Source organism: Molothrus ater, chromosome 6, assembly GCF_012460135.2.
Source record: "Molothrus ater isolate BHLD 08-10-18 breed brown headed cowbird chromosome 6, BPBGC_Mater_1.1, whole genome shotgun sequence".
In the NCBI taxonomy this organism is placed as follows: Eukaryota; Metazoa; Chordata; class Aves; order Passeriformes; family Icteridae; genus Molothrus; species Molothrus ater.
In genome coordinates, this window is record NC_050483.2 from 23,216,744 (window position 1) to 23,277,691 (window position 60,948).

Below are 60,948 nucleotides of genomic sequence, written 5' to 3' on the forward strand. Positions count from 1 at the left end.
GGTCTGCCCATCTGAATGGACAAGGAACAGAAAACATGAAATGTATCTGACTAGCCAAGAAATCAAATGTGAACTTGAATATATGCCAAGGACAGAAATTACAAACCAAATAAATTAAAGTAGTATTACTTTCAACCTTCCCCAGTATAACTCAGTTTGGAGAGGCGTACCACTGATTGTTGATTCAGCCTCTTAAACATAATAGTAACTTTTGAGGTTATGATGCCTTCCATCCATAAGATCGGTTATCTTGCTGAGAAAGCAGGTGCCCTTCTCAAAATTTCCCAAGATATGGGAAAAGAGGGAGACTTCTTTTGATAGCATTATCTTTTAACCAAACTTACAAGCTATTAGAGAGCATCCAAGAGAGGGCCATGAGGATGGTGAAGGGCCAGGAGGGGAAGATGTATGAGGAGTTACTGAGGTCACTTGGTCTGTCAGCCTGGAGAAGAGGAGACTGAGGGGAAACCTCATTGCAGTCTGCAACTTCCCTGTGAGGGGAAGAAAAGGAGTAAACACCAATCTCTTCATCTCATGACCAGGGACAAAACTAGAAGAAACAGCATGAAGCTGAGTCAGTAGAAGTTTGGGTTGCATATCAGGAAAAAGTTTCTCACTAAGAGGTGGGCCACTCTCAGGCACATGGTGTGCCTCTTGGGGCTGTCCTGTGCAGGGCCAGGTGTTGGACTTGATGATCTTTGTGAGTCCCTTCCAGCCAAGGATATTCTATGATTCTATGACTCCTCTCTCATTAGTTGTTTTTGGGAATTCACACAAAATTAAATTCATAAAGAGCTGTCTTTACTACTTTTGGAGACTGGGATTGCAAGATACCTTTTTTCAAAACTCAGGATCCACCCATATCTCCAAAAATTCTCTTAGCACTCAGCCTCTATTTAGCAAACCACAGAAAGTGGCTACTATTACTAAAAATGGGGAGTTCTTTAATTCTGCATTCAAGAATTAAAGACAAACATTCCAACAAACTCCCATTTGTGCAGGTTTTCAAGGATCCATTCATTTGTGACCACAATTAAAACATATTTTCCATAATAAAAAAATACAAAAAAGATGCTCAGCTATTGTACGAAACACAGTTCTCTAAATAGAGTAAAGATTTAAAGATTTTTTTTTAATTTATCACTTTAATCTATTTGTTTTATTCAGTTGCCTATTGACTCCAAGTTCATTGGCATTGAGTTTTGGCCTAAGTAACACTTGCTTGTGACCACTGTTGAAGACAAGATATTGATCTATACTGTAAACTGGTCTGATCAGGTATGACTGGGTTTGTATTATTAGATTTACGCTATTAGACTCAACACTTTATTTTCAGACACAGCAGGCTCTATCCCAGTGGAGCAGGAGTAACACTAATGCTCAAATATTGTAATGTACTACATCAGCAAAAAGCCTCTGTGAGATGAAAGATGGTGGACTCACAAAAATCACGTTTAGTCATGTTGACAGAGTTACACTGATTGTCTGAGAAATTAACAGACTCGCGATTTAAATAAAGCCCTCCAACTTATGTTCTGTAGAAAGCCTGTTTTAATATTTGATGGTTTATTACCATTCTTTTGGTAAATTATTCAAAGGCATAGCTCGGCAAAGCACACGGGAAGTCCACAGTGTCAGGTCAATTAATTGTTTAAGCATTATGTAGAATTTAAAGTGTTTCTTTGCAATTACAGGAAAAAAAATGTTTTGATTTGGAAACAAGAAGAAATCAGGTATGTTAGATATGCTCCCTTTTTTTAAAATCCACTTAAATATTTGGGGATTAGTACCCCAAGTGTTACTTCTCTCCCTGTCACTACAGTTCTTGTAGCAATGGTAGTTCTGTGGCAAATACCTATGTTGCTTTGTGCTAGCTGACAAATATCAGACATGTAATGGAGGATTTAATTTTTGTATGCCTTTATCATGATTAAGTGAGCAAACTGACTAGCTACAGAGGCAACCACTCTATTAGGGATCGTTTAACAGTCCTATCTGAAATTTGTGGGCAGTTTGCAATTTCAGAAAGGGAGATAACAGTCATTAGCTGATGCATTCCACTGTCCTGCTTCTGTGAGATTGTTCTCTATTGTACATTTCCAATTGATCCCTCCAGGCCACTAAAGCTTTTTAAGTCCTAGATGTAAGAAGCCATGCCTGCCTTCGAAGGCTCCTTACAACACAGCACAGCTCATCAGGAAAGACAGCCAGCCAAAGTATTATTCTTCTTAATTGAGTCTCCTGTATGTCTCTCCCACTCTGGAAATAGTTCCAGTGTTTTGAGCTGTAGATACATACCACTCTGGTGTGTAAACACCCTCAACATGCTCTTAATTACTCCATCAGTTTAGATAAAACTCTGGGGTTTCCAGTTTAAAGGTATTAAATGTTTCAGCATTTCATGGGCAAGAAGATCTCTAATTATTCACAGTTTTCCTTTACGACTGTTGTGGTAGTCCCCTCATTTTTCTTCAGTCCTTGATTACAAGACACAAAGAAAAGGAATGCTCTTAGGGTAACCTGTATATTTTACCTTTGTTATTTTCAGAGGAGTTTGACAAGCCATGCATCCTTTGGCAGACTGTTTTGTGTTTAGCACCACAGTGAAAGAACTACATTAGTACCAGCTTCTGTAGTATCAGCTTTACAAATTCTTCGTGAGAGGACTGAAACTCAGATCTGCCAGACTGTTTCCACCTGCCAGTTGGTGATAAATTTATACAATAAGATTCAGCAGAAACCTCCAGGAAGAAGTCAAATTTCAATCTCTTCTGACTACCCTTGCAGAAAATGATAGCCCTGATGGTTCTGATGAGGTGGATTGTGGGTTTCCTTTTTTCTTTTGCCTGGCTCTGCAGGAAATTTAAACCCTTTCAGATAATTTAATAATAATGTATAGTACTTTGAAGGATTATCTATTAATCTTTTTGGCACATGTAAGGGAACCAACCTTCCCAACATGCCAGTTTAGCAGCTTGACTGCTGTCAGACACCTGTCTTTTACATTTCCTGTCTCACTGCCTCTAGTACGCATGACAGCTCCTTAAGTGAAACTCTTCCTAAGCCACAGCAGAACATAAAACATCCCACTTGATTGCAGGAGGCAGAGAACCAACAGATACACAACCAATCCTTTGTCTTTGAGACAACAGAGCTACTGCAATGTGGACCTCTGTGTGGACTGGGCCAGGCTACAGCACCCTGCATTGCTCCAGGAACCACCCTGTGCCAGAAATGCAGCATGCACTGCTGCTTAACATCCTCTGAAAACACTGCAGAGGATCATGTCACCTTCACCAGAATTTCCTCTAATTTCCCAAAGAGAATGACACACCTTCCATGATGTACTTTCTCACATTAACATTCTCAGGTCCTTCTGATTTCTCTACCCTATAAAAAAAAATAGGTGTCATGTTTTTAGGAGACCTCGTGCATTTTTCTTGACAGTGACTCACTACAGGAATACACATTTTTCCCCACAGAGTCAGAGCATATTTCACATATAATTTATAAGGAAGAGATCTTAAGAATAAATAGGGACAGCACTAGGAGACTCATATTCTGGAAAAATTATTTGTTTATTTAATCTTAGACTTTTTAATTCTGATTAGCTTTACAACTCTAAATTATTTTTCATTGAAAATTGACACCAAAACAATGACTGCATATGAACAGATCTCCTCATGATACCATAGCAAAGCATGATGGCAGGGGAAAAAATTGTAAATTAAAGGGACCAAAACCAAACTGTAATTTTAAAATAGTCTACAAAAATTTTTGAGGGCACTGATGCAAAAGAACCCAGCTTCAAATCTTCACATGGTTTTCATTTCACAAGAAAAATAAAACCAATTATAGTTCTGCAAAAGCCAAACCCACAATATCCTCTCTAACACAAAGCATTTCTAGCATTTCTCAATGCCATTAAAGGGAAACTATCATCCTAGACTCCAGTGAGCTTCATGTGGCAAGATGAGAACATTTCAGCTATTTCACTGGTTTCTCAGTCTCCTTCTCTAACTTCTGGCTTTACTGTCATTTGTTCACTACCTTTGAGAGGCTCACACAAATTAAATTAAAAAGCAATGGCTTTTTTGAATCATAAAGACAAATGACTGTAGAGGTCAAAGAGTAAGGATAATTATATTTTAAGTGTTACCAAACTAGAAGAGGAAAAGATTAGTGAGAGGAGGTACTTTTACTAGTAATCTCTCAGTCAGCTGGTTCATTATTTTAGTGTCAGGTGAATGCATTCGGGTAGAATTGTACAACCAGATGGTCTTGCAGGGGGAAACTTCAGATCACTTTGCTTCCATACAATAGGGAAAAAACCCTTATGAGCAGGCAGCAGCCCTGCCAGTTTCATACAGGATGTGTATGTGGGGAAATATACAGATAACACCTTGGTAGGCTCCCTGCCAGCACGTCCCATCAGGCTTGGCATCACCAGCATGTCCCTGGCAAAGCACTCCACAGATTCTTGACCTCAAGTTTCTTATTCTATAAATTCTTCCTGGAGCATTTGCCATCATATTCTTTATACGACCGAAATGCTATATACATACATACATCTGTTAAAGACTTTCTCTGATTGGTAGCCTAAGCAGTTTGGTGTTTAGCTCCAGGCTACTGCTAGTTGTTCTTCCAAGTTCAGGGGCTGTGGGCTACTTACTTGCATCTGTTATTATGCCTTATCCTGTACATGTCACTTTAAGCATACATGACAGTTTAGAAAAAATTAATGCAATCCTTTCTCCGGAGTTACAAAACACACGTGAATTTATCATTCAGGGATAAATTCATATATTACAAAGGAAGTGAAGGGAGTAGTGGAGCCTTCCCCTTTGGGGCAAGATGTCAATTTAAGGAACAATTGAAAGGGAGATCATATTTTATAGATGCATATGATAATACATAAATATATAAAATACAATAAAGTGTAATATATACACAGATATTTATCACAGATGTTGGAAGCCTGGAGGTGGAGAGGAATCCCAGCAAAAAGTTCTGTGTGGGAGAGACACAAAAGGAGCAGTTGAGAGACAATATTGCCAAAAACCGCATGCGAATTTGTGGGCAGAAAGTTGTGTGGGCAGAGTTGTTTACAGCCTTGAAAGCAAGGACGGGAAATATGAATTTAATGTGGATTATCTATAAAATACATTGAGGTTTTTTTACAATTACTTGGTTAGTGATTCTAGACTGCTCTACCTTCTAATATAGACTTCTTCTTCTAAGAAGCTCCTAAGACCTTTAGCTTGTAAAAGTCAGGGCAAGGAACTGATCCAGTATGTGACGGGAAGCTTAAATGCCCAAACTATGGAAATTTCCATCAGCAGAGATTTCCCAAGTTCTGTAAATAATGACACCATTTTTATCAAAATAGGTAAAAGGCATGCTGCTAACACATGGACATAAGAAAATGTCAGGGAAAGGAATTATCACACTCCTGTAGCTTGACTCACCTAATGGACAGTAAATATATTGCAAAATTATGCCACATATCTTCAGTGCATTAAATCTCTGCATCAGAAGGGTGCCATGGGCAATCTTTTCACTGTACATGCTGCCTTTGGGACATGCAGCCTTTGAGACATGGAGTAGGTTCAAAATCTCACAGATAGACTTTTGTCCTAATTGAGAACATGGGCAGTGAATTAATCTGTGTCTCTCAGATATCATGTTAAGTATCATGCTTCTCTAAACTTTTCTGTCCTGAAACTTGGAGTGGATGGAAAGTGTTACTCAAACATCTTTGGGCTCTGCTGACAGCTGCAGTTTATCTTGGGTGGGACCACAATGATGGGTTGAAAAGGAAACCACAAAAATGCTTTTTGTGTAAAAAGTCTCCACAATCAGTGTAAGCCTGGCTTCACAAGTCTTTTCCAAAACCCTTGACCTACTTTGGCAGGCAGAATGTGTCCAAGGTGAGAGAATATAGTATTATTATATTACAGTATTACATATTATTATATTACAGTAATTCCTGTTCCTACAGACCTGCAGGGAGCTTAGTGTGGGAGACAGCAGCCCCAAAACAGAGCTTATTTACATCTATGGAAGTGTGTGGTTTAACTTCAGCCAGGAACCATTCCCCACAAGCCACTTGTTCACACACACCCACCTCAGTGGGATGGGAGAGAGAATCACAGTAGAAGTGAGAAAACTGATAGGTTGAGATAAAGACAGTTCAATAGGTAAAGTAAGAGCCATGCACACAAGCAAAGTCAAACCAGGAATTCATTCACTGCTTCCCATCCCCAGTCAGGGGTTCAGCCATCTGCAGCAAAGCAGGGCTCCATCACACATAACAGTTATTCAGGAGACAAAATACCATTACTCCAAATGTCCCTATCTTTCTTCCTCTTCACGCATTTTTATGTGCTGATCATGCTGCCATATGGTGTGGGATATCCCTGTGGTCAGCTAGGCACAGCTGTCCCAGCTGTGTCCCCTCTCATCTAACTTGCACACCCCTGCCCTCCTCACTGGTGAGGTTGGGTGAGGAGCAGAAAAGGCCTTGGCTCTGTGGGAGCACTGCTCAGCAGTAAGGAAGCCATGCCTGTTATCAACTCTGTGTGCAGCACAAATCCAAATACAGCCCCATACCAGCTACTGGGAAGAAAATTAACTCTGTCCCAGCCTAAACTAGCACAGAAGATAAAGTCTTCCTGTGCCCACACAGAGCAAGCTCATTGCAATCAACAATACAGGAATAAAATAATTGAGATTGCAGGCTTCTAGCCACAGCAGGAGGTACAGGAGGCTAAATTTGCCCCCCTCAGAGAACCTCACCTGTCATTTGACATAAGTAGTTTCAGAGGCAAGAAAGCAATTCACTCTCCACAGTGCCTCACAGACTTTGCATTTTTCGAGATAATTCTAAAAATTGGACTAAATTGTCATATGTGTAAGACATGAATGTTCATCAGTGTAGGCTCAAATGAGGTCATAATCTACTTGTTTGTCATCTTTGGAGGGACATTTTGTGCCCAAGCAGTGCAATAGTGGAGGCACATAGTTTTTACAGCCAATAGCACAGAAGGGACAGTTTTAGCTACCATCTTATCCGATCAACTTTGATTTCCCCTTCTCCCCCACAAATAACTAAATATGTGCCTGCAGCTTGACTGAAAGGAAAGCTGAAACCCAAAAACAAACCTAGACTTATACTACACACACAGACAAAGATGCCTTAAGTGATTCATGTCTGTTTGCTGGAACAGATAGTGAAATTACTAGCCTTTACCAATGGGCATCAATATAAAGCTCCTCCATCTTTGGCTAAAAGACAGCATGGATGTCTACAGCACATTGAGCATAATCCAGACATAACCCATTCACATGACCAGCCCTCACATCCATGTCCTTAGGTGTTTGTGCCAAGTGGGTGCACATCTCCCTAAGGTGGGGAAAGGAGTCCTCAGGAAAGAAATATTAGGGATGAAGTTGCAAGCAAAGTAAATTGTGCTGACAGGCTGGATCTGTGTTGCAAATCATCAATCACCTGGTTTTTGCCACCACAGTGCTAAGCATGCTTTTACTTGTCTGCACCAATCAGCTGCACAGAGCTGGCAATCAAACCTTCAACTTGGTCAGGAAACATTTTTTTGCTTTGTACCATAACACTGCCACATTTCTCTCTCAGTAGGAAGGCAGCAGAAAACAAATTACAATTATTTTTTTACAAAAACTCATTTAGTAAGAAGTAACTACCTCTCCTAAACTCACATTATTTGGAACTACTCTCTCATTGGGCCTCATCTCATTTTATTCACAAATTTGCAATAACCCAATCAAGTCCAAAATCTCTACCCATTCTTGGCCGTTCAGAGAACTTCCTTCTTTGAACAACTTATTATAGCACACTTCTATTTTCTTCATAGCTGGGGACAAGTGCCTGCCACACTGACTTAACAGAGCTCATTTAACACTGACCCAGTGCACTCAGCAACAGCCAGGAGAGGGGGGACTCAGCTCACCTGCCACAAGAGCTGCAGGACCAAGGACACTATTTTGGTCACATTGTCTCAGGGCTAGCAATGAAAAGTAATGTCCTCAAAATTTCTGAAATGAAAATCCTCATTCCCAGAAGTAACCTGCAAGCCACTCATCAAAGGGAGTAGTGTGGCCAGGCATGTCTGGTTTCAGGTTTTCCTCAGAAACAGCTGCTCCAGGAAGAGGGGGAGAAACAGCAATGAAATTTTGTCTGCTTTAATTATGTCAATCTCTTTCTCTGTGATCTTTGGAGAGGAAAGGGTTTCAGATCTGCTGGGAAGGGAAGGGATCAGGAAGCTACATGAGGTAGGGAGCTGCATGGAGGGTCCAGGAGGTGACTTCTCCCCTCCTGCCACCCCAGCCTTTTGAGAGAAGGGGCACAGTGTGCACACACCAGCTTCACCAGATGTCTCCATGAACAAGACAGAGCTCTTACCATTTCTGCAGCGATCTCACCTTGCTCCAGCCCTGCCCAGCCTCCCTGCTCCCCACATGGCAGAGGAGTATTTCCTGACAAAGCAGTGAGAGAAGGGGAGCAGAAATTGCCATGTTGCTTGGAGGAGTGCTTCCCTCTCTCTCCTCTGGTAAAAAGGAGCTGGCTCTTCTCTCTGTCTCATTGCCTCTTCATCCATGCTTCTTCCTTCCCTCACAATGGCACACCACCAAAAGGGAGCATCTTCACTCTCCTCCCTCACTCCCACCCTAGCAAGCCCTACAGATGAGCCTGAGGAGGGTGAAGCCCCATCACAGCGGTGGCAAGTAAGTGGAACAGGGCACACAGGTACACCATGGACATTAAGCAGACAATGGGAAGGGGAGAGGTAAAAATGTTTTGAGTTGTCAGCACATTGTGAATCACTGTGCCAAGAGAGACAAGAGAATGTGGGATCAGCACAGCATAAGCTCAACGAATTTGGAGAGCTGGGAGGAACATAAAAGGTCCTCTATGAGGAAGTGCCATAAACAGATTGGCATGGCTTAGTCTCATATGAGTACATGGCAAGGGCTTATACTATGTTAGCTGCATGCTCATCTGTGAGTAGTACCCTATCACCCTCATCTCTCACCACCATGCTCTGGATTACACTGTTCCAGTGAAAATATACACAATACCAACTCTTTATCAGTATTTGACATTTATTGTTAGAGGGTTTTTTAACTATGTATTTTCCAAGCATGGGAAATCCCATTTTCAGGCTCTGGGCAACACAATGGCCTTCATTTGCAGGGGATTCTCTCTCACAGCCAGGCCTAGCTGTGTCACATCAGATGGGTGTCCTTTGCAGACTCAGGAAGCTCCAAATGACTTTTTAACTTTGTTTTATAGGGTACATAGGCACCCTGTTCTAATTGGTGATTTTATTTGGCTGACTACAAATTGGCTGGGAGTGTTGTTTTGCTGTAGGACAGCAAGGCTCTGAAGAGTGATCTGGAGAAGCTGGATCATGGGCCAAGGCCAATTGTAGGAGGTTCAACAAAGTTAATGCCCTACATTTGGGTCACAACCACCCCGTGCAGTGCTACATGCTGGGGGAAGAGTGGCTGGAAAGCCATCCAGCAGAAAAGGACCTGGGGGTACTGGTCAACAGCAGATTACATGATCCAGCAGTGAACAAGTGGCCAAGAAGACCATGAGCAATAGTGGCCAGCAGGATCAGGGCAGTGATTGTCCCCCTGTACTTGGCACTGGCAAGGTCACACACCGAATTCTATGTTCAGTTTTGGGGGCCTCACTGAAGACATTGAGGTGCTGGAGCAGGTCCAGAGAAGGGCAATGGAGGTGATGAAGGGTCTGGAACATAAGCCTTCCAAGGGCTGGCTGAGGCAGCTCAGGTTCTTTAGTCTGGAGAAAAGGAGGCTCAGGAGGGACCTCACTGCTCTCTCCAGCCTGAAAGGAGGTTTTAGCCAGGTTGGGATTGGTGTCTTGTCTCAGGCAACCAACAACAGGACAAGAGGAAAATGGCCTCAAGTTGTGCCAAGGGAAGTTCAGGTTGGGAATTAGGGAAAAGATTCTTCACTGAAAGAGCAGTTAAGCATTGGACTAGGCTCCCCAGGGAAGTAGTGGAGTCACCATCCCTAGAAGTGTTCATAAAATGAGTGAATGTGCCACCTTGGGATATGGATTAGTGGGCATGGTGGTGTTCATTCAACGATTGGACTTGATATTCTTGGAGGTCTTTTCTAAGCTCAGTGATTCTATGATTCTGAATTTTAACATCTCATGATATTTCATTTATAGATTAACCATTCTTTGTAAAACATGGGAATGAAAAGTACCTGCATCACTCAAGCAGTTTCCAAAGCAATTTGCATTCACTACATGTAACATAGAGCATAGAGTAGACTTTTCCTCATCCCATGGTGCCTGTCATCTCTATGTCTCTCTGAAGAAGACAGGCAATGATTTACTAACACCTGTGCAATTGCAACATCAAAATCCAGCTCCTGAAATACAAAGCTTTGCTATGTGATATATGGCAAGACATCCAAAGATACATACATCAGCACTACCAAATCTGCCTGGGACCGGTCCTTTATCAACTCAGATATCAGGGTCCTTCATTAATGCAAACTACTACTGGCCGAAGATTTTAATATCAATGCTTCTCCACTGTACAATGTTAACCAGTTGTGAACTTCTTTATGTTCACTGGTGACACACCTGGTAAATCCTGATTTTTTTTTCTCCTGATAGGGGAACTCAGGGGCAATAGAAAAGATTTCTCAGTTAAATAAAGCAAGAAACTGAATCAGCTGTAAAAGATTCACAAGTACTGTTCTGTGGGCAGAAGAACAGTAATTTATTAACATGATATTTGACATCCTGAAAATTCATTTAAGTTGAAACAGCCTACAACATAACTGAAAGTTAAGCAACATAAAATCTATTTACTGGAACAAGTTCTTGGTCAGGCTGGCAATGTTATGAAAGGGTGATAAGATGATGCATGCATCCCACTACAAAATTCCTTAAATTTCTGTAGGAGTAACAGCCAAGACATTAACTGATTCCGTTAAACTTCTTTCCTACTCTGTCTGCTCCTCTGAGCAATACCTGTAGGGACTTAAGATTCATAGTCAACATTTTTCAGTAATGTCCTTGAAGTGAAAAATGATCTTTGGCAAGCATGCAAAAAGACAAACACAAGCCATTGGCACTTCCAGATTTTCATATCGTTACGCAGTTACATAGTAAGCATTTTCACTGCTGTTACTACACTCTGTTCCAAGAATCTCAGAAATTTGCAAAGTGGGTTGTTGGGTTTTTCCTACAGTCAGGAATCTGAGGAATCAATTCTTATTCCCTGGGTACCTAATAATCCTTGACATTCTCAATTAACAACAGGAACAATAGCTGACATTACAATATTTATGATGATCCAAGATTTTTTTCAACTCCTTTCCTAAACTTTTTCTTTGCCTTTTAACCCATCTCCCACCAATTATTACAAAAGGTGGGACTAAGGTTTGGTACCATCTAAATTTTAAAATATTGTGGAGGTATTAAGGATAATTACCTTTCTGTGTGTTTTGTGTTAGGCAGGAAAACCCAAGGGAGAGGCAGGAGAACTGAACCATTGTACATTTGCTGTTTGTCAGCAAATGGCTCAAAGTCAGCCAGTCTCTGAACAGACACAGACCTTGGGAACATCTAGAGCTATTGCTGGGAGAAGAGATAGATAGCACTTAGAGGTATAAACCATACAGATCCATGAGAAATTAGACTTACTCTACTTATTCTTACTCTACTTACTCTTGGAAAAACTCATTCTAATTCTGTGTTTTACTAAAGGTTTGGTGTATCTGCCAGATAAGATTTTCTGTGTCTTCTTTGTTTAATTTTATGTTCACGTTTAGTATTTGGAGGCCTCTTGCAAAGTAAAATCTTCCTTCATCTTGCAGATCTACACAGTAGTAAATCTGAACTTTACATTGTTATGTGTAGTTTTCTTTCAGCGGCATTTCTCTCAGCTTTCTCATTATTATTAGGTTACCTCAATAAGGAAAGCCTGTACTGGAACTGGCAGATTTTACTGCATTTCTAAAAGTCTGCCTGAGAGTTGGTACACATTTTCAGTCCTCGGAACTTCCCAGTTTTCCTGCATTGCAAACTTTGGTTTTATCTCAGAAGGCAGCATCCAGTAGCTTTGACAGCTTCATGACTTTTGAATACAATTTGATTAACCATGGATACTTTTCTTTGTCATACTCAAAATAAAGCTCCTCCTCCCAATCCGCCCCCCCCACCCCCAAAAAAAGATATTTGCTTTGATTTGTGCAGGTATTCATTATTATAGATCAGTTCTTTTTTTATTCTCTTCAGAAGCAGTTATGTGTACCCTACTGAATTGCCCTGTATCTTATCTAAATGTTCCTTCCAAGTGGAACAAAATACTGCTTCTCATTTGGTTACATTTTTCTTTTCCTAGATGGCTAGTTTATATGTCAGCAGATACTTCTTTCTCTGTGCTACCGGGATAATCACTCACTCTTCTATTAGTAAAATGCCCATCTAATAAATTCTTCCCTGAAGTGCTGACATTCTGCTCTGAATCTCTGCTTTCTTCCAACCATCCTTGTACAATTCTGGCTTATGCTAAAAAAAAAAAAAAACCCTATGTAAGTTCCAATGCAAAATTCTGTTAATTTTGAAATTATAAAAGGAGCATGCTTCACTACATAAGTTTCATATCCATCGATATCTCTTTCATGCAGTATTGATCTGTTTATCACACTGCACGAGAAATCCATATTTCCTCCCTTATTTATATTCTACAGAAAATTCTTGTCCCTGTAGCTTCAGGATCAGATGTACAACTTTAGCTGGTAGTAAACAGAAAAGTTTCTACAATGTGAGCAAATCTGGAACTCTTGCAGGCTTGATAGGTACACTTCAAACACCCTTGGTGGAACCAGTTCTAACTAATTCATTTTTAAATTTGAAGTATTTTCTGCCACAGCAAAGGAGATCTCAGGGAATATGCAAGTGTCTGTTTTTGAGGACACTCAGTTCTGTATTTCTGCCTGTGCTGAAAATTAACATGTCAGGAGCAGATCCTTTACATTTGCTGCTTGCCTGTGTTAAGTAAATCTTACATTTTATTCTCAGCATCAACAAAGCTCCTAATACAGTATGCAATGACTCCATTCTATACAAAGAAATGAAGGATTAATTTATTAAATGTACTTTTGAAAATATAGTTCACAAGATGGGTCAGGTAAGTCATTTCACCCTTCCAGTAGCCTATGGGAGGGCAAACACATATTCTTAGCAGGGAAAAAAAAATGTGAAGGAAGAGTTGTTCAGCACTTCCACCACTGGTTTAAATGCTGTGTGAGATTGTTGCTTTTGCTAAGATCACAGAAAGCCCTGTATGGACAAATCTGTTTTAATATTACTATTGTGAGGGGATTTTTATTTTCACAAGCAGAAGTTTTTGAGCACCAGTGGGTTTAGTTGATGACCAACTACACATATGTTTTTTAAGCTACTTTGGCTCCCTAGATTCCATGGGCACTGGAATGACTATCCTTGAACGGAAATGATGATTCAAAACAGTTTCTGTGGTGCTCTCCTTGTGGTGGAAAGCAGCTCAATAACAAAGACATCAAGGCCAGCTGCAGGACAGGCAGGGTAGAAAGTGAGCAGATGTACAAAATTAACAAATCTGTTATTTTTCCTTCACAAAGCAAGCAAAGATCAGCCAGCAGACCTAAGAGAAGAGATGCTGCTCCAGGCAGCCCCTGGTACAGTCAGCCTTAGATCAAATCTCTATTTGTAACAGCAGTCTTTGTCCCATCCTTTTCTTAAGATCAGAAATGTATTGCAACATTTAATGAGCCATTTGTAACAGCCCAAAACACACAGGTGTTATTGCCCCTCAGTTTACTTCTCTGGATAAACCCCTACTATACAGCCAAGATGCTGCCCCAAAGTTTAACATCTGCAAGCCAGATTAAAAGTAAAATTAATACCAACATGGATTAAGGCAGAGATTATTCCGAATGAGGTACAAGCTTGTACTCACTAGCATCTAAAGAAACAGGAACTTCTTATGTAGACACTCAATCTCATGATTCAGACACATAAAAGAAATCAAAGAGAATTTTATAATATATTTCACTTTACCTTTGTTTTCTTTCCTTGTGTATAATAAAAAAATAGCTACAGGCAGCTGGCTGCGCTATTTGGATGATAATTTAAACCTCAATTTTCTGGTAGAACGCCAAGTCTTTGGTTCTGTAAAATCCAAAATATACAGAACAGGCTTTGGTAACTAACTTTTACTCTGTAATTCCATGGAGAATCTAATGTGAATATAATTTTCTGCTGTGTTTGCAGCCTATTCAAAGTGGTCTTGTTCTAATGCAAAAAAGTCATAAGCAGAAGTGAAACTTACTGGTCTGTTCTCAGTATGCATGCCCCAGAATGAGTGATAAGCCAAGCATTGCTAATGATGAGCAATAAATAATTTTAATTCTTTCAGTAGTAGATGGTAACTGTAACATTCTATTATTATCTTTCACAGTTATGGCATCCTTTTAAAATAAAATAGTAGCTTAACTAAGGAAGTAAATTTGTACATAAATATATGCAGAAAATATTAAATGGCCCCATATTTCTGTATGAGTAGGAAAGTAAGAAGAAAACAATGTATAAGAAGAGGTTAATCTGTACCATTTTTAAGTTGCTACTTGGTGGAAGAAAAGGAAAGGGAATAGTGTCCATTGTAGTGCATGCATTTATATCAAATCCCTTGGATAAATAGTGCCTGTAAAAGAGTTTGTTGAACCAGATCCTTGTAAAGCTGGGCCTTTAGTCCTTGATGGAAGTAAATAAACTCATTTGATTGAGAAGAGCATTTGATGAGGATGGAAAGAATAAAAGGGCTTTTTGAGTAATCAGGGTTTCAGTAATCAGGAAACAAATGTCAACTTGCTAGAGGTCACTTCACCTTCATAACAGGCATTCATCATGGAGGAGTCAGAGTCTACACTGTGGACAGTGACTGCTGTAAAGGAGCAGAGGAGTCCTTCTATTAACCAGAATTCCAAGAAGAATCCAACTGACAATGCAGAGCTTTGCATCAGAAAGCATTAGAGGTGGTTTGCATCTAACTAAGTATCTAAAGGTTTTGTGAGACCAGTTAGAGCTTGGAATTGGAAAGAAAACATAAATGAAATCATTATCATAACAGAACTGGTAATGAATTTATCATAGCAGAACTGGTGATGAGTTCCCCAGAAGTCCAGGGTTGCAATTTTGTTGATGCCACTCCTCCTTTCACCAAATATCAAAAACTCTATTATTTCACAGTCACTGTACCCCAGATAGCCTCCAACCTCTACACCTGCCACCAGCCCTTCTCTGCTTGTAAACAGGAGGTCTATAGCATGATATAGGATGGACTTCCCATTTCCTCCAAAGGGCAGAGAAGCATCCAGGAGATTCCTGTCTCACCATGTGATAACAGCTCCTACAAATCTGGAAATAAGTACTGAAGTCTTCTGAATGGTCCCTGCCACTTGGTGTTGAGGTGTCCAATGTCTTCTGAGTTCCAAGGCAAGATAATGGCATAAGGTAATTTTAAGCAAGTATCTCCTAGCTCCCTAAAATTATTCTGGATGCTCCTACTTTAATCTCAGATTGGTGCATGGAGTTTCACAGAATATGCCTGCCCAGGTTATTCTCTTTGGCCTTTGGGATGGGAAGTCCCCACATCAGTCATACTCAGCTTTTGCACTGATCTGGAAAGACCACCTGTAGGAGCATGAAAGAAGGTTGTTCTCCAAGATCTGTTAAGCTTCTGGCCTCTGTCAGGGGATGGTATATGACTTATTAACACCAACTTTTACAATTAATTTCAATTTAGTATTTGGGCAGGGACTTTTCTGAGTGTAAACATGTAACAGAAATTTATTAGTCCTTTCTCTCTCTTGCATTTGTCTGTCAATCTGGTTTTTCTGGCTCATTCAGAGAAAGTGAACTGATTTGCCACAGCCTGTAATTATTGGAGGAAGAGCAGGCAACATTTTGAAAATGTTTCAAAAAGTTACAGGAACAATTTAAATTATCAACAGGTTCACTTACACCCCAGCATATGAAGCTGAAAACACAAAAACTTTCTGTGATGTGCCATCATTATCCTCCTCTGATGGTGGTATTAAATTGAGCACAATGGCAAGAAAAGCAAAGAGCCCAAACCGACTGACTGCTGTGATAAGAGAGAAAATCCTGAAGTGAAGAGGACTGCAGTGGGATTGTGACATTTTAATGATAGCTTAGAAATCAAAAATGTCTGAAGTGGAGATAGTCTTCTATTCATTCTCTTTCTGTGTGAATAGCAGTCACCTGATGGAAGCATAAGGTAAAATTTTTCCTCTAGACTTTTAGTTTTGTAGAAAGAGATTTAAGAAATTATTTTATATCAAATACTTTTGTTTGAAAATAATGTAGTGTGTTTTAATTTTGCTTCTACAAAGTTCTATGTATAATCAGTGATACCAACACATTGCACATGGCTCTGCTTTCTTGTTTTTTTCTTAATGCTCACAGGACCTGAGCCATACTTAATGACTCATAAACCCCCAAAACAGTATCTTCCCAAGTTTTTTTAGGATTTTCCAGTATAGCTCATGATGTAAGGCTAGAAATACTGTCAGTCTGACATAAAACTATTATAATAGGCTGTTCAATAGAAAATTGTAGCTATCAGGCTACTTAGTAACTATTGTTTTGCAACTGAACATGATGGAGCTGTGAAGGTAGATTAAGGTGGGGAGAAAGAGAATGCCTGAGTATGTGTGAGGAAGGTTTAGGACAAAGAGAGATCACAGCTGTACCAAGGAAGTAAGTTCTCTTAAAAATCTGTTTTTTCAGTCAGTGTAGCCACTAGGCTGTCTTCAGGACTAATTAAAAACAGTTAGCATCACTTTCACTAGGGCTTTGGGAAGCTAAGAGCTTTGAAAAGCTGTAGAGCTGAGAGAAGTCCCTTCTAACCGGTGCCTGCCTGTACAACTCATTGTACCAGGCAGTGTCTAGTAGCTTCCTGAGCTGACAAATCATTCAAAAATTAAAAGAAATTTAATAAAACAGTAAACATGACTGTCACTGATTACATGCCCCAGAAGAAATACCATCACTATGTCCCACAGCCCTTTGAGGTCTGCCTTCAGTTCTACTCCCCTGTATCATGCTATGAACTCTTCCTCAAATCACTCTCTCCTCTTCCAAATTTGCTAAAATTCTCTTGGTAAAGAGAATTCTGCAAATAATATATTGCAGAAGTAATAAACTTATCATAAGGAATTTAAATAAAAGACCTCTTTCCACACCCAGTAAGGCTAGAAGAACAATCATGGCTTCAAATAGTTATATTTTGTTGCCCTGTGCCTTGATCAAATATGTTGCTTCTTTATAGGATATGAATGAGAACAAGTACCTTTGTATGCCAGAGAGTGTGTTAATGAATTCTTCTTCTGCCTTCAGCAGCTGAAAAACAAAATAACCAAAACAGTACTGAGATTCTGGTTGGAAAACAATGCAGTCCAGGGTTTTTCAGTTTATCATGGGGATTTAGCAGACTCAGCCTACTATGAGCACTGTTAGCTTCACAAGTCAGCTTTACTAATACCAGTTTGCTCTGGTGCACTGTTGAAAATATGCCAGATATTAGATATAATTAACTACACTTTCTTCAAGGGTTTGGGATCATATTTGCACTTCACTGGCTCACTGGAAAAGATCCTTACTTAAGTGGCTCCAGTGACCTGGTGTGAGGAAGCAGAGGAGAGCTGCTCTGCAAGGCAAGATGAGCTAGGAACCAAGGGGTGACTGCAGGACAATGCCCTCACCAACAAGAGTGAAGTCCCACCCTACCTGAGCAGGTCTGGTGACACTACACAGGGTCAGAGGACAATCCAGTGCTTGCCAGCCAAGTCTTCAGGGATGTAAAAGATCAAAGGCAACCCAGACACTAAGATCAGGGGATCTGGCTCAGGAAGGAACATGGCCAGACTACAAAACAGCAACATAGCTCAGGCAGGACTATAGAAAGGTTAAGCCTAAGATGATGCCTCCAGGGAGGCTCCTAGCAGCCTGATCTCACAGAGCTCCTTGCACAGCAGCCTCCTGGTTATAGGTATCAGTGCTGACCATGGCACAGGCAGCCAAAGTCCTCACAGTAGAGAAAGACTGTGCCCAGGGCTCTGACAAGCAAAGCTCAGGAGTGTCACAGTATATGTCACAGCACATGATGCAGTCCAGACAGCCACAGTACACAAAGTATCCCCACACAATTTCAGAAGGCTTTAAGCATTCACCCAAACAGAGCATCACCATGCCACATCAGGAAGCTTCAGGTTCTGCCCATACAGAACATCACCACACCACTTCAGAAGGCTGCAAACACCTGCCCTTTGTGCTCTTTAGCCCATCCTTTTATACCCCTCATGTTCATGCACTGCACCTGTGTGCCCTCTGTTCCCTCTGGTGATTGGGCAGTGCACTTGGGCAATCCGTGGCTCATTGCTTTCAGTGCTGCTCACCTGCTTTTCACACCTGTAGCCCATTGGGGATGAGGCTCTGCTGCCACAGGAGGACTGACAGAGTGATTTTCCTTATCTTCAAGGGTTGCAAGTATGTTTAATAGAGGTCAAAATTGTTTTGAGTGCTTCATTCACATTAAACTAGATTTATCAGTTAAACTTGCATTGACAAATTTACAGTAACAGCCTATCCCCAAGTGATCCACTTTGATGGGAACATTTTTTTAATCACAGAAAAAAAGTTGTGGTGGTAGCTCTTCCTTATAGCCAGATGTTTATGAGTCATACCTGAGATAATTGATAATCCAGACAGTGATATCTGGAAATAGTGGCGCTACAGGACTTCCATATTCAGTTAAAGGAACAATACTTGCTTTGTTCCACATCTGCACAATTAACTGTCTGTTCTCTGATATCTTAAAGCCATATGCTTAATTTCCTCCAGCAACACAGGACAGGCAGTTACACACAGGGGTTGTAAGTGCTGAGACACACTCCTATAGGAGAGGAGGCATGGCTGCAGCCCATCTTTCTTCTTCCATGAAAATTCAGTCTTAAACCCCCAACTTCAGCAAGCACAAGCTGAGATGTTCAGCTGGGTGGACAAAGAGCACACACTATCAAACAGATACTTGTCTCCTCTCAGGAAGCAGAGATGGGCTGACCATGCTGAATTCAAAGAAAAAATTCTCATAATGTTTGCTTATGTTTCTCTGCTAAGTCCCTTTGGATTCTAAGATGTAGTGAGCAACTGATTCTGACAACAGAATGTTATGTCCCTCATAGTTACAATTTAGATCAGCACTTTTTAAAAAAGTTATTAAATATTTCATAGGGAATCTTGATTGATAGTCAAAGCAAAATATTTTGTTTTTTATTAAACTTGGGAGGACTAATTTAGGAAGGAGGGGTCATCCTTGCAACTGAATATTTGAACATATGCTTGTTTTGATCAATTCTGATATGGGTTTTATTTCATTGATTTTTTTGTTTTTTTAATGCCTAGAGCATTTTCCTCTTCTGTTGTTTGTAGTATGACTGATGTATTCAAAAGTAAATAATATGGAAGTAAATATTTCACATGTTACAAAAACAGAAGCTAAAGTGTAATTTAAGTTAGGAAACTTAGGGAAGTTGTCTAGTAAATCTCAGAGCTCATAAAAAAACCCCTGAAATATCAACACAATTTTGAAAGACTAATCATTTAATAATACAAGTTATATTATAAAGAAATAAACCTTATAATAGAGAAATATTATATGTATTAATAACGTCCATAAATGTAAAAAGGCTGCTCTAAAATTCTTTTAAATTAAACATGAGAATCTAACAAAGATAACTCTGATCAACTTAGTTATTTCTACAAAAATTGCATTGAAATTTTTGTTGGCTCCTGCCATCTACTGCATGGCATAGGGAATGCAGCATAGAAATGTGAAAACCTTGCAAAGTGTATTTGCTGCCAGTTCCATGTAATAAATATAGTCCCAAATTTCTAACACTTTCAAAGCTTAAATATCCTGCATGATATGTTTTCCTCACCTCTTTATATTCAGAAAAACATTTTCCAGCATATCCTTCATTCCATACATCAGAGTCACTCTGGTACTCTGATGCAAGGTGCAGCTGAGTGAAACCGTGTAAAGGCTGACAAAGGGTAAAAAACTGCCCACAGCCTGTAGGGCTGCACTAGTCCTGTGGAGAACAGCAGTCACCTTGGATTAGGCTCATGGATCAAAGCTTTGCAGACTGATTGCACCTGATCTGCACCCCACTGTGATTAGTGATGAAGTCTGGACAAAGCTGTCCTGAAGGCAGAACATAGAGAGCCTTTGGTGTAGTAAGGCTGCTTACAGCCACATCTCTTCTTTTCGGCACTGAAGGCAGAGAGCACACAGGTGGAGTCTGCTTTTTTTGTTCAGCATGCTGATGAAGTTTAATTTCAGAAATATTGCTCAAAGCAAACTTCAGTTGCATGCTATCAGAAATGCATCAGCTACTGAGGGAAGCACCTGTAAGATCACTTAGCAGTGTTTAGTTCAGAAACCATTGCCCCAGTGGATTTTATTTTTAGTAAAGAAGGCAACATCTGTGTACTATTTAAACTATTTTTAAGAAAGGCTGTTTGCCTTCGGCAACAGGATTAATTTCAACAACTTTTTGTAATCTGGTTAATGGGATCCAGCCTAAATACGCCACCCTTCAGGAGATTTTCATATCCTTGTGGGCAGCCTTTCTATAACTGTCCTTATGTGATGCCTGCCCATCTTCAACCAGCTTTAATTGATGGTTATTGTGAAAGTCAGAGGATGCTTTCCAAGGCTGGTAGGCTGACAACCACCCCAACAGGCACAAAGACACCAGAATCCCTCTTGCTGGTATGCAAGGTGCAGATGCAGGACACTTGTGTCCCGGGAAGCACACGGTGTGATCCAGGTGTCCCTGTCTGGCAGTAGCACCAAGAGCCCCAATGGCTCTCACCGGCTTCACCCGGGGCCTGCAGCCCTGCCGGGGCCGGGCTCTGCACTTAAACTCCGCCCTGGCCCGGGCTGTGTCACAGCCGTGCCTATTCCCAGTTGGTCACAGCCGTGTCACGGTTTGTCACGGCTGTGCCTGCGGTTGCTGCTGCCAGGCCCAGCTCGGGCGGGTTTCCAGCCCAGCTTTGGGCTGGGCCTGTCCCAGTGTTCTCCCGGTGCCCCGGGCTCCCAGCTGGGCCTGCGCCTCTCGCTGGCTGTCCTGCCTGGCTCTGCCCTGGTGGCCTTGGGCTGCCTGTGCCTCAGAGCCTTGTCCCCTGTCCCCAGGGGACCAAGCAGCTCTGGCCTACCTCTGGGACATGTACAAGGTGCCTGACTCCTCTGAAACTGCTGTGCCAAATCCTTGCTGCCCCTTCCAGACAGGGGATGAGGGGAATCAGCATCTCCCTTTCAAAGTTCAAAGAAAGAAATAAAGCTTGAGGTGCCTTCCAATCCAAAACATTCTATGATTCTTCCTTCAACTTACAGCTTGACATCTTCAACTCAGAGATCAGAAAATTCTCCCCTAGCCTTTTGTTAAATTACGTTACACTAAATATGATGGAAATATTCGGTGACACCTATTGGCATCAGGTTGTTCTGCTGCAAGTGCCTCGTGAAATTTTAATATATTTTGACTGACTACATTGCTAAAGAACCAAATCAGTTTAAAAAGTGGCGACAGCTACAGATGTGGTTCTCCCTAGGTCGAGACTCGACTCTGTTGAAGGCTCCATGTTTTTCCCTGGCTCTAGCAAAATGGGATTCCTATGTGCATAGGACACAAAAGGACTTAAGGTCCATCACGTCTTTGCTCATGGCCTTGTTAGGAAATCCTAAGAACAAACTACAGTTCTCTCAAGAGTAAGAAAGACAAAAAGATTAGAATTTCTTATGTCCCAGTTTCCTCTATATTTTGAATTCTCTTCACCATAAAATGGCATTTCAGAATAAATTTTAGATAGTAGGTTAACAGCAGACTTTTGCTGATTAAATGAGTTACTAAGTGAGAAATTGGATTCTGAATAATTTCTAACATCTAAACTTGCAAGAACCTTTCCAGGTTAAAGTTTCTTAGATGAAATTTTAGTAATTATAGGCTTCCTTTTTCATATTGTTCTTAAAATGTCAGCATTTCAAGCATTTAATCAGACTATAAATCCTGTAAATTCTGTAACTGCTCGAAACTAATAGCCATTCAAGAAACATTGTTGAAACTTGTCTTAAGACCTATTGACTAACTTTATTTAATTGGGAAGTGGTCACTACTAGGAAAATCAACTTAAAACCCAGCAGCATGATGAAAATTGTAATATAACTCAGAAGTCAGCTGCTGCTTTGTTTTGGTGGATGAAATTCAGACATCAACAATGTTTGTTAATCACTATTAAAACAGTAAATATTTTTTATTGCTGCAATAGAGTGTCTAAGTCTGTACAGATCTGTCTGCATAAAAGCAATGATGTCCTCTAATGATGGAAGCATTTTGAAGCAGGTCAAGTCTCATATATTTGCAACCCAAGGAACTGGAGGACTGAAAAGAAAAGAACACAAGTTGCAAGTCAGAGGTAGTTCATGGTATTTGTCTTGCAGTTCAAGAGCTAATGTGGCTGCTTTGGGATTTCTACATGATTTTGGATGTCAGTAGGGGCTATCAATTAAGCATAGAGCATGCTTTGCAATTCTACTCTCTCCTCTGCAACGAAGAACTCTAAAATGTGAGCGAAGAGCCAAGAAAATCCCTTTTTAGCAAATCGGTTGTTTAATCAGTAGCAGAAATAATGAGCCTTAGTGACCTACAGAACTGTGTCCCTAGATTTTCCTCCTTTCTTTCACTGTGTCAGTAGCTCCAGATCAATTGCTCCTCCAGTTTTACTTGCTTGGCCAAGCAAAGGGCAGCATGTTTGCTGGGTTACTAGTTTGCAATTGCATTTGTGCTGACTCTCTGCTTGGGACCTCCAGGCTCTCTCCCTTGCCAGCTAACACCTCTTAAATGTGTCTCTCCTCAAGACCACACGATATTTGTTGTATAAGAAAACCATCTTAAAAAACCCAAAGCAGTCACTAAGTTGGGGGCTGCACTTTGAAATTTGGCCTTGTTGTGTCAAATGGAGAAATACTACTGGTCCTCTATTTTGTCCCTTTCCAGTAACTTGTAGGGAAAGTCACCACACTCTTTTAGATTTGTTGGGGATAATTCCAATAAGGTAAGCCCTTATTTCTGTCCTTCATAACACTCACAATGTGTGATTTGAGAAATGTTATTATGCTATCTTTTGCATAAATAGAATTTCCCGTTCAGGATCACCACAATTCTAAAAGACAAGGGAGGTGTGTCAATCTATCATCCTGAAAATTCTCTTGAAAACCTTCCTTTTCTTTTACAGCACACTGTGTGTCATCTAGTCACATAGTTTGATGAGAAATATTTATCAATATGTGAGGGATTGCAACAATTTTATGTGTCTGCACAGTGTAGGAAGAAGGCGGAGATTATCAAAGTGTGAGACAATCTTGGTCTTTCACTTCTAATAGGGTTTGAAATATTAGCATCTGACAGGTTTCTCCAATTTCCTTATATGAAGTCAAGATGATTCATTTCAGATTTTTATGTTAAGATGTTTCTTAGGCTTTATTCCTAGGAGAGAACCAGTGTGTGGGCACTGGAACAATAAACCATTGTATATCAACTGCTCAAGGGTAATTGAACTTTCTTTGATAAATTTCAGATAGCTCATCCCAAACTGACTTGTGTATGTTAAACCAGAGATTTGTAAAAATAAAAGATGTGAAATATTTTTCCCTACCCAGTGCCGACTATTAATTTAGTGAATCAGAGCTGACCTACTTGGGTCTGTGTACCCTGCTTTCCCTTCAAAGGAGCTCACTTGAATATGCTTTTTGGTTACAAATTTTGACTTCTTCCTTTTTATTCAGTATTTTATTAATACTAAAAAAAAAAAAATAGTAATTTTTTTCAGTATTTTATTAATATCCCAGAACTCGGTCAGTCTCCAATCACACTCCTACTCTCTATTGGTTCTCTCAGTCTACAATTGTACATCTGCATTTGATAACAATTCTCTCACCAAAAGAAACACAGTATAGACAATATTTCAAGGGACACTACACATTTATTTTGTACAGCTGCTCTCCCTTCCTGTTTTATTTTACACTTTTTGATTCTGCCAGTCTTCCCTGATATTTATTTCTGGTATAGGTCTGTGTGTTTTATTAAAAAGAAAATACATCTCCATTTTCAGAGAACTTACTGAGTTCCTCTTAACCAGACAGAAGGAGGGGGCTGCAACAAAGGAAATTACTGACCTGTTTTGTCAATGAAACACAGTAGTTTATAACTTAACCACAGGGTCTTCTAAGGACTGATGTAGCAGCAAGAATTAAATTTGTATTGCCCAAGATAAGTTTAAGTAGATGACTGAGTCATATTTTAAGAGGTTAAGGGCTTTGACTCTAAAAGCTTTTTGTACCAGAAGTATTGCCTTAAGCTTTATTTTTAATTTTATATTTTTTTCTCTCAAAGCAAAAGAGGTTGCGTATCCCCTGTGCATCCTTCTCACATTTCTGTGTTTGCTGATGGCAAACATTAAAATTTCTTTCTGCATCTGATGACTCATAAAGTTGTTTCTTTGACTACTCAGCCTTTGGCTTGAAATGCTCAAGAATCAAGCCAAACAGGAACTTCCTGTTTACACACCAAAGGTTTTTTCCCCTTGTCTCTAAAAAGTTGGTATTTCAATTGTCACAAGACTTTTCCCCTAATTGCTTTTATTCTTCCAGTACATAATTTGTCCTTCTGATGTCCACAATTATACTATTTTTCCTCTTAAAAGAAGGAATTTTTTTACTTTTTATTGTGCTATATCAGATGGAGAAAGTGATCATCTGTATGCTTCCAAAATCTAAAATGTGATCTGTTCCGCCCATCATGGTTTCATGACACATTGGCCAAAGAATGGCAATTATAGGACACCACATGTTCCTGATCCTATACATCTGCCAGAAGGATGCCATTCTTTTGGACATGTTTCCACCTCTGTATGGAAAAGGCCAACAGCATTGCTCTGCAGGAATGATATTGTGTGTGTTTCATTGTGCATTACCAAGCAGTCATCAAAAACTGATCAAAAACAAATAATTAACTTAGCTCACAGTGTTTTCCCAACAATTTTAGTCAGCTCATCTTCTGTTGTGGCACTGTACATTACCTATCCTAGTTGTGGCACTGTACATTACCTATCCTAGTTTTCTGAAATGACACAAGAGAGAAAAAGGGGACTAGCTATACATACCTGGAGGCAGAATGCAAAGCTCTGTTTCTCAAAGCACACATGAAATGCACCTCTGGAACACCTGAGAAAGAAGCTCTCATAAAATAAATACATTGGTTGAGTTGCCTTCTTTCTTTATAGTTCCTACCCTTCTCTCAGGTTGGGGATTGTTATCACAGTGGGAAGCTGTTAGTTTCAGGAAGTAGGACAAAGAGGTAAAGTCCCCTTTCATGTTTTCCCTCTCATGCTGTTTTTTTACTTTCTTGTTTTGTGATATATGGCACTGTATCACTGATCAGCTGGACTTTTCTGTTAGGTGGAATGAGAAAAACCAAAGAAAGCAGCAATAAGTAATACTTCATTTTCCAACAAAGAATTGCATTTCACTGAATTGGAAATCAAGAACCAGAAACATAGCATACTGCATAAATCCTACTATAGGTCCATTTACAACTTTGGTAAAAGATGCCTTTATAAACTCTTCCCTAAAGGACTTGTCTCTTACAAAGAGGAATAAAAGGGGAAAATGGCAAAAGAGAGATAGGAGGAGACAATGTGAGGTCTCAGAGTTACTTTTTATTAAACTTCATGTTGAAACCAAACTGAGAATTGGCAAAGCTTCCAGGAAAATTTAGCAAAGAAACAGCTTGCAGTAATCTACCAACCAGGGTTACTATGGCAATAGCAGTACACTGTGAAATTTAGTAGATATAATTTTCCATGATTCACTGTATATTTTTAGCTATTTTTCTTTTTGTTCTCTCAGGCTGATTTCCTCTCAGAAGAAAAGGAAGGACTGAATGGTTAGGTCATGCCCTCAGAAAAGATGGAAAGGTGTCAGTTGATGCTTAAGTGAAGCTCTTGTGTTCTAGCCTCAAATGATCAACTGCCCTAAGGAAATTTTGGGGTCTCAACTCCTACCCCATTCATGTTATCTTGAACATTTAAGACTTCTGTTCCCTGCTTTTTAAAATTCTGCCATCCCTTGTTCACCTTAATTTACTTCTCTAATGATTCTTCCTTCTAGTTCACAGTCTGAATCACATGAATAATTTTTCTCCTTTCCTTTTTCTTCAGCTATTATCCAAAGCTATTCTTTTCTAGAATAACACCTCTTTTCATTGTCGTGTGTTTTCATCTCAGGGTCTCAAAAATCTCTCGTGTCCTCACAATCCAATTGCACATCACCCACTGACTGATTCCCAGCCCATCCCTGAGCATCCATCTGTAGGACCCCAGACACCTCCCCTCAGTTTATATACTGACTATGATGTTCCATGGTGTGGAATTTTCCTTAGTGCAGGTCAGCTGCTCTCTCCCTGCTTCTTGTGCAGCTCCTTACCAACAGAACCTGGGAAACTGAAAAGACCTTGCCTTAGGGTAAGCACTACTCAACAACAACTAAAACATCAACATTGTTCTCATATGAAATCCAAAACACGGCACTGCACCAGCTACCAGGAAGAAAATTATCTCAACCCCAGCTGAAATCAGGACACACCCTACATGTCAGAACCCCAGTACATTTGTGCAAATAGAAATCTACACAGAATCCCAGGCAATTACCAGAATATGCTCATGCTACTGTTACTTGACCTTCCTTGCTCTTCACCTCTGACCAATTTTTAGTAGAATTCACTTTTGGATTGTCAATCTGCATTGTCAAAAGGGCTCTGCAGAATCCCAGAAGACAATATGTATGTCTCAAACACTGATAGCTGGATGACTGTGGAGCCCACCAAGGATCACTGGCAAAAACAGAGAAACATTGTTGGCAATAACTGGGGGATTGTTGGTAATAATATACTGTGGTTGGAGAAGGTGGCCATGCAGAAGTAGGGTAGCAATTTCTGTGACAAAAGTCCTTGTTCTTGTTACTGGAGATAAGCACAGCACAGTACAGCACAAGCACAGGAATGGGGCTGAGAAGCTGGAATGGACTGTAGTGAGGGTCAAACCACCAAAGATTTGTGGAGCCCTCTGACACATTTCCAGAAAGGTCTGAAAGAACGGAACTGTGCATGATAACTAATTTGAAGAGAAAGCAAGAAACCTATCTTCAGGGTGGAAAAAACCTATCCATAAAATGGTAACCTCACCAAGCCTGGGTGCACACCCCAGCATGCTGGACATCCCATCAGATGGACTGATACTGGAACCAGGACTGGTAATCATCCTTCCTTCCTTCCTTCCTTCCTTCCTTCCTTCCTTCCTTCCTTCCTTCCTTCCTTCCTTCCTTCCTTCCTTCCTTCCTTCCTTCCTTCCTTCCTTCCTTCCTTCCTTCCTTCCTTCCTTCCTTCCTTCCTTCCTTCCTTCCTTCCTTCCTTCCTTCCTTCCTTCCTTCCTTCCTTCCTTCCTTCCTTCCTTCCTTCCTTCCTTCCTTCCTTCCTTCCTTCCTTCCTTCCTTCCTTCCTTCCTTCCTTCCTTCCTTCCTTCCTTCCTTCCTTCCTTCCTTCCTTCCTTCCTTCCTTCCTTCCTTCCTTCCTTCCTTCCTTCCTTCCTTCCTTCCTTCCTTCCTTCCTTCCTTCCTTCCTTCCTTCCTTCCTTCCTTCCTTCCTTCCTTCCTTCCTTCCTTCCTTCACCTCACCACTTACCCAAAATCCACTGCCATGTGCTTATGTAGTAGCTCAGGGACTAACATTAGGGTTAGGATTAGCATTAGGGTTAGGTTAGACCCTCTAACTTTCGTTGTTCCTTTTGACCATGAGCAGCTACAAATCTTGGGTGCTCCCTTACCTTTAAGGGTGGAACATTGCAGCCTCTAAGTGTTTCAAGACTGGGACTGTGTGCCTGCTGTACTGCTGTATATAAACAGCTCTGTGAAGCTTCTATGAATTTTGCAAGGAAGGTATAAATGGAAGGAGCAGCAAAAATGCTGAAAAAGAGCAGTTCTTTTGGCCAGTCAAGACTGGGGAGGCTTACAAGGACCTGTGTTGGACTTAAAAGGCCAGAATCTGGATACCCACCATTCTCAGCTCCTACATATTATAGTTTTAGCTGCTAATAACAGCATACATAAATACAAATAAACACATCAATGATAAGAAAACATTACTCAAAATAAAAGTTAAAATTATACAATAAATCATTTATTACATAATGTATTTGTATATTCAAACTTCCTGCTGCAAGATTGAGAAAATGGCAGTGTGTATGTTTATGTAGATTCATGAGCATTTAAAAGGACCACGGTGCTTTTTTTCAAGACACAGCTGATCAGTAGCTGGGGCTGTGGTGCAGTGTTATGTAATGCAACTTTTTGACTTTGTAAGACGTCATTTGTCTTTCTAGTATTTATGGGCTTCCTTTTTTTCTCTGTTTAGAAAGCAGAGTATTTCAAAGAAATGCTTGCTTCGTAGCAGTTTTTTACACCACATAGGACATACTAGATGCAATCCCAGTTTAAAATACAGCAATTCTAATTGTCTTCTGTCACAGAGGTTGTAGACTAAAAATATCCTCATCTTTTCCGTGGCAACAACCCTGTGTTCCTGAAATGATGTATTTCTTTCTCTGAAAATCCATGAGCCCTCACAAATGGGCATGAGGAGAAGTCAAAGGAAAAGTTTCTCAGTCCTCATTCCTATAAGCAGCTCTTGGAAAATTCTGCATGCTTCAGAATTTCCTGATTTTAGACAGGTAGTTAGTGCAAAGAATCAGCACTCCTGGGGCTCCTCTGTATTATCAGCAGACCCTCATGGTGCAGCAGGCTCAGCCCATGCTGCAGTGCTCCAGAGGGGCAGGTGGCACCCAGGGTGGGAGCTCTTGTCCATCCTGCAGCACAGCTGCCCTGCTGCAGGCACCGGGCCTTCTGCTGAGAGCACAGCACCACCCTTGCAAAAAAACGGAGCCAGGAGTAAATGAAACAGTAACTCATCTGTGTCAAGATAGCTGCTCATGATTCTCAACATCTGTTCAGTTTTGGAGAGATTAAGAACAATCACTGTGGAGTACTGCTGATGTAATTTTTGAACAGCCTTTTCCATGCATATGAGGTGTATCCCATTCTGCCAAATTAATGTCTGGCATCTCTTACAGCCAAGACATTCGAGACTTTGATTTCCCACAGTGCTATATGTTTTTCTGGCACCACCCTAATTTGTATTACCTCTTTAAGGTGACTTGGACTGCTGCCTCTGGACTGTAAGTTCTTTTTTGGGTTTCATTGCAAAGATGTTCAAATTTTTCTATGGTTAAAATAATTAAGCCTCTTTTTAAAAGTGTTACATTTGTAATTAAATGCCAATATTGTATACTAATATCCTGTTCCTACAGTTACCACACAGCACTTTCTGCTACATGAAGCTAGGACTTTTTAGGCAGAGGAAAACATTCCAGAAATAAAAGAAAATGTGAAATGTTCTAACAAAGAAGGAGTCTGAACTGTTCGTCCTGTTCTGCATGGCTTGCCAAATACAGTAATGGTATGTATCATACTTAGTATTGCAGTTTCCAAACTGTATTCCTTGCACTATCCAGCAGATGATGCTAATGTATTACAAACCGTTCTCTGTTCAATTTTAGTCAGAGGAAAGACCACCAGCTACAAGATGTAATCCTGTCACATGCCAGGCATTCTTAAAAATTTTCAATTATCCTCTTTAATTCTTCTCTTTCCTAAAATGTGTGAGCCTGTGTGTCAAGATGAGTTGGTTTTTTGAAAACTTTTTGTTACTAAAGGTTGACCTTTTCAAGCAGCAACCTACCAATCTTTCATAACCCTCTGACATTCCAGTGTGTTTGATATATGTTTGACCATCTTCAGAAGTCCTTTGGCTATATTTACTATCGCTTTACTCAATTTTTGTGACATACAGCACAACGTTTTCTGCTGTGTCGAGCATTTATTCCAGGTTTCAGACTGCAGTAAATAAGTGAAGTCAAATCCTTGCACTAAAGAGACAAAAACTAGAACGGGAAATACACCATTCTTGTATATGAATGAGAAAGGCAGAACTGAGTTTCCATGAATCTTCCAGGTATTCAGCTTTCTAATCTAAAACTACACTTTAATTATAGACTATAAAAGGAAACTTTCTAATCATTTCTACCTTATGATGTATTCTGATTTTCTTACTCAGTGAGACTTGCTCCTAATTTCACAAGAAGCCTCCACAGAGGCATGAAAAGGCTACTAATCATACATATCAGAGACCACAATTTTTCAGAGTGACAGTACCTGCATAGCATTTATAGATATTGTTTATGTTTTGCTGCTAAAAGGAACAGAGGGTATAAAGAGCGAGTTTTCCAAGGTGGTTGCAGGGGAAAAAATGGAATTTTCTTTGTTTGCTCAGTCTTGGCCTCATTCTCTGAAGTGGTGGGATCACAGCCAGCCCTCTCCAGAAGCTAGGCACCAGTGACCAGCAGACCAGCTCTTGTGGTTCTTCCAGCCATGGTATCCTGTTACCTGCCTGCTGAATTGCTGCACTACTCGGAGATGGGCCAAGAGGACCACATCTCAACTTCTGAGAAGAAAATAAAAACTAGAAAAGGGGATATTGAGCTGTCTTTCTTTGGCCTTTATTTCTTTTTCTGTCTCTTCATTTTTTAACTCTGCTCCTTTGGGAAAAGTATGGGCCCCTGAGGAGAAGGAAAAAGAACCATCTTGCTTCCTGCAGTGCAGAGGGCTGATGTCTGTCCTTTCCAGACTGTGAGTCTGAGACTAATTAGACCATTTGGCTTTTCTTATACTGTTTTCCCCCCAGGAGGGCTGAGTTATATGAGAAAACTGAAGCTTCCCATGTCACTCTGCAGCAGGCTCAAGGTCAGGCAAAACTCATTGCTGATAACTGTATTGCAAGAGTTTGGCAGCATAGAGGAGATCTAAGAATAGCTGCCCAACAATCATCTGGGGCATGAAGCAGACAGGGCACTCCAGGTGTAGGCTTTAGGGCTTGTGTGTCTTAGGGTAACAACTGGGGGGAAAGTTGTTACAAGTAAATCAGCACAAAACCCTTCATCAGAAGCCTATTTATTCCTGTAAATCATAGGGGCATAATTGTGTGGTTGATTCTTGTACAGTCATTAAAGCAAAGGAAAACATGAAATCAGTGGGCGGGCAAATAGAACAAAGACCACACAGAGGCACATGAGCTTTTTCTGTTTCCCTGGCATCAGTCACCAATAAACACACATTCAGTACCATGTGCAAGGGGAAGAGGAGGAAGTGAGAGAGGAAAAGAGAAAGAATAACACTTCAGCCAATAACACTTCCTTTCCCTTGAAGAAGAACCACTTGCTTGGGCAGAAATCAGCCTGAAGTCTGGTTTTGTGATGTGTGAGTCCTGAGCCTCATGCAAGTGTAGCAAAGACACTATATTAATGTTAGAGGTAAAATCACTGAAGTACAGAATAAGTGTTGAACACTTATCTCTAACAATCTAAGTAAGGTCCTTCCACAATGTCCTGTTAGGCAGAGAGCTGGAGGGCTTATTAGAAGTATTTGGGTTCTGCTGTTCAGTGATTGCCTCTGTGAAGCAAGAGACGTGAAAACCATTTTCCTGAAATCTGAAAGAAAGGGGAATGAGAAAACACAGAGGAGCTTGCCTTCAGCCATAGAACTGGGGAGACAAATATTAAACAACTGTGTGTGTTTTCTTTTAATTTGGATTTTGATACACCTACACCCTGGAGGGGGGCAGACCTTTTGTATAACTGACAGAGATTTTAGCATAGAAGTACAGCTGGATGATGGGAAAGAAGCTGCTGATTGCTGCAGCTTAGCTTGATAGAATTCATCAAGGATGACTTTGCTTCCTGAGATGAGTAGGCACAGGAGACATTTGATTGCTACTGTGGGGACTGTTTTTAATTCACTGGATACATTTGGGTTAAAAGGATGAGCTTTATGGACCATCATATTAAAGCAATTTGGAACAATAATCTGAATTATTACAGGGGAAGCTAGGTTTAGAGTTTGTTGATAATCAGGAAGAAGCGTTGTAGTCAGCCTCCATAAAGTTGTGGTTGGAGTAGTAGGCATAGCTTTGCATGTGCACTGCATTGTATGCATTAAGCTGGGTATTTTTTAGTTTGGTAGAACATCTTTGCCTTTAAATTATTTAGCTTTAGGGTATACAAGCCTGAATTTTTGGGCTGAGTTCCTGAAACCGTTAGGTATAACAAAGATGCATCCAAAAAAGGCAGATAGTGGGAAATGCAATTAATTTCCAAACAATTAGCAGGAGTGCAGATATCTGAGAGGTGTTATCTAGAATGGCCATAATGTGGAAGGACTTTCTTTCAAGGTATCAGTTATTTCTTTAGGAAAAACTGATTTTTACTGAGAAAAAGGTTTACAAGGCTTGCATTCCATATTAATTACTTAGCATTCCAAAGGAATGCCAGGTTCCTTGTCACTTTGAACAGTGCACAATAAAAGTACAAAAACTTTAATTTCTATCACATCCTTTTGTATGCAATCTCTGCATGCCTAAATTACTTAGCAAATTCTACAGCTAGTAATCCAACATTGTATGATTCACTTGTGAGACTTCAGGGGGATTGGAGCATACTGGGTAAGAAGTTACACATTACAATGTGAATGTGTTTGGGATCTCAAGAAGAACTGTACATTTTCTAAACAGCTTAATGCAAGGAAAGAGTATTTACAGAGTTAGAAACTACCAAATAGTAGAAATCTGATCAAATTTACTTTTCCTATAGAGAAGCAGGGGATGGGGGCAGAGTTGCAAAGAAAGTAGGGCATGATGAGAGTTTCTGTCCAATTATGTATGGTATTTAGAAGAAATGGAATACAGTTTTGTACACCAATATTTCTGCTCCAAGGAGTAACCAGAAAAAAAAATTACTCATATATTATAATGAATTGAATATGCATTAGGTTCAAACTATAATTTCAATTAGACACGTAAATATCAGGAAAATATTTTTATTCAAACAGCAAAGCTTGGTGTTTGCAGACAAAGGACCTGGCACAGATGGAAAGACAAAAGTACCTTCTTCTGTCTGTTGAGTTATAGACATATAATTTAACACAGATGGCAGTTGTGTAGGAATTTTTTTTAAGGAAAATTACTTTTTGAGTGATAAAACCAACTTGGAGTCATCTTCCATAGCACCTGTCTCAAGAGTGACAGAGAAGATGGTTTCCAAATGCAGAAGTTGTCTTCAAAATATATGCTGTTCATTTCTTTTTTTAAAATCAGTTGAGGACACTGCTGCTCTGTGACCACTGATTCTTTTCAGAGACATACATAAAGTAAATGGCTTGGCCTTTGTTATAAGGATTTGGGCTTCAGTCAAAGTTGGCTTTAACAGGGAATGAAAATAGGAGGCTGCTATTTTCCAACACTGTTTAAAATAAAAAATAGTGAAGAAATCATCGTCAAGAAATGAGACTTTATGGCTGTGTTCTGTTGAGTGGGCAGGGTAGTGTAGATGGGTGATTTATTGCAGACATTTCTGTTGTGTCATAATTCACTCAAAATAATGTGACTTATCACACATGCAGAGTGGTAGCTTATTTCAACAGACAGTCAAGTGCTAAGTTGAGAACCATGGAAGTGAAAAAGGCTATCTCAAAGAGCTGGGGTGTTTATATGTGATTATTGGCTGTGCACAGATTTCAAGAAAGGGGATTATACTGACATTTAAGACAGTTGAAGGAACTACCTAAGCACAGCCAGGTTTATATAAGCCCTGTGAAGAAACCCAGCGCAGTGTTTGCAGCAGGCTGTGTATGTGCTTGAGGATGCTGGCTGACAAACGTTTCTTCTACTGCCTTAGGCTGTCCTTGCCCATGTCCAATTTCTGACAGATGCCAGGGCAATCATTTGTGGAAATGCGCAATGAACAGGACCAGGAACCTCATCCAGGTGATGAATTGCATTTTCTTTTCTTCTTTGACTATTTTTCAGATGTATCCATTTCCTAATGTGGATTTACCACATGGCAGTCTATGTACTCATTCAGAAATATTTAACAACGCAATTGAGGGGCAAGAAAAAATGCAAAAGGGTTAGGGGTTACTGCTCAGACCACTGCTGTTTACTTTTGTTCAGTTATATTCACAGAGGTTCAGAATTTCCAAGCATGTTGTTATTGGTAAAAATAGCTTGGCAACATGTTTGTTCTATAATTTCAACTAATAAGGAGAGTTCTTAAATCCCAAGGATGCCTGAAGGAGAGCTGATAGTCATAAAAATGTGTCAATTTACAGAATTTAAAAAATGTGAAAACTGAGACACACATAGAAATGAGGAATCTGTTGGATTTCTGAGAAAATGCACATTTTCAAATTGAAACATTGAAGAACTTAGTTACTGAAAAGATTGATCAACCCCGTAAAGATTTTTCTCAGCTTCTTTGACACATATTCTGATGATTCTCTTAGAGTGAAGATGAGGGTTTAATATTCAGATTTTTAGGAACACAGCTCAGAGATGAAAAGTAATTTTAGCTGTTGTGGGTAAATGCCCACATAATTCAGAATTTAATTCAAGGGACATGGAGGAAAAACAGAGATACATGGATATAGGTACACACTGTGGAAAGAAAGATTTCAAAATGGTTTTATTATTAGCCTAAAATAGAGAATTATATTGTCCTTATTTGGATATGAAAGATAGTTTTGTAAAAAAATCAGTTTTAATAGGCAAATTTTATTATCACTAGAAAACCTTTGAATTAGCTGCCAGTGGATACCATTTTAGTTAAAGTATTTATGCATTAAGGAAATAATTGCTTCTCTGCTTATGTAGCTACCATCTACAAATTCTAGGTATTTATTTGGGATTCTGAATGGATCCATCTACAATGGTATTGTTAAGGTTTCCTGCTTGCATATGCTAACTGATCCTCATCTTTAGAAGCTGATTCTGGGTCAGTATTATTGAATATAGACATTAAAGTCTTGGTTATGATATTTAACTTGTATTCTAGTGATATGTCAAAAGAATAAATTTTCCAGAATATTTGTAAGGAAAAGGACAAAGACTGCATGAGGAAAGGGGAAAGCCCATACCTGTAAAAATGGTTTTCTTCTTTGGTACTTGGATAGGAACTAACTTGTTGTTAGGCAAACTGTTTTAGAGTGATTTTTGTTTGGGTTTCTTTTTGTCTGTTTGCTTGCTTGCTTGTTTCTCCTAACTGGATGAGATAGATTTGATTGTGGTGTCAGGTGATCTCTGGTTGAGTTTATACAAGATCTGTATATGTGTCTGCAGGTGTCCCAGTGGAATTCAGAGTTGTACATCTCTCTGACATATGTCAGCTTCCTCAAACATAAAGGAAAATACTTTGTTTCTTCCAGGAGAATTTTGACATTCTTCTTGTATTTGGTCATTGTGAAATGCTTGTCAGGACTTTAAGTTTCATGAAATATATATATTTATACCACACCTTCCTTCCCACAGAGGTTATGTGAGCCATCAATATTCTGGAATTCCTATGTTGTGAGTTATATCAAAATTCTCTTTATCATTAAGAATTGTATTTTATTATTTTTCTTGTCAGGATCTAGGAGACAAACAAGTGAATTTTTTCTCTAAATTCTTTGACACCTTATTGTGTTCCATGCACTGAATTCAAAATATATTTTTCTACATTCTTTTATTGTCAATTTTTATGTGCCTGGCTGCTTCTCTGGTGGAAAGATCAGCATTTGTATCTGTCATGTGCATCAAAATTGCAGCATTCTGCCTTGTTATCACTGTGCTGTTGGTTTCATCTGTACTTTTTTTTTTCATGGAGTCACCAGCAGCTATTGCTCACCTTCTTGCAAGAACTTCCATCAGATATCTCCTGAATTTTTCTGTTACATATTGCCAGACAAGCTCCTCAGTAGGTGTCTTGCTGGGAGTCTAATACCTATTCAGTAAGTTGATTGTCTACCAGATTTTTTTTTCCAGTCAGTCACAAAGGTTTTCTACATTCTCCTGGTGCTATTTTCTCTGTGGTCCCTGCCAGTGCCTCCCAAGGTAGTCTTTCAAGAAATATTATTCTGCTCTGACTGTACACAGAATTGCACTTCAATCACATGAACATAACTTATGCTGCATTTCTGCTGGCATGCACCACATGCACCCACAGCATCTCTTTCAGCTGGCAAGAAAAGGAAAACACAGCACACCCAGCACTGACCAGAGCTGTTGTTCCTTCCTCATTCACTCACGTGGCACAGAACTGCTCCTCTAGAGACGTGATCATAGCTGCCCTCTGATCTACCTTTCTAGATGGGGATACTCCAAATTTCAACACAAAATTTCTCTACACTTGGTTTTCTGCCATTACAACACACTCTAGACACCTGATATGATCAATGACCCTCAAGGCTCAAGCTTTAAATTCTTCTATGGGAAATGGTACACATATCTCTCTTAAGCAGGCTATCCAGAATCATAGAAACCCAGACCACAAAAAGAAACAAACCAAAACAAAGCTCACCAAATCCCTTCAATTCCAAGAATAGTATTTGCAGGTGGGGTCTCAAAAAAAGCATATTAGTTATTTACCCATGATAGTCATTAATTATGTCCTTTGCTGTTGAGAGACTCCACTGTAAGTCAAGTGATAACATCTGTTAAGACCTGATCATTCCATTTCCAGGTTTGTAATAAATAAGTAAACAGCAGCATCCTAATGCAGGATTTTTGACACATGGACCACCCAGGTTTATTTCTTTTAGCCTTACACTGTCCCACTATAAGTTGGTTTACATATTAGTGAGTCTTTACATATTCTTGAGGTATTCTTTTTAATCCTTAGGCTTGTTTGAATTACTACTTACATTTTCTATCTTTACAGTGATACAATAAAGATCAAAGCTTAAAAATATGGCACATCTTTTTTAACAAGGGTACAAGCAAACAATAAAGCAGGTAATAAGGAATATGCATACATCAACACCAGAAGGTCTGTGCTCTGATACAGTCACTTCAAAGATGGCCCATCCCTTTTCTCTCAACAGGACGGCAGCAATAAAGATACCCAGAATGAGAAAACAAAGATGATGGGCAACAGCCTTGCCTAAGATTTAGGGAGGATGAAAAATGCAAAACTGAGGTCATAGTCATGCCATGACATCTTGACTCACAGGGGTCATAAAATTGCTTGTCAAAATTGTGGTTTCTTATGCCTGATGAAGACAAACCTAAAAGGCATCCCAAGGACTCAGGAGCTTCTGTCCCCTGTCCTCTGTGTCACACACACCCATACACACAGAGCCATGAGCAGACCTCACACACACATATCTTGGTGCTTATGACTATGAGTGAATATGTTAAATAGGAGTGAATGAGTACAAGTGACTGAAATCAGTTTCATTTTTAAAAATATAAGCATCCTCTTCCACAGTCTTGAACTTTATAGCACTGATTCTTACACTTTCAAGGCTGCCATTTATTAATGAGTTATGCCATGAGAATTTTCAGAATACTAACATGGAAAAGACATTCCAATGCACCCATGGGGCCTCATGTCCTTGTGGGGAGGACTATCAGCTGCAGTGAAGGCAACAGTATGAGGTGGGACTAGAAGCTCTTCTTCTGCTCTCTGTTTTTGGGAAGTGTATTCCTTTCCCCCCACAAAACCTCCACCTTCTCCTGCCTCTTTCCTGAGAACCCACAGATAAGGCAGCTCTGCTCTGTTTTAGCACTTTTCCAAGGAGATGTAGTAAATCCACTAGCTGCTGCTGGATGGAAGCACAGTTGTCTTCTCAGACCTCTGCCTCTCCTCAGCTGGGGCACAAGAGGCATGTACTAGCATTGCCCCATGGAGAAAGAAAATCTGTCTGGCAGAGGCAGAACAGAGCACAGCTCATCTGGACTACACAGGATAATGGAAAATATACATCTATTTTATAATACTGTAGTATCTTAGTACTCAATCACTTTGACCCCAGTGGCAACATAGATATTCAGAAGGACAGTTTATCATACTGTTGATAATTACTCAGCACTGCTATCATTGCTAGATGATTAAAAGGAATACATTTGTTTAGTTTATGTCCAAGATGAGCATTCTCATATCCTGGGAGTCAGTGGTCCATTCATTCCTCCAAAAGCAGTGAATTGAGGGTTGAGTAATCTGTCCTTTGAAATGTGTAAAGAAGCTGTTAGGAGAGCACAAAATATGTTTAGCCAGCAGTACCAGCTGGATGTGAGCCCATCCAGGATATACTCTGCTCAGCTGACAGCTGTTACCAGACCCACATGAGGGTTAGTCTCTAACTCTCTCATGTCTCATTCTGCCTGTCATCAACACCTTTGTTTTGCTCTGTATGAGGGAAGGAAAAAAATATAACATGGGGACAATGCAGCACCTGGTGGGTACAGAGATAGGGATGATTTGCAGGGTGGCAGGTATTTAATATGATATGCACACCATGTTAAACAAGCAGTAGGAAGTTCTTGTTATGCCATAAATTGCATCCTCGCCCCAAAGAGTAAATTACTTTCTGGTCATTCCATCTGTCAGTCCTCTTCCTCTCAGAATTTCAGAAAAAAAGCTTTTTGTTTTCTTTTATTTTTTTCCATTCTCTGTCTATTGTAAGAATCAGCCTTGTGACTGGTACGTGTCTTATGTGAAAACTGATTCAAACGTGTTTGTTGCTGCAACAGGAGAAAGTCCTGGTATCTGCCACAAGAGGGATGGAGATTGGATAGCAGAGCATGCCAGCACAGGGCAACAACGGCTGGACAATGCACAAGGGGAAACATTACTAGGTGCCAGTGTACTCACTGCTCTGATGAGTACACTGGCATTTAAATTCCTCCCATAGCAAGTGGGTGTTGAAGGGTAAAAGACCTTTAGTGTTGGAGAGCCAGAACATTTTTTAAACATTCACATCTTTAAATCTTCTTTTTGGAAGTCAACATTAGATTTTACAGGGTTAATAATAAACATGCTTTACAAAACCCCAAATTTGCTCTTCAACTCAGATCAGGAATGTGAAAAGCCTACTATTTTGCTGTCAGCAAAAATCAGCGCCAGCCTTCAAAGGAACAAGTAGTAGCCTTCTTGTTGTTAGGTGATGATCTAAGGCAAGCCAAGCTTCTAGAGAGAGATACAAGCTTTTGATAAACCAAATAACACAGCTGGTCTATGGACATGCTTTGTGACTCGCAGAGATCTCCAGAGCAGAAGGTCAGACATGAACATGATCTTGGGTAGCCAAAAGCCTGTCGCTTCCCCCAGTCACATCCTTTGGTCTAGCTAAGGCTGTTTCCTCTCTCTCATCGGCCTGGCCGAGCACGGCCGGGGCGGGAGCCCCGTCCCGGGTGGCTCAGCCCGGGACTGGAGGGCGCTGCGCTGCCGCCCCACGCGGTCCGGCCGCTGCCCCACCGCTGCCCCGTGCGCCGGGCGGGGAGCGGCGCGGGGAGCTCGCCCGCCTGGCTCAGCCGCCGCTGTGCTGAATGAAGGGCATCATCCCGCGGCGCCCGTCTCCCAGCGCCCTCTCCTCCCGGGAAGGCAGCGGGGAGCCCGGCCCGGCCGTGTCACAGCGCCGCATCCTCGGTCACCCTTGTCCGTGTGGCGCTCGCACGCCTCCCCGGCCCGCAGCGCCCGTGGGCGCCGGCGCCTCCCGGAGGCCGCCCGGGCTGCGGCGGTGAGGGGGGCTCAGAGCCCCGAGCCCCGCCGCCCCCTCCCCTTCCCCGCTCCCGCCCGCCCCCGGGCCCTCCTCCCGTCACTGATTCGGCGCCGGAGCCCCGGGTGCCCGAGCCCCCCTTCCAGCCCCGGCCCCCGCCGCCGCCGCGGCTCCCGAGCTGTCAGTGCGCAGGCAGCGCCGCGGCCCCGCTCCGCACCGCGCTCCGCTCCGCGCTCAGACCCCAACGCCGCGGAGCCGCCGCCGCGGGGCGCAGCAGGTACCGTGCCGGGGGAGCCGCCGCCGCCGGGGCCGGGCTGCACCTGCAGGGCCGGGCATGGAGATGGGATCCCCCGCTCGGACAGGGGCGATGCCAGCGGGGCCGCGGGCGGGCCTGGCCCCGGCGGCTCCCGAGGGGCGGCCGCCGGTGCGAGCGGATGGACCGTCGGGGCTCTGGCGGCGGCCGCCGCGGTCCTGGAGAAGGGGGGCTGCGCTCGGGGCACCCTGCGGGGTCCAAGCCCCCGGCCCTCGGGGCGGCGGGCAGGGCGCGGGTGGGCTGCACTCCCTCCGTTCCCATCGAGCGGCTGGACAATAGCGGGAAATGCACGAGTTACCCTTCCCTCACACCTATTATCCCCAATATGAAATGGCTGTAGAGTTTATGTAGGAAAGGGTATAAAATTTTGGCCCCACTTGTCATGGAGACGAGGTAGGAAAACCTCCTAGGGACTCGCCATTGGGAAGAGCATCCTGGCAAGGTGAGTTTCTCAGGTGAGAAATAGCATTAATCCTGCATGGATCTCTGGTTTCTTGGTGGAACAAAGTCCCGAGGGTTTTTTCAAGAGTAGCATATACAACTGAGTCTGTAATGTACGATTTTCTGTTAGATAATACGATTTAATCCTCTATGTACTTGGCCATCCCACGGTCGTCTCCTCAACCCACTCTGTAGAAGCTCCCAGAGAAGTAGGTCAGTATCTCCAGATGATGTTTCTATTAGACACTGGTGAGTTTCTGCGCTGCTGGCTGACTAGAAGGCAGCATTGTGACCCTTCCGTTTATGCACATTCTGAATGAGCCAAGCTTCAATTATTCATTCTGATGCTATTGCAACCTTCTGCAGTTTCTCTTCTCCAGGGACAGGATGTGTAACAAGAGTTTGAAACACACCAGTGAGGCTGCAATCCTATCTTGGCGTATGGCAGCTGTATCCTTGTCTAGCCATTTTTAAGGGTTAATTTGTAGCACTAGGAGGTATGTCAAGGAAGAATGAGGATTCCCAATAGAGCAGCATTACCCTGTGCATTCCTTCTGTTTCCCTCTAAAAAGCTATAATTCAAAGTGCTGAATGGTTCATGGACTAGGCTCTGCACATGAGTTTTATATTTTCCATCTGAAAGAAGCAATGCCTTCAGAGGGCATTTGGTTGCCATTAATGGAGAACCTATGGCTTCGATAGAGAATTGGTTTAAATCTGACAATTTGTTGATGTTATAGACATTTGCTGTTTTGTAGGTGAAGAAACAGATGCAGAAATAAAATGCACTGGAACGTGAGATTTGGCGCCAAAACTCAGAACCCTGTTTGTTGTTATTTATGTTTTAGTTGTGATGTTGTTGTTATTTATATTTTACTTGTGTAATCGTCTATCCATTGTGCTGTGCTCTCCATTCATAAACTGTGAACTATTCATATTTTCCAAATACAGAAGTCTGGGTGGGCCCACAATGGCAGCAGCTATACTTGTGAAAAAAACAGGATTACTATCCTGTGACCTGTGGTCATGTAGTGCATGATAAGCTTTTATAGTCTCTATTTTAATAAAACATGTATTTCAGAAGAGCAGCAAGGCTGCCTGTTCATCACCAGCTCTTGGAAGACTTGTATAAAATAACCTAAATAACCTTTTGTGTAAAGTAACCTAGATGAACACAGGCACACAGAGAAAAATGATGTGTCAAAGGTGTAAAGAGACAAGATAGTTTGAACCTTCTGTGCAGAGCACCCTGTAATACAAAGACGAAAAGAAAAAGAGGCCAGTGCTAGCAGAAAATGGACAGGCAGTGAGCCTCTGAGTGATCACTGTCATTGTGCCAGATTTTCACCCATTCTTATGGTTACTTATAGACAGAAAGCATTGAAATTAACTGATACTGATAGTAACAGTAGATTTCTAGGGAGGTGAGTATCTTTGAGAATATAATATTTTCAGCTGAGAAATATCTCCCTCCAAGAGAATGAGTCAATCTCTGCATTGACTTTCAGGCAAAAGAATAGAGAAAAAAATAGGGCTTAAAATTGCTATAGTCTTGTAGATGCTGAAGTCTGGGGCTTTGTCATCAGCATCTGAGGTCAGATGTTAGGATTTGGTGGGTTTTACTCCTGAACTCATCCATGCAGCTACCTTTTTAAATCACCAAAGTATGAAGCATGCATTCTACTCCAAGGGACCTAGTTAAAGAAAATAATGTTTCACTGAATTACAGTTTACTGACTAATCTATAGGGGGGAGGTTCTTTTTACTGTCTTGGAAGACACATGTGTCTTTACTGTCTTGGAAGACACTTGGCGATTTGATAGTTCATCTTACAATATTTGAAATACTGGCTGTGATTTTCACCCAGTAGAAATTAAAAGCCTCTTACTTCTTGTTTGGCACTCAGAAATTTAGTATGGATCCCGTTGGCCGTCCAGTCCAAGCAGAAGTAAAGTCAGGACTTCATTTTTCCTTTCAGCTTTTCTGTACCTTTTGCTTTGACCCTCTTCTAGATAAGGAAATTTGTGTTCAAATGAGATAAGCCAGTACTACACAAGTGCTGTGCTGCTGGTGGTCTGTGAATACCAAGTCTACCCCTGGGTTCTTGTCCCTGTAAAGCCTCTTTCTAGTTGCATGTTTCCTCCAGACAGGTTAGAGAACAAAGGAGGAATTCCTGCTGCATCTAATCAAAGGTCTGAGGTTTCCAGCAGAGGTAACACTGCCAGAATCAGATGATCGCAGAGCAAGCAGTAAGTGACTACTCCAGGGGCTAATAATTGATTACTAGGGCCCCACTGGGAAACAGGGAAAATTTATAAAGCCCTATTTTTCCCTCTTTACCCTCCAGCTGGTTAATTTGCACCATGCATGTTTTCTGCTGTGCTGGGGCCTCAGCCACGGTGCCAGGAAAACTGTCCATATTGGGTTAAGGAATTTGGGGGCACTGTGGTCATGACTACTGGAATAAGAGTCAGGGCTAGACCAGAGAGTTAAGCCTCTGTTGTCAGGAGGAATACCAGATCATCTTTATTCCAATGTACACAAAGGCTTACTGTCTGCGATGTGCCTGCTCGTGACTTTCATGGCTGGCATTTCAGCTCCAAGGAAAAGATCCTGAAGTCATTGGTCAAGAGCAGATGCAAAGGAAATGTTCAGTCCATTGAAATCAACCAGCTGCCTTGGTTCTGCCCTTGAAGTGTATGCTGCTGTTGTAACTACAGTGAATGTAATAAATTAGGGCATTTCTATCATACCCCTAAATCTATGAAGAGAAATGGTCACATCTTTCCCAATTATTTTGCCAGTATTCCAGCAGGTTCTGACAGAATTTACTTCAGTTTACATATTAAAGGCTATTCGTAGAAAAAGAGTGAGAGATTTCATTTGGGTTTTGGGTATTTTTAATGTAAAAGTTGAGATTCTTGACTATGGTTAGCACATTAATGCAAATATTTGTTTTGGTGAGGCATAGAACATAGCAGGTAAAGGAGGCTATAAACTGGGTAAACGGGATTATCTGAACAGGCAGATCTTCTTTAAATATCAGAAGATTCAGAGCTCATAATGTGTATGCTTTTAATATGTGCCAGTCCTTCAGAGAGGCCACAAGCTGCTCAACACTGACACAGTAGCTGCATTGGGGTAATCTGGATCTGCTTTTATTCAGTGTTTGCTTAGAGGACCTGGATGGTAAATAAGGAGTGGGTATATTACGTTTTCCAGGGACATAAAACTGTGACACTTGAAATATGCAGGAGGAAAATACTAGAATTCAAAATTTTTCCAATAAATTGGAAGACCTTCTAGTAAAAGACCTGAATTGAATTCAGTAGGGATAAATACAAGGTACTACAATAAGGCAGAAATTACCAACTAAATAAGCACAAGGCAGAAGTAAATGACTAGGTTGCAACTCCGCAGAAAAGAATATGTTATGATAGATCACAAGCTGAATATGAGTCAATGTCATGCTGTTGCAAATAAAGGCAAACATCTTGCTGGGATATGTAAAAGACATGGAAGTCTGGAAGACATGAAGCAAAATCCTTTTGCTCTGAGGCCAAAGCCTCAGCTTGGGGGCCGGTGCAAAGTGTTGGTTCTTGCACTTTGAGACAGATGCAATTCAATCAGAGGGAGTCCAGAGGAGTGCGGTAGGACTCATCATGGGTCAGAAAAATGTGACCTGCAAGATGATTTGAAATAACTGTAATTTTTAGACCAGAAATTTGACAGGGGAATATAACAGTCTTCAGATAAAAAATAGCGAAGGAAATGATCTTTTCTTCATGGTGGATGGAGCAGAAAACAAGAAGCAGCAGAAAGTAAGATTATTTTAAACTACAAGAATAATTTTCTAGGACCTAGGATAATAAAAACAGTTGGATATTTGATATAGGGAGGTTCTGAAGACATTTTAAGAACAGGTTAGACAATCATCTGTGAAGAATCAAATAAGGCTAGTGATCCTATAATGGGAAAGCACCTTGGACTGTTCAGTGTCTTAAGTTCTCCTCTAGACCATTCTTCCAGCATTTATTTGTAGATCATTCCATGTGAATGAAATAAAAGAAGTCTGTTGGCCCTGCTCTAATATTTGTCTGATATCCAGGGGTAGCACAGCACCAAGACCACAGACCACCTCTTTCTGAAAAGAGCCTGAAAGAAGAGTAAGAGCTTTCTAGAAGACAGTTAGAAGAGGTGTCTCTTTTTAGAAGAAAGGGGAAGGAATGAAACGTTCTGATTTCCCAGGAGCAGATGCTTGATTCAGTTTATGAATGCTGAAAACAATGCTATGGAAGAAGAAAAATTAATCAAGATTAGTAGTTAGTAAAATTATCTGAACTGAAAATACAAACTCTTCTAGTATTTTATTCCTTGAATGAAAGGCTGTAGTCCAAAAATGGGTTTAATAGATAAAATGAAATAAATAATGGAATTCAGAATAGGAATAAAGTAAATCATAGTCCTATGATCTATATTTTTAGGCATTTATCCAGGGAGATAATCTAGGTCCTGTAGTACTCGTGGTTTAACATATATTGTTTCATATAAATGGAATAGACAGTCCCCTGTGCATGGTGAAAAATCCTGAATCTCTGTGAGGAGACAGGTAAAAAGAAAAAAGAGAGCAATGATCAACATTGGGGATGCTGAAGTTGTGGGCTGCACATAAGATCCTGAATAGAACACATTCTGAGTCCAACCAAATAATATTTTAATCCTCTAAAGGGAGAGGGATTTTTCTCTCTCCTCAGGCTTTAGACCTTTTCACTCAGACAAAAAGAAAAGCTCTTAGAGAAGCTAAAGACTACTGGGAGCAGTGGAAGCGTTTTTATAGCAAGCAGGCAATAGGGAATTTTTTCTGTGAAAACAGGTACTCTCTAGGACTGAAAGGCTGCAAAGCAACTGCTGGAAAGAATCTGTGTTGAATGAACAAGACAAGGAGAAAATGAAGAGTTAGGCTACACTTTTTAGTAGCCTGTTTTCATGGAGCTGTTGCTCAGTGAACATATTAGCATAATAATCTCTTGTAATTTAAAGACTCTTAGACTGGAATTATTGATAAATTGATGGAAATCCTGATTTTTTATTTAGTCTAGGACACATGAGCACAAACTGTGATACTATATAAGCTGTGACGGATTTTCCCCCTCCCCTCATCTTCCATTACTGCTGGAACACCTTGGGAAAAATAATTATATGCTTAGAAAGCCAGTCACTTGATGCCCCAGATATTTCAAAGTGAATTCACATCCCTTCGACCCAAGGACTGAGCAGTGCTTGACATCAGCTTATACTGCTTTGCCTGAGTTTATTTCATCATTCCTCTTCCCATCCTTGCTTTTACTGTCTTTACTTCTCAGATGAGTGTATGAAACAGTCTTTATTTGAGAGACAGAAAGGGTATCCAAAAGAAGGCTTGCTGTGATCCAGTGCTAAAGGAAATTTAGCTTTGGAACAAGGTGGTTCTGGAAGGAGATCAAGCAAATATAGCTAATGTAAAAAAAAATCCTATTTTTACTATTAAGAGGAGACAACAAGGTGAAGGGGTTATTCTCCGGGAAACTTGTGAGGAAATCTGAGACAGGCTGTGCAGAAAAATACTGAACATGCTGGAGGGGGTTCTGCAGATGGTAAATGTTTCTCCTGGTGGAAAATGTTGATAATTATCTTGAAAGGGAGAGCTGTTAGACAGGAGTAGCTACAAGGAAGGTAGGTGACTGAAAGAATTTGAATAGAGGAAGCACTGTCTTGTAATATGAACTGAATATGAATGTTTGGGTTTAGGGTGCATGACTGGAATTTCTCACTGTGGCTGTAAGGAAATTGTGTAGGCTGTTGCAAATGGTCCTTCTTTCAGTATGAGCTGTGTATTTAATGCAAAATAATGATATCCAAGCCTGCTTTAAATGAGGCATCTGCATAGCCAGGTTCAGAGCAGCCACATCCTTCATGTTCCTTATATTATGTCCAACTAGAGTCTAAAAGTCAGGTAAAACCTGCCAATGCATTGCTGCAGTTGTTATTTCAGTATTTTAACAAAATTCTTTTCCTATGAGCAAAATCAGAGGCATCAGCTTCAAGCTGTCAAAGGCAATTTTGCCTGGGAGGAACCTGGCTGGTCACAAAGATGAGCCTGGAATCTGTGAGCACTTGACAGGCACTGAGAGCTTCCTCCCTGTGAATGAGGAGCTGATGAGTGAACAGCAGTGACCAGCAGTGCTTTTTGAGGGCAATGCCAAAGCCTTTTACCAGCAGCTCCCCGGTGCAGACAGAGTTTTACTGAAATAGTCACACAAGCATTTCTGCTGCCATGATGAGAGGACTGATGTTTTTTTAAATACTGGAAGCAATATAAAGCTAGAAAGCAGATACTGGAAAAACCTTGTAAATAGATGTGTGTATTGAGGGCATTGTTGAGGAATGCTTCTCTCTGTCCCTCTATCCAGGGACGTAGATTCTGTCTTGTAGGCGGCAGCACCTCTGTGTCAGATTGTCACAGAAAAGTCCAGGTTCAAAAACTTGTGAAGTGAAAACTTGACTTATGCAGGGTGTTGGGGAGGAACTTCACAGTTCCCTGTTAAAAAGATGACAAGCTGATTAAATCAATGGACCAAAATATACTAAATGTTTTAAAAGTGGAATCAGAAACTGTGGTTTTCCTGAAGATATCAAATATCAATTCACAGCTTTGGGTTGTCTCATTTGCAACAGCTATAGCATTCTGAGAAATAATTGCTAGTAAGATGGGTAAAAAATTGAAAGAACTCAGATTCCAGCTGTCTATAGATCTTCCTCAGAGAGGTCTGGTCACAAGGGATTTGGCAGGTACGACAGAAAATGGGGAACTACACCTTGCTGGTGGTGAAGTGTCAGTATTAATAAGCATGACAATTACTAATTGCTGATTTACTTTGCTGCATTTAATTGTCACTATAGGTTACTATATGTATTGAAGAATTTCAGTGTTCATCAAGAACTTCTGTTCCATACCAGGGGAAATCTCTATCTCAAGGGGTCTCAACTGTCCGGTGACAAAAATGGGGGTAGTCCCAGGCAGTGATTATTCTTTCAATTATTGTTTCTTGATCTGTCTACCAATTCCCTGTGTACAAAAGCAACAGGATTATCATGGATAATAGGAAGAAATTCTTTCTTGTGAGGGTGATGAAGCAGTGGAACATTTGCCCAGAGAGGTTGTGAATGTCCATCCTTGGAAGTGCTCAAGGCCGGATTGGATGGGACTCTGAGCAGCCTGGTCTAGTGGAAGGCGTCCCTGCCCATGGCAGAGGGTTAGAACTAGATGATCTTTAAGTTCTCTTGCAATCCAAATCATTCTATGATGGTATGATCCAGTTGGACAGTTGGAGAACGGGACCAGAAAAAATATTAGCATGTGTGGACTTTGACTGACACCCCTTTTTCCCCTCACAAAAGTTTTCATTCAGATCTGTGTCCTGACCAAGTAGGAGGAAGGGCAGAAATGAAAGTGCCAGAGCAGAGATGAAAGATAAATGGATCTTAATGCCTTTTATCACCTTCCGCACTAAACTAGAGCTCAGTGAATTTCCAAATTGAGATGTTGCCGCACGTTGACAATGTAGAGCAGCACTGCAGTGCAATTCAGTGCTCTCTGAGTTTCTTTACAGTAATGAAACAGCAGGGCATGAAAAGAAATGAATGTGGGTTTTTGGCTGAGTGTGATGGCAGATGTTAAAAGACAGCATGTTTTCCTGACTTACCTGTTGAGACATGCTAAAAAACTCGCAAAGAAAGCAGCGCTCCTGTAGGAAACTGCCCCAGTACACTGAGAGTTTTTTTCAGATAGATTTGCAAAGCCTACTGTCAGAAAACAGTAGTCAGTGTGAAACATAGCATTAGAAGTTGATTTATCAAGCAAAGTAAAACTAATCTCATCCTTTCTGACAGTTTTCTGTTAACTGCATGTTGTCAGGATGGAGACCAGATTTATCCACCTTGTGAAAATTTTTGGACTGCTAAATCAGCTCATAGCAGACAGTGAGTTCAGACTCAATGATGAAATAAAAATGGTTTTAGTTGTCATGGCATGTAATCCCAGCTGGCACTCAGCTATCCATTAAGTCCCATAGGGGACCACTACTGGACTCCACAGGTTTATCCTAACTTGAGGTTTGATGATTAACCAGCAACAACCAGCATATTCCCTCTAGCTTTCACTCAGGTGGGTGATGTGGCAGGTCTTAGAGAAATGACTGGAGGACAGCATTCCAGTGAGTGGGGGAAGGGTTTTAAAACAACTTCTGCAGGTGCAGAGTTCCAGGAAAAAATTATTTGCCCACTGAAGTGAGAAAGAGAGAGAAGGTGTGGCTATGCAGCTATAAAAGAAAACAGAAAAATCTAAAACTTGTTTTTGTTTGATTAGGATCTTGCATTGCAATTAAATTAAAATCATATATTCACTGATACAAAGTGCAGGAGCACAAACTCACAGAAGGAAAATTGAGGACAAAAAATCATTACAGAGAGGACAATGAACAAGCCTTGAGAGCACACCACAGGTTCCAGTATCTCTTGTAATACCATCACAATTTCCCAGGACTCTTCAACAGGAAGGTGTAACACAAAATTCCTGTAATGTTAATTGCTTTCCTATTTGCTACATCTTTATGGAGCTTGGGTCCCACAGGTTCATATTAGTTCCTGGACAAATAAACCTACTATTAACATTTGTTTTCATTCTTAGTGAGGAAATGAGAGAAGAACAAGAAAGAATCACTGCAAGATTTTGCCCAGCTGATGGTGTCATAGTGTGCTGCTGGATAACTGGGAATGTGAATGAAAGTGGAAGGCAACAGGGAACAGGAAGGAAAGCCTGTACAGCCTGTGTTTAATACAGGCTGGAATATTTACTCTCATCTTGATGACCTTTAATGCTTCTAAGTATTTGTTGCAACTAAGGATTTAAAGAAAATGGACAAATACAGCTTTAACTCTGAGAATAGCCCAGGAACCTCCTCTTCTGGTGAGCGTGAGTGGAGGATGAAAATATTAATTCAGCTGCACTGAAGCAAACTGTTGCTTAGGTCCATAGAGGAAAGTGTGGTTCAAAAAACGTCAAATATCTGCCTATCCTGTAGGTGTATTTACATGACCTAAACACCTACTGATGTTCTCTGAACTGTTGCTGGACTTTCATTTGTTAGCAGAGGGAGGGGAGATTTTCCTGAGAGCTAAACCTTACTTCACTGGAAGGAAGTAGTGTAGAAAGGCTGCTAGAAAGAGCTATGATGTGTAACAATAAAGCAGAAAGAATAAAGGTTTTAGAATTTGAGTTGATTCCAGAGTACTCATTCCAGTGTCATTCTGCCTACCTAGTGTTTCCACTTTGTCACTCACAGCTCAGTTTACCCAATTGAGTTTAAAGCAGACTTTTTTTTTTAATGTTCCTAAGGATTTGAACTATCCTGCCACTACAGGAAAGCCTTAATAAGCTTGTGATCAGTGGGGCTGTCCAAACAGTTTTTCTTTTTGTATGAACCCTTTAAAGTCCCCATGCTTCTTACGTTATTGGGGAAAATTATTTCTCTTTTTCCTGAAGAAGCTCTTACTAAAAGAGAAAAATTACAGCAGTAGCCTGGGATGCTAAACCTATCTGCATTTTACTTAGGTTCCCAGTTTTGTCTCCAACCTAGAAAAGTATTTGGTAAACACTTCTAAATTTTCTTCCTCATTGTCTCTTAAAGAGTCTCTCATTTGTATAGTCATTGCCTTCCTCTTCTCCTTTAGCACTGCTGTGCTACTAACTGGGTCTTGCTTGTTCATTACAGTTCTGTCAGATGATGAAATCAAACCATTTTATTTCATAGAGTCATGTAATGGTTTGGGTTGGAAGGGACCCTAGAGATCATTTAGTTCCAACCCGCCCCCCATCATGGGCAGGGACACCTTACACTAGACCAGGTTGCTCCAAGCCCCATCCAGCCTGGCCCTGAACACTTCCAGGGATGAGACATCCACAACTCTCTGTGCGTCCTGTTCCAGTGCTTAACAACCTTCACAGGAAAGATCTTTTTCTAAATATCTAACCTAAACCTACCATCTTTCAGTTTAAAGCCATTCCCCCTTGTCCTATCACTACATGCCCTTGTGACAAGTCTGTCGTCTGCTTTCTTGTAGCCCTTTAGGTACTGAAAGGCTGCAGTAAGGTCACCCTGAGGCCTTTGCTTCTCTAAACTGAACAAATCCAACTCTCTCAGCCAATCTTCATAGAAGAGGTGCTCCAGCTCTCTGGTTGTCTTTGTAGCCCTCCTCTGGACTCACGCAAACATCTTTAATATCCACATCTATCATGTTCATTTTAAGTATCTTAAGCCAGGTGAGAAGTTTAAAATAAAAACCCTGTGAATAATTCTTGTTCATTTTTAGAGACTAATTTCACATTGGAATAGCCTGAATTGCTTGTACTCAGCATTCTTTCTCATAAAGTGTCTGTCATCCCAGTAGGTCTGTTGCTGGTACAGTTTCTGGCAGTGTCCTTTTGCTTCTTATGGTTTTACCATCACAGGCAAAAACACCCAGGACTTTTGTGGGAAACTCCTCCTGCTACATGGCTTCTAGCCCAGCCACCTGGAACAAGGAAATTGCCCTCTACTCCATCCTCTGAGTCCTCTGAGTCCTCTCTCTCTAGAACTTGATTGCAGTGTGCAGTCTGCCTTTGGGGCCTTCGTCTCTCACTCTCTTAACTGAGATCTTTATGGTATTCACTGACAAAGTGTCAGATAGTTTCTTTTGCCTATCAAAATACCTCCTGATATTCCAGGCCAGACTCTTTTTTAATCCTTTATGCCAGTGTGATCTGCCTCTTGGTGCAGCATTATGATTCCTGCTTGGAGAGATGAAATGCTCCAATATCACCTTATTCCACAGTCTCAGCATCTCTTGTGCACACCAAGAAAAAGAAATGAACACAAAAACCAGGTTAAAAAAGGAAATTATGTTTGGGGCTGAGAAAAGAGATGGTTTAACTTTGATATTACTGTAACTGTAGTGGGATCCATGGGAAAATTCCAACTGTTGAAATGGTCTCAGTGTTTTATGTCTAAAGGTAGCAGTGTTAAATAAACACTGCACAGCAGCAGACTTTTGGTTTTCTCAAGATGTGGTTTCCAGTCTCCTCTGGCCTCTGCTTTCACAGGAGCTGTTTGTCTCTGAATTCCTTCCCATCAATGGCCAGTTTTTTTCACTGTTTATTGCTGGTGTAATTTCAATGATTGCTTACCCACTGCTGCTTTAACTGCATGTGAAAACAACTTTACGGTATTCAACACATTTTATGAACTACATTTTAAACTCAAATGTTCTAGCAGTGTTTTTGTTCTTCCACTTCTGGCCAATGTTAGAGTACATTTCTTTGCTTTGAAGTTTTAATCCTGTTTTCTTGAGTAGTGTGTTTGTGGTGGAGAGTTGGACTTGTGTAATGTGTTCATTTAGAAAAGGATGTAAAAAAATATTACATCTTAAAGCATTAGTATGCTGGAATAACTCCTTGCTCCCCCCTGGGATTTATTCAGCCATCTTCTCTACTAAAACACCATTTTGTCTAAATTAATATATTTTAAAATGTAATGGTAGCCAAAAAGGCAGATGCAGTGTATCACCCTGGTACTTCAAATGTATAGGGCAAATTTTCTTAAATTATGTTAAATAAAAAAAATCCTAATGTCAGAACTATCCTGTTTTCATTTTGGTCAGTGAATTTACATCATTTCACATAATATCATTTTAGCTTAACCAGAGTTGTTAGGACTTCAGTTGAAAAAGCAAGTTTCATCATATTCTGAAATGCAGGGTAATAGTAGTGGCTTCTGCCCAAAAAGTCTCTCCATTTCCTTTTCCTGAGTATGGCTGGAGTTGAGGCACTTGAAAATAATTTTTGCCTCTCCACAGATTTTTGAGTACACAGAAGATGGTTTATTATGTTAAAGGACTCTCCCTTGACTCAGGGAAACATTCAAAATTAAGCATTTTCTATATTAATGCCATACATGTCTGTCATTCAAGGCATGAACATATAGTTTCTAAAAGGCATCCTGAAAGCTTCAGACAATGTTTTACCTCCCAGGGTCGTGCCAGAGTTAAAAAAAAAAAAAAACCAAACACATTCATCAAAAGACAAGAAAGGCCAGAGCCTTAAGTGAATCACTGATTTTGTTACTCCTGTACTCTTACACAGATTTTGCTTTTGAGGATGTGCTCAATTATTTTCTCTTTGATGCTGGAAGAACTGATGCATTTGCATCGTGTGATGCTCTTAATCTGTGTTGGATGAGTGGAACAGACAGTATGTGGTATCTTGGGAAAAGAAATCTCACTAACTATAGTCCAAGAAAGATGTTCATTACACAGGCTTTCACTGATTCAAATAATTGAAACATTTGCAGCTGTCCTTAAATATTAGGGTGAGAGCTAGGGAGAACATGGCTTTGCTCTTGCAGCTTACAGGATTTAAAAAACCTTTTAGTAACACCTGAGCCAATTGTACTGCTTCAATTTTGTTTCATATCTCATTCTTCAGTGATATTCCTGGCAAAATTCCCACTGAAATTAAAGGACTCTTGCATAAGGTAGAACTAGGGAACCTGGATAATTAATATTTTGGTATAAAAAGAAAACCCTTGTGTGTTTCACAAGTAGGTCTGTCCTGCAAGTGTAGAAATGGGGTGACCTTTCTATTGTTGAATGTCCTTTTGTAGATCCACGTGTCTCAATAGAAGAGTAAAACTAATTGTCTTTTCACTGGTGGATTGATTCTGTTCCAGGACAGAAAAATCACCTCCAGCAAACTCAAAGCTATTAAAATTTCCTGGGTCATGCAAATGGTGAATTCTGACTTTCTTTTCAAGAAACTTTTGCAACTCTTGTTCTACTATGTGAGTCAGTACCACTTTAGCCCCTTCTTTTCAGGTCACTAATTTAATGCCAGTGTCTTTGAGAATCGTTTAGCTGCATCATGTGTTTTGTGCCTCCTATTCCAAATTAGTTTCTTGACTCTTCTCTGTGGGTTGCTGTCCCTGCTGGTACTGCCTAAAGTAAAAGCAGTAGCCTACCTAGCTTATCACTTGGGTCTGCTTAGCTTCTTCCGTGCTTCTGTGGTGTTGGGACAATAAGGAATGGCAGGGTAGGGGACAAAGGGCCCTGATTTGTGTGTAAATGTAATGAGAATAACACAGCTGCCACATACTGAAGACCTATTTTCCATCTCTAGTTTGGATCTTTCACTTCACTCTTCAGTTTTAAAACTTCCATCACAGCATGAACTCAGGGCTGATGCCACAGTGTCCGCAGCCAGCTTCACATCCCTGGTGCTATCTCTTCTCTGCCAGAAGAAAGCTATACCAGTAAAAGAGACTTGGGCACCATAAACAATTTTGGGGGCATTTTGGCAGCTTGATCTTTCAGAATTACTATGAGAATACTCAAGTCCAAAAGCTGTCATGAGTTGCCTCTGTTTATAGAACCCCTTCAGCTGGATGTGTCTTCCTAATGATTGGCAAATTATTCTTAGACTGGTTTAGTTTGAGAGGCAGTTATTAGATACTTTCCACATTATTTTTAAAAGAACCTAAATAGTGCCGAAAGTGGTGAGTGGGAGCTGTCAAGGAAACAACTTGCTAATGGAAGCACAGCATAATTAACTGCTTTATTTAAATGACTTGCTTTTGGAAAGAGCTGATAAATAAGGGGCAGCAGCAGCAGACGGTCTTTGCAACTGTACTGAGTGATCCAACGTTTAATAAGTGACCTTATTACAGAGAAATTAACTTTCAAACAGAAACAAGGATAGTGGTCATTTGAAGGCTCATAAGGTCAGATTCACTACACACTTTATTAAAATTGGTCTGTTTTGTCTTTCTGTGCTTTTTTTGGCCAGCAGTGATGTCCTTTCAGTATCCCCCCTGACTCCTGGATATGCTGAACAAAGTCTGGAGCCCAGGCAGTATTTCAGAGAAGCAGGCTTGTTGCTAAAAATGTAAATGCCTTATCGTTTCCTGTCATTTGTTGTCTCAAGAGCACACAGCCATGTCACAGTCATCCTGGTTCTCCATGCAGCCACACCATGGTGATCACTGGAATAACAATGAATGAGAATGAATCTGGAGCATCTAATAGCCCTTAAAAGTTTGCCTTTAGGGCTTGGTTTTCTAAGCTGGAATGAGCCTGCCATGCTGGATGTAGCACTCTGCAAAAATAATACTGCTGAACCAGCTGCTGGGCTCACAAATGTGACAGTTTGGGATTTAGTTCTTGGTGGGATATTAGGGTCTACTAGTATTGTTTAAATGGCAGCAGTAGCCAAATGCTGTACAGACATGGAAAGAAAGACAGTCATTGCCCTGAGGAACACAGAAACTACAAAGTAAGCTAAAATAAAGACAGCATGGAAGCAGATGTATGACACTTAGGTATGGATTAATTGTTTCATTGAATATGCTTCAGTTTGCTGGAGGGAAAATAGTCTGTCTGTTAGACCTGCTGTTAGCTGGTTAATTCCATGTAAGTGCCATGGCTAGGGTTATTAGGGAGTGAATTTTAAATGCAAGGAGTAGTAGCTATGGGATTCAGTTGCAGAATCAGGAATCATGACTTAGGAAGTCTCTAGTCCAAGTTCCTGCTGAAAGCAGGGCCAACACTGAGTGCAGACTGGGTTGCTCACAGCTTAATCCAGTCTTGTTTGTAAACTTCCAAGGATAGAGATCTTGCCATCTCTTTTGGTAAACTGTTATATTCTTAGTTGCCTCATCACGGAATTATTTTGCTTATATCTGGTCTGACTCCTCCCCTTCGGATTTAATGACCATTGTCTGTTACTTTTCCACCATGCTCACCAATGCAGTACCTTGCACTATCTGGAGCCACTAAAGGCAGTGAAAGGCTGCTACTAGGTCCCCCCAAAGTTTTCTCTTTTCCATGCTAAACAAGGCCAGTTCAATCAGCCCCTCCTTGTTGGGCAGGTGCTTCAGACCTCAACCATCTTGGCTGCCCTCTTCTGGAATCACTCAAGTGCCAACTGAAGAGGAGTAATCACAGTCTCTGGTTCCTGGCTGTGTTCTGTTCTGCACCCCAGAGTGCTGTAAGCCTTTAGTACCTGCAGGGCACAGCACTATCTCAGGTACAAATTACTGTTCTCCTGAAGCCCTAGACCCTTTTCAGATCATTTTCAACAGACTTCCAACCAGTCATCAGTCTGTACCACCACACAGGCTCGTACAGTATTTTGTATCCAGGTACAGTATTTTGCATTTCTCATCACTGAATTTCTTTTCAGTCCATCCCACCAGTCTGTCTGGGTCCCTCTGAATAGCAGCTGTACCTCCAAGTATATTGGTCAACCATCTGTTTTGGTGTCATCTGCAGACTGATCAGTGGGCATTCTCTCTGCTTCTCAGGACATTGATAAATAATATTGAAACATCTGAAGAACACTAGTTCTCAAGCCTGATAATCCAGTCAGTTTTTCACTTTTTTAGTAGTCCACTTATCTAACATCAAAATTTGGACAGAGGAATGCGCTGGGAGACTGAAACAAAAGCCTTGTTAAAATGCAGGTGACATCCACTGATCTCTTCCCACAAGACAGCAATCAGTTTGACTAGTCTATGCTCAGTTAAATAACGTGGGCTAAATTACATGTCCTTTGACTAAAAATGTGTTCTAAGAAGAACATTCCATGATTTTCCCAGGGACCAAAATGAGGGGCTAACTTGTTGACTACCCTGTAGTTTTGCAGGTAGTGTCACCCGTCCTTTCTGAGCATGGGTGCCACATTTGCCTTTCTCCAGTCACCAGGGACCTCCTCTGATCTCCCATCACCTTTCAAAGATGATAGAGAGTGGCCTCAAATTGACATCACTCAGCTTTCTCAGCAACTTTCATTGCAGCCCATGGAGGCCTGAAGGAGCAGGCTAGGTCAGGAAAAACGTTCTGAATTCAGGGGCATGGAGGAGAATTCTGAGATGTCGCGGGCAGAATGGGAGCTTCAGACAAAGTTTATTAGAAAAGCCCTCCCTTCACAAACAGAAGCCACAAGGTACAGAAAGGATTCCCTTTCTAAATTCTTTCTGAGAGAGGAACTGAGCTACAGCTGGACACAATCTTAGCCCCAGACTTAGTCGATGGTTTATAGCTAAAGAGTTACACAGGTTTAATTGAGCTTTTATGCACCTTCATCCTGCAGAATTAAGGATGGCAAACCAGATATATTTATATAAATAAAATTATTTTTTTATTTTAATTTATTACAATAATGATTAAGGGGAAAAAAACTTAATCAGAATCACTTCCTGCACAGTATGATTGCTATTACTACTGATTTAGTGCACTGTTTTTGAAGCAAATATATTAAAGCAAATATATTCAAGGTAGCAGAATAATTGTTAAGCAGAGATTGATGTTACTTACCCACACCAACAACTGGGAAAATCTGTGTTGTTCAGCCTCAAGGAATAACCTTGAGGAGTGTCCCCACTGAAGGGAAGGATCTTCACACAGCTTAGGGAGGTATGCTAGAAATCTTTGCTGTGCAAAAGTGACGCTGGCCTTTTATAGTATAAAGTGATTGACTTTAATATGCGTTCAAAACAGGCATTTTTTAGATTATGTGTTCTCAGGCTTACTCAGCAAAATGTGCTTTCTGCTGAAAAATATGTTGGCAGCTTTTTAGTTCCTTCTCTTCAACTTCCAAATCAGGACCTGCACATCCTTGCTGCTCCCAGCTTTGGTCAGGGAGCCTCAGTCTTGCATGTCCTTGTGGTGGGGGTGGGAGTTTGGTCAAGCTGGTCTCAGCATTCTTCAGCACTGAGAACAGCAGAGTTATCCTTGCTCAGTGTTCTCACTCAGTTATCCTTGCTCACTCTTTTCACTGATCAGCAGCCCATCCTTGCTCCACTGAACAGCAAACTCTCCTTGATCAGCTCTTCACTGACAAACTTACCAGCCTGCTTAGGCTGAGAGCCCTGCTACAGATGTCTGTGAGAGAAGTGATCTAAGGTAAAATTGGGACATGGACAGATATTTCTTTTAGTCTTTGCTAGTGTGCCATTTTCATGTAATTGAGAATCTAATTTATTCTTGGGTTCTTATGTATTAAAGCTGCACCTCAGATTTCAGTTTTATTCTCAAGTGTCAGAGAGCATGGTTCAAGCTGAATTCCTTCTGGTGAGTGATTCTAGGTATCACATCTTGCCAAAGTCAGATCCCATTGTCACCTCACAGTCCAAGTGCATTCTGTGTGCTTTACTTCTATTACTAGGCCATCTCAGATGATTCAAATATTTACCCCTTTATCCTTTTTAATGCAGGATTTGTCTTCAACCCTCCCCCCCCAATGAGTTGCATGTTTTGATTCTGTTCTGCTGGTCTGTGAATTCATTGTTTTCAGGTTGGCAAGGCACCAGTTTTGGGGTGACAGATGGAGCAGACTGCAAACCAGGCAGTTGCCTCCTAGCCTGAATGATATTTTAATAAGCACTGAGAGGTGACAGAAAGAGAAGCTTCTCACTGGAATGACTGGCAGTTTTGTTTCCAGCCTGAAAGCACTAACAGATAATTTTTGGCCTCAGTCCAAAAAAAAAAAAAATTAGCAGAAAGTCCTATTAGCTCCTAACTTTTTTAGGGGTCAAAGAAATTTTTATGTCTAGTCCGTTATCCATTTAGGGAGTTGTTTCCCCATATTTGGTATTTCAGTTCTCTCTCAGAAATTGTACTCTTTAGGAGACTTTCCTTTACTTACCATTTTGTTTTCCTTCTTTTTTTTATTATTTGAGCAATTTTCTCCATTGTCTTCCTTCCCTAAATATTCTTTCTTCTTCATATTTCTTTATACTTTTCACAGATTCATGTTGGAATAATGGGATCTAACAGCTTACTTGGCTTCCAGCTTCCACATCCTGTGAAACAACTACTGCACTGTGAAGCAATGGCATCTGCATGGGAATCTCTAGAGCATATGTCCTCTTCTCCCTGCCCTCCAGCTGTGTCCCCATTGTATAATACAGGGTTTGTGTAGGGCTTTGTTTCATCCTTGGTCCTATGAATAAAAAAGGGCACAACAAAAGGGAGCTCTGGCAAATCCCCAGCAGGCTCTGAGATCCCTCTGCAGTGTGAGCAACATGGTGTTTTGCAGTCAAGCTGTAGGATAGTCAGGCTTTCAAAGGAGAAGATGCTTTTTCTTTCCACAAGAACAGGTTAAAAAAGGTCCAGCTCTTCCCAGGAAAATATAAAAGTGGTGCTGGCATCTGAACTACGGTGTGGTCCCATACACTGCTCAGAGAACACACTGGAAATTTCTCACTATTTGGACATAGATCTTCATGTTTACTTAGCAATATTCAGGTCTGGATTTCAACTCATTTGTGAGCTGTAAATTAACGCTATTCCTGCTAAAATATGCTTTTTTTTTTCTTCCAGATACAATGATGACACTGAACGTTCAGATCATCTTTGGCCTCCTTTGCTGCATGATTTTTCTTCCTGCAGATGGCTTCCCAGCAGACACCAGTACTGAATTTCGCTCTGCTTTCTCTGTGGCCAGAACCAGCAGCATGGAAGGAAGCTCTGAGATGGTGATTACCTTTGACAAAGTGTATGTGAATATTGGCAATGATTTTGACCCCAAGACTGGACTGTTCCGCTGCCGGATCCCAGGAGCCTACTACTTTTCCTTCACCGTTGGGAAATACCCAAAGAAAAACTTGTCTGTCATGCTGATGAGAAACAAGAATGAGGTGCAGGTAATTGTGTATGATGAACATCACCGCAAGGAACGCAAGGTGGCCAGCCAGAGTGCCATGCTGCAGCTTGACTACGGGGACACAGTGTGGCTGCGTTTACACGGAGATCCCAAGTACGCTCTTTACAGCAATGTAGGGCCCTATACAACTTTCAATGGCTACCTGATCTATCCAGACACTTCTGCCTTCTTCCAGAATGCTCTTGACTCTCAAGAGCTCGGGCCACACCCTCACACAATTCAGCAGCTCCCCAGAGAGCAGAATGAAGCTTCACAGCGACGCGTGTTGTCTGACCAGCCAAAGAGGGTACAAGACCCTCGCTCTGCGTTTTCTGTTGCCCGCTCACAAAGTCTCCTGGGGACAGATGAGAAGCAAACCCAGCATGAGCCAATCACATTTGATACAGAGTTTGTGAATATTGGAAAAGATTTCAATGCCTCCACTGGCATCTTCACGTGCCGTATACCTGGTGCATACTATTTCTCCTTCACCATTGGCAAAATGCCCTTTAAGACTATGTCGGTGAAGCTGATGAAGAACCACAATGAGGTGCAGGCCATGATCTATGATGACAACCACTCCAAGCGGCGGGAGATGCAGAGCCAGAGCATCATGCTGCCTCTGCAATACGGGGACACCGTTTGGCTTTACAGCCATCAGCATGATGGCTATGGTGCCTACAGCAACCACGGCAAGTACATCACCTTCACAGGCTTCCTCATCTATTCAGAGGCTCAGCCAAAGTGGCTGCCAGGTGCCAGCTCACCTCAAGGGTCAAACAATTAAATGCAGATGTGAAAGGAGCATAAGAAGAGCCAAGGTGCCATGAACTTGGGTATAGCTTCTCTGAATATCATCCTCTACTTTGAGCATGCTGTCATGTGTCCAGTGCTTTCCTTACACTGCACGCTTGTGCCCTGTCTGCAGGGCCACTGCTGTGTGTGCCATTCATCCATAGAGAGGCCTTTCAGGTTGTAGCTGTGTGTCCCGTGTTGGTGTTTGATTTAACATAAAGCATGAGGTAGTTTTGGGGTGGGGGGGCACTGTAGTGAGATGCTGAGGATCAGAGAACTACTGCAGTCATGTTACTGCAGATCTCCAGCATCCAGAGAGCAAAGGGTATGGTGGCTTTCCTTGTTTATCCAGGGAGGGAATAAATGTAATGAAAATGAATGTAATAAAAATACAAAATATGAGAATGTTCTCAGTTTGGAAGTTTTGCTACTTTGTGAGACTTGTGTGCTTGTCACTGGCTGAGGTACCAGCCAGTACAGAGCTCAGGTGAGAGAGATGCGTGGTGATTGTGTGAGCTGAGGATATGTTACTGAGCCAGTCTGTCTGTGTACACTCTTTAATGATTTGTGTGTGTGAACGGTTGGTACCTCTTATGATTTTATTGCAAGTTTGACAGTGGTTTGTGCTTTTTTTTATCTGATGTAGATGAAGTCAAGAAGCTGTGGTTGAGAATCTCAGCTTCTGTTTAATGTAAAGAATACATTTAGAAACAAACAGATGTGCAGGC

The 60,948-nt window shown here is 41.0% G+C and overlaps 1 protein-coding gene across 2 annotated transcripts; it reads left to right on the forward strand.

Annotated features, from left to right (window-relative positions):
• Positions 1-34,050: 34,050 nt before the first annotated feature.
• Positions 34,051-60,629, forward strand: C1QTNF4 (C1q and TNF related 4). Of its 2 annotated transcripts, none has more exons than XM_036384482.2 (2): positions 34,051-34,194; positions 59,104-60,629. In XM_036384482.2, exons 1-2 carry the CDS (start codon positions 34,137-34,139, stop codon positions 60,210-60,212), a joined length of 1,167 nt encoding a protein of 388 aa, XP_036240375.1. In that variant the 5' UTR covers positions 34,051-34,136; the 3' UTR covers positions 60,213-60,629. The 2 variants fall into 2 exon arrangements, with proteins under 2 accessions (XP_036240375.1, XP_036240376.1); XM_036384483.2 differs by lacking the exon at positions 34,051-34,194 and adding an exon at positions 39,980-40,179.
• The last annotated feature ends 319 nt before the right edge of the window (positions 60,630-60,948 follow it).

Coding starts and splice junctions, on each gene's coding strand:
- C1QTNF4 (XM_036384482.2), top strand. CDS start 34,137: ATGCCAGGGCAATCATTTGTGGAAATGCGCAATGAACAGGACCAGGAA. Junction 34,195..59,103: donor GGACCAGGAACCTCATCCAG/GTGATGAATTGC, acceptor TTTTTCTTCCAG/ATACAATGATGACACTGAAC.